General features: G+C 32.5%; 2 protein-coding genes and 1 long non-coding RNA gene across 3 annotated transcripts; all 3 read right to left on the bottom strand.

Moving 5' to 3' along the window:
• Positions 1-889: 889 nt before the first annotated feature.
• Positions 890-4,453, bottom strand: LOC112711490 (NAC domain-containing protein 78). The gene is made up of 6 exons (XM_025764158.3): positions 3,966-4,453; positions 3,564-3,841; positions 3,093-3,287; positions 2,104-2,706; positions 1,890-2,019; positions 890-1,742 (listed from the first exon to the last, which is right to left on the bottom strand). The coding sequence occupies exons 1-6, from the start codon at positions 4,117-4,119 to the stop codon at positions 1,351-1,353; spliced, it is 1,752 nt and encodes a 583-aa protein (XP_025619943.1). The 5' UTR covers positions 4,120-4,453; the 3' UTR covers positions 890-1,350.
• A 32,118-nt stretch (positions 4,454-36,571) lies between these two features.
• On the bottom strand, positions 36,572-42,985 carry LOC112711488 (NAC domain containing protein 50). Its single transcript, XM_025764156.3, has 4 exons — positions 42,391-42,985; positions 41,856-42,145; positions 41,312-41,530; positions 36,572-37,601 (listed from the first exon to the last, which is right to left on the bottom strand). Exons 1-4 carry the CDS (start codon positions 42,761-42,763, stop codon positions 36,942-36,944), a joined length of 1,542 nt encoding a protein of 513 aa, XP_025619941.1. The 5' UTR covers positions 42,764-42,985; the 3' UTR covers positions 36,572-36,941.
• A 25,117-nt stretch (positions 42,986-68,102) lies between these two features.
• On the bottom strand, positions 68,103-70,123 carry LOC140174998 (uncharacterized). The gene is made up of 2 exons (XR_011865168.1): positions 69,560-70,123; positions 68,103-68,324 (listed from the first exon to the last, which is right to left on the bottom strand). It is a non-coding gene; the product is annotated as an uncharacterized lncRNA (long non-coding RNA).
• Positions 70,124-72,089: the final 1,966 nt, after the last annotated feature.

The raw sequence follows: 72,089 nt of genomic DNA, 5'->3' as shown, positions 1-72,089 counted from the left end.
GTCAGAAAATTTTCAACCCTCCGTACTCCAGACCTAACAATCCTAAATTCCGAATTCTAGAATACATTACAAACTATAAGCAAGCCCTCATAAATAAAAAGCAGTCAAAGATAGTAAGAACAACAACAAAATAGATACATATAAATTGGAAACCACCACCGCAGGGGTGGGTCATACTTAATACAGACGGAGCATCTAACAATCGAACACAAAGAGCAGGATGTGGAGGTGTGTTGCGCACTTACTTGGGAGAGTGGATTGGTGGATTTGAAGCTAACACAAGTTATTGCAGTGCAGAGCAAGCGGAGATGTTTGGGATTTTCCATGCGTTGCGGATGGCTTGGGATATGGGTATGCGCCGAGTCATTGTGGAAAATGATGCAGAAGAAATTCTCAGGTCTATCACTAAAGAAAGAGGAATTAATCAGACACATGGGAGTTAAAGTTCTGCCATGTTTACAGAAAAGCCAATCGAAGTGCTAACTGGTTGGCAAGAAAAAGCTTGGATGGGGATTTAGGATTTAAGTTCGTGGACATAGCTCCCAAAAATTTAGAAACACTATTACAAGAAGATATTCAGAAAATTGTACTCCCTCGTACTCTTGATGTAATTCAAGACCGTAGCTAATGTTTTTCTTTCCTTGCGCTTAGGCCCCTTTTTATTACCAAAAAAAAAATTCATTTAAAAAATGACTAATATTTTTCCAGAAATACCTCTAAATAAATTGATGTAAGTTTTTTCTAGATCAAATTGAACCCAATTTTCAAATCATCAAATGTTATGCCTTGATAAAAAGATATTTGCCCGACGAAGATTACTTCACACTTGGGACAAAATTTATCTACAAAATGTAAGTATCATGAAACAGCTGAATAAGCACGCCATCAATTCTATGAAACATATATTCATTCATTCTGGTCTGAAAATCCCACTAATACAAGATATTCTAATGAATGATTAACCAACATCTTGGTAGCGAGATGCCCCAACTCTAAGCGTCCAACTATCTTCCAATTTATTATGGACAGCCACCCCTATAACCTTTCAGATGAAGTCCATCTAAGCGACCAAGACAAAAGACTATCTATGACAAAAAGACTATATATCTTTAGCTTTACTAATGAACACCTCCAATCAAGTCATGTTACGTCCCCACTTGATAGATAAATATATTTGGATGGGGTTTGTGTACAAGGAGCCAATGGGCGGTGGCTGGATATCAGCAGGCCGTTATGGGTATTCGTTGTGCAACTTTCAAATAGAGTAGTATCTTTGAGTCACAATGAGTACCATCACTACCAATTGATAACCAACCGCACCCCATTGTCTCACAGCAGACCCCATAACTCTCATTTTCCAGAATACATGAAGGTTCCAATTTTGCAAGTCACGGTGGCAAACAGAAATGAAAACGTCACCAGAAAAGCCCATCCATATGTCAGCACAAACAGAGTCTTGCCACAAAGTAAGCCAGAAACAGGTATCAAAACAACAGCAGAGATAATGGGATGGTTGAACCCTCCTCCAATCTTTTCCACCATCGGATTCATGTGATTGCCTCTTGCAGTAATGTTTGTAATGCTGACCATTCCTGCAGTTACATGAGTAGTATTTGAAGACTGAGGTGCAGAATGAAGCCGGAGTGCATCCTTCTTGGATGGAAGCTCTGCAGCAAATGCGGGAGCAGCTGGGATGTCTTCCAACCATTTCTTGAAGCGTTTTGCAATTGGATTTGCATCATCTGCCAGGCAGTGAACAAAGAGTTTCCTCATCTCAGTACAAATATAGGATGCAAGTTCACAAGCTACTTAGATCCACTAGAACACAAGCTTTGCATGGTATATGTGAGATTCTGGAGAAATTAGGATGCTAAGTGAAATAGTCTCACCTGAAGCAGCTCCTCCACGGCTAGAATTTGCTTCAAGGTCATGTTTGTTTGTCTTGAAAATATTTGCAGCTTCTCCCTCCACCTTTTGTTGTTTCTCCTCTGAAACATCCTTGGCCTCTTCCTCCACATTCTGTCAATGAACAAAGATGTTTAATAGGCAGATAAAGTCGTAATTAGTGTGGCAGGTAAATAAGCTACTGTAGCTAGATCTAACCTGCTGGATAAGAGGTGGTATCTGCTCTAGAATAGGGTGTTCACCCTCCATTGATGGAGGAGAATCATCAAAAGATATATATCTCAGAATATCATCATCTGGAAGTGCAAGATACTCATCTAACATATCCACAGCATAAGGATCTGTCCCAGGATAATTTCCCTCAGCTGTGTAGGGATCTGGCCCAGGGGGATTTCCCTCAGTTGCGTAGGGATCGGCCCTAGGGTGATTTCCCTCAACTGTATAAGGATCTGCCCCAGAGGAATTTCCCTCGATTGGGTTCAGAAGATCATCTGTTTCCAGGAATAATTCAGCACCAATCAGAGGATCAACAATGGAATCCATGAATTCATCTGAATTAACGTCACCATAAATGAATTCTGAAGAATTCCCATTATGGTTCATTTCATGATTTTCTAAACAGGTATCCTCAGCATATGGCCCAGTTACATCGAAATTCCGGCCTTCAGTGCCTTCCAAAGGTTTCGGAACTTCAACAAATTCTTCTTGATGCTGAGGATAGTGACTACACTCCCCATAAAAGTAGTTGGGAGGGTTTGGTGGTAAATCAGCACTTCCATCGACCACATGCGTACCAAGTTTCTGTTAAGACAATATTTCAAATCATCAACTTAGAACAGAAAGTAAAGCTGAAAAAGAGGATATCTACCATTGACCAAGGTTGACAGTATCAGACAATTCGCGATACAAATCGCATGAATAAATTTGATTCATCATCCCAGTGATACAGAAACAGGACAGAATCAGAAATGGGTACGAATTGCAAAATCAATCTTTGAAATCAGCCTAATCTCTATTGACCATACAAATCAATGATTTGACTGAGACAAAAACAAGACAATTAACATAACAATGTGGAAACATATGGCCACGCAAATCCTCGTGAATGTTAAGGGGCACACATCTGCATTAATGAAATATGACTATTATGAAATCTATCATCAGTGACTCGAAGATTGTATACGAACCTTCTCAAGGTCATCAGTTTCAAGGAAAGCATCACTCTGGTCAACAGACAGCTCAACCACAGGTTCATCAGCAATCGGTTCAAGCAGGTCGCCATCCTCCACCCAGTCCTCCTCTCTAAAGGGAGCACCATACTTCTCTCCATTCTTAGGGCCCATCCCGCTCTTCTCAAAAATTCTACACAGCACAAAAGCGTCCTTCGCCCACCACCACCACCAAAAACACAAATAAACCAATCAAACAAACAAACCTTGACTCTGCAAACACCCCCAGCCCCCCCCCCCCCCCCCCCCAAAAATAATAATAATAATAATAAACCCTCCCTCCATTTCCAACATTGTATCCAGCTATATTGAATTATAAACTTTCCAAACTTTCGAAACGCCAGATATTTAATTAAAAATACGAACGAATTTAGAAAGATTTCAAAATAAAAAATATAGCCGTGTTCAAATTCATATACATATATATACCAGCTGATATCCGACTTCCGCCAATTGCTCATCGACCATCCGGTACTCGTGCATAACCCAATTTGATCTTTTGCCAGTCGGGGCCCTTCCTTCATGGTAAACGAGGGTCTTCTTCATGCCTACTTGGCGATCGCCATACTTGATTTCACGATCCTTGCCGGTGGTCTTCCAGTAACCGTTGACGGTGGCGCGTTTTGTCTTCTCCCCCTTCTCGTACTTCTTGTCCAGAACCGTGAAGAAATACCATTCCAAATCCCTAGTATTCAGCTTCGACAATTCTAAAAAAACACATACAACAACAACAACCACCACCATAAAATTCTAATTTCACTATGAAACCCTAAGATACACGACACCGAAAACAAATTAGGGTCGAAATTCAGCTATTAAGAGAAAGCTAACCGGGGAGTTGCCATGGCTCATAGTCGTAGATATTGATGACGCCGATGTGGTCGTGGTGGTTGAGTTTTCCGATGACCTTCCGGCGGAGATAGTATTGAACTAGTTCGTCGTCCGTAGGGTGGAAGCGGAAACCGGGACCGAGTATTCGACTCATGTATGATTATGACGATGACGATGACGATGACGATGACGATGACGATTGAACAGCAGGTTAATCAGCTAAAAGAGCGAGCTTTGCGAGTATCACAGAGAGAGTGGTTTGAATTGGGGATTTAGGGTTCAAGGTTCAAAACGAGACCCGTTTTGAGTCGTTTTTGGTGATATAGAAAGTTCAAAGTTCCCACCCCATGTTAGAGGCGAAAGAAGGTTCTAGCACTTTACTACTTTAGTTAATACTTACGTAGATACTAAATAATACTTTTGTCAGCTAACACTTCCTAAATAATCAAGCTGCTATATTGAAGACGGATAAATATGGCAAAACAAACAATAAAACATAAAAATCACATAATAAATAATACTTCGTTAACATAAATGTTAAGAATTTAGATTTTCTAAATTTTAAATATATAAATTTTATTATGAAATAAATAAAAAATTTTAATATTAATATTTATTAATATTATTATTTTAATATAACTGAGATGATATATATATATATATATTCTTTTATATCTTGATGACTAGTGGTGTCAATATGTTAGGCCCTATAGGGCTTTGGCCCTACTTTATAGGGTCAGAAGAATAAAAAGTCGTTTAACTAATAGGGTCAAATTTTTAAAAAGTCCTCAGGGCCAAAAGTCCTCATGGGCCAAAAGCCCTAGGGCCAACCCATGGGTTACCTAAACCTTTTTTTTTTTTACATTCTCTATTTCAATAACATATAAAACTTATTAAAAGTCATTAGTTTATTTTATCATTTTATCATTTTTATGCGTAAAAATAAAAAAATTAAAAAATAAATGTTAATAATGTACATTGATCATATTAAATCCAACTTTTAACTATATATAGCAAGAAATCAAACATAGCATTTACTGTCTCATCACCCTTTTTCTTACTCTCTAGTATTTACCATTAATAATGTCTCTAGAAAATTAAAATAAAGTTGACACAAAAATTCATCATCTAAAATTATGAATGTTGAGGGGGATGCATCGTTTCTGTTGACACTTCTTCTTCATGAATTTCACCAATTTCATCATCTAAAATCAACCAATTAAAAAATAGTTAGAAATTTAATTTAAAATATTATTTGAAAAAAATAGCATAAATATTTACCATCATGATTTGGAACAAATCCACGTAACCAACTCCTTGTGCAAATAAGCATTTGAACATGCGCATGAAGAGTGGAACTTCTATATTTTGTTAAAACACGTCCACCAATACTGAATGCAGACTCAGATGCTACCGTAGTGATGGGAATACTTAAAACATCTCTGGCCATAACTGACAGAGTGGGAAACCTATCCTCATTAATCTTCCAAAAATTCAGCACATCATACTTCAAATCATCTTCATTGGTGTGAATCAAACCTTCTTTTAGATAAATCTCTAATTCATCTTTATCCTTGGAAGTTTGGGTTTCACAGTCAAATTCTCTGAACTCCTAAAAGATGTAGTATAAAGATTATTTAAATAACGAATAAACATAATAGGAGAAAAATAATACTATATTAAAATTAAATACCTTCATCACCATTTTGCTCTTCTTTGTAAGCCTTCCTTCTTCAGGTGACATAGGAGATTGATTACTACTTTGAGAAATTGTTGAACCACCAAAAGTATTTATGTACTCTCCATACAACCTTTTAAATTTCTCCAATACTTCATTTGCCTTCAATTCAAAGGTTGAAGGATCTAGTTTTTTGTAACAAAACCTCAAGAACTTTAACTTTAATCGAGGATCAAGAATTGCCCCAAAAGCCAAGACAGTGCTATAATCCTTCCAATATTTATCAAACTTCATCTTCATTCTGAAAGCCATGTTCATAATAACAACATCATCACAAGTTTGATTGTCTTCCAAAAGACATTCAATTTTCCAAACTTGCATAAAATACAAATTTGATGTTGGATATGATGAACCCGAAATGAGATTTGTAGTTTCATAAAATGGCTCTAAAAATTCACACATTTTTTTTGCTAAGCTCCATTCTTCATTTGTCGGACAATCTTTATAAGCTCCATCTACAACACTAAGGATGTCAAACGCTTTTTCAAATTTAATTGCACTTTCCAACATCATATATGTAGAATTCCATCGAGTTGGAACATCTGATTTTAGACCAACACCTTCTTCAATTTCTGCTTGCTGCACACAATCTTTAAATTTCATCATTCTCCCATCAGAAGCTTTCACATATTTCACACTCTCTCTTATTTTAAATAAAGCTCCAGCAGCCACCTTTAACCCTTCTTGCACAATCAAATTTAAAATGTGAGCGGAGCAACGCACATGAAAATATTCTCCATCGCAAAGCAAACTATTCTGCTTACGTAGATGAGTTTTTAAGATGTTTTGCATGTTGTCATTTGCAGAAGCATTATCTAAAGTAATAGAGAATACTTTCTTATCAATACCCCATTGCTTCAAAGAGTTAAATAAGACTGCTTCCATATCGGTTCCAGTATGGGGAGGAATCATTCGACAAAAATTCAAAATCTTACTCACTAGTCGCCAATTCTCATCAACAAAATGAGCTGTCAGACAAATATATCCTTCAGTGGTAGATGCTGTCCACACATCAGATGTCAAACAAATTCTATTAGGTATCCTAGACATCTTCTGCCTCAATTTCTCTTTTTCTGTTGAATAAATCATTTGAAGATCTGAAACTAAAGTGTTTCTAGAAGGCATTATAATCGTTGGACTAATGTAATTAATCCAATCTCTAATACCCTCATACTCAACAAAGCTAAATGCAAGATCATGTTTTGCTATAGCCTGAGCGAGTTTTTTTCTATGAACATTCTGATCAATTTTAGTTGGCAAACCCTCTATATCATCATCAAATCTAATATTGAGGGGTATAGATTTACAAGAAACTATATGACGACTCAGATGAGAAGTCCCGTAACCATTCTTAGTTTTTGGATATTTTCCAATTTTGTATTCACGATGACAAAAATTGCATTCAGCCTTTTCAATACCATCTCTGTCTTTTCCAATCTTCTTAAAAAATCTCCAAACATTAGATCTTTTACCAGAATCAACACTACCAGAAGCTTGAACAGGAGTCTCAGAAACAACTTCATCATCCATGTTTATAAATTTCCTAATCATATCCAAATAATGTGTATTAAAATTCTATAGCAACAACAACATTCATTAATTCATATTAATTATTCATCTTATCTAAATAGGCATATGCAACTGCAAAATTCAACAAATTAAACTAATATGACAACTATATACACATTAGAAATGACTAAAAAAGCTACCTTCTATGACAACTATATTGGTCCACTGCATTTATAATTTTGTTTCATCCACTCCAGCACAAAATATCACAGCCATAGACAACAAAAATATGGTAAAAGGTGAAAAAAGAAAGGTGAAAATGATGGGACTCTTCTGAATGATTCTAGAAATAAGTACATATAATAAAGTGTAGGAATCATTCGTAACTAAAAGTTATTAAGAGTGCTTAATCATTCGTAATTCACAGCACTAATCATGTTAGTGTTAGATACCATATAATCCCATCAAACATAAAATTATCTCAAGAAATTTCTTGATATTATTTTCTTTACCCCATTATTTTGCAAGCAGGATTTCATATGAACCATGCATCCTCCACCATTATCACACTTGTTGATATAGCTATATATACAAATGAAGAACAAGAAAAATGACTCACTAATTGATTAGGCTTAAGCTACAAAATTCTCCCTTAGAATCAAATAATGCAATCTAGATCCACCAATGGCATTATTTATCATACACATGCACACTCTTTGGTCCTTTAAAGCCTCCACAACTCCAACACTAGCAGCCACAATCCAAGGCTTTCTAGCTGAGCTACTCTGTATTAATTCGTCTCTCAAAAATTAAACAAGTGATGAATAACTATGTATTTTGATTCATGAAGTAGCACAAGGTTGATGTTATCTATCTATATAAGGAAGTTTTGTGGTGCCAAAGAAATTTGTGCCAAACAATAGCATCACTGAATTACTATTATTGACACCAAAAGTAATAACAACCTGGAAGCAACGAATTTTGCTATGTTCTCACAACTTGAATGCCATTCCTGGTCTGTGAAGTAATTGACAATGGCTTGCATGCAATCATTCAAAAGCACTAATAAACCTTGAAACTGGTAATCTAGGAATAGACATATAATGCTTTCAATGAGTTCTTTAGCTTGTTTACTCCTGCAGTGAGAATAAAAAGGCGTAAGTTGACATTGTCAAACCACTAAACAAGGATGTCAAATCATAAATCATGTCCTAAAATCATTTGTCTAACTTTTGAATCATGAATCATAACACACTGCCATTCAAAAACACATCAATGAAAAAGACTAAAATAACAAGGATTGACACCTTAAATATGTAATATACTCAAGTTACAAATAAACACTTAATCAAGAATCACTATGGTACAATAGACATTGGTGATGGTCAATAAATAAACTATGATAACCCAAAAGTCATCAGTAAACACTTAATTCGGGAATTCTTTAAGTGTGCCAGAGGTAATAAAGTAACAGAAAACCAATTCACTATGAACTCTTGCCAAAATCACATTAAACAAGTTTAAAAGCAAAACAATTGCTTATGTAGGAATCAAATAGCAGATTATTGAAAAATGGGTGATGCAATTTGCAAACAAACAAAGAAGAAACTCAGAGAGGGATAGAAAATGAAGAAACCTACCTCTGATTTCACGTGAGGGAGGAGAAGCAGCCAAAGATTTCGCAGGTAGAACACAGAAGTAGAACGCAGATCCTTTGATTCTTTTCACAGTTTCACCGTTTCAATGCAAGTAGTTCTTGCCTTCTCGGGTCAGGGACTCAGGGTCTCAGGGAGGAGAAATTAGATTTAGGGCTTTTAGGGCTTATAGGGCCAGCCCTGTTTTTCTTTTTTGTTGGGAGGGCTTAATTAGGGTTGGGCCTACAAAATATCATTTTGAAATTTTTAGGGCTGTGGGCTAGAATTTTTTTGGAGGGTTGAGGGCTAGCTCTAAGGTTTGGGCTAAATTGACACTTCTGTTGATGAGTGTATATATTAAAAAAAAGTATTTTTATATAATGTTGTGTGTATTTTATTTCACATTAAGAATGGCAAAAAAATTTAAATCCACGGATATTCAAAAAAATTACTCACGACAAAAAAAAAAGAGATCCGTTAAATTTTCACAGGGATAAGGACCTATCTCCATGAATAAACAAGGATTGGAGGCGAGAACGGAAATATTTGTTTTATGGGTCCGTTTAATCTCCACTAGAGTAAAATTATTTAAATATCTTTTATATATAATCTAAGTATATATTTAATTTCTTTTTTTATTTTATTTAGAAATAAGTTAACGATGTGCATAATATCTAAATTTGCACCAACTAAGTGTATCATTACAAGAAGAGAGTACTATCACCGAGTTATAATTATTGACCAAAATTTGTATCAAATTTTTTAATTCTATTTCGTTTTCTTTTAGTTTGTATGTTGGAAATTTAGTTGAATAATGTTAAATTGGATTTAGTAATATTAAATGTATTTGAATTGGGTTAGACTTGATACATTTTAATTAAATTGTATGAAATTTTATCATGGTTAAAGCTTTTTTTATTTTTAAAAATTTAATATCCACGGATACCCGTGGATATCCACCTCCTCCGCTAAAAAAAATAAATAGAGACATATGATGGGGATAAAACGGGGACAGACAATTTCTTAAATGAGGACGGGGAGCGGGAGAGGTCCCTGCCCCGAAGATGCCCATTTCTATCCCTACCTTAGACTATGCTTCTCTATTTATATACGTATAAAATTTATATTTTCAAACTTCATTAACTTTAGTCTGTCTTGAGATGTTGAATCATTCACTATGAAAAACTCAGCTGTCCATATAATAAAGAAAATCATAGATCGTTAATGGACATCTATATCACAACGCTCTCCCTTAGATATCCATTTAGAATTATGTCTCATTAAAACTTTATTAAAGAAAAATTCAATGGAAAAAAATTTTAGTGAAGAAGAAAAGTACAATATCCTTTGTGATGAGTTCTGCCTTGTTAAAAACTTTGTCAAAAAAATCTAATAGGGATAAAAATCTGACAAAAAAAAGAGTACATCGTCCCCTTCTTGTCGGCATTATTTAATATCTCAAAATCGGCGCATCCCAATCTGATGTGCCATCTTTCAAAGAAAGATTTTGTAAGTGACTTTGTAAATAAATCTGCCAAATTATTGCTTGAGCTGATCTGTTAGACATCAATCGTGCCTTGACTTGAAGGTCATGAGTGAAAAAGAATTTGAGACAAATATTTTTTGTTCTATCACTTTTGATGTATCCATACTTAAGTTGAGCAATACATGTTATATTATTTTCAAACAGAATAGTTGGAGCTATTTTATGATCAGTCAATCCACATGATGATAGAATATATTGGATTAAACTCTTGAGCCAAAAACACTCATGACTTGCTTCATGTATTATTAGTGTTTCAGCATTATTAGAGGATGTTACTGCTATCGTCTATTTCATGGACCTCCATGATATAGCTGTAGTATCGCCATATGTGAATAGGTATCCTATTTGAGATCTTTCTTTGTGTGGATCAGAGAAATATCCTACATCTGCATAGTCAACTAATTATGACTTGGATTCATGTAGATAAAACAATCCTATATCAACTATTCCATAAAGATATCGAAAATTTTGTTTGATTTCATTCCAATGTCTTCTGCTTGGAGAGGAATTATACATTGCTAGTAAATTCACCTCAAATGATATGTCAGATCAGGTATTATTAGCAAAATACATTAGTGCTCCAATGGCATTGAAATTTGATACTTCAAGAGTAAGAATATTTTCATTTTCTTTTTTAAGATGGAATTGATCTTTTTTCATATCTAAAGACCTTACAATCATTGGGGTACTTAATGGATATAACTTATCCATATAGAATCTCTTCAAAATCTGTTATGTGTATGCGATTTGATGAATAAAGATCCCATTGTTTATATGTTTGATCTGTAGGTCCAGACAAACTTTAGTCTTTTTGAGATCTTTCATCTCAAACTCTTCTTTTACAACTTTTATAATTGTTGGAATCTCTTTAAGAGTTTTAATCATATTTAAATCATTAATGTACACAACAATTATAATAAATCCAGATGTGAATTTTTTTATGAAAATACATGGCAGATGTCATCATTTTTTAGTTCCATTTTGACCGGATACTCAGTAAGATAATTATACTATATTTGTCCAAATTGCTTTAGACCATCTAAAGATTTCTGCAATTTAACTGAGTATAACCCCTGAAAATATTCATTGGATGGCTTAGATATTTGTAGTCCTTCATAGATTTTCATATAGATATCACGATCTAATGATCTATATAAATAATTTGTCACCACATCCGTTAAATGCATATGTAATTTATGTTGTGCGGATAAATGATGCGTGAGCATCTTTCCTATCTTTTCCTAGTGAATTTACATTTAATTTGTTGAGTTTAATCAAGAATTAATTATCTTTTAACCACTATGAATGTTACTTTGAGTCGTATGTAATTCTGTTTATTTTAGGTAACATTTGACTGGATTTGATGGAGTTTCCTTAGAAAAAAGAGAAGAAAGCAAATGATGCTGTCAACCATGAGCTCTCTGTACTCAAACCTGAATAACTCGAGCTACAGAGGTTCAATGGATGTGATTCTAGTGGCGTTAGAAAGCTAACTTTCAGAGCTTTTCTACGATACATAATAGTCTACACTTCTCTCCCACCAATTCGGCCAAGGCTGTGCCTAACTTGAGATTTCTCAAGTTAGGCGCAAGACAACAACAACAACGTGCCAGTAATGTTGTTGCACTCTAAGTAAGGCGCGAGGAGCTTGCCTCACAAGCCAAGTTAGGCGCAAGCATTGGTGCCTCACACCAAGTAAAGCGCAGCTCTTCATCAAGTTAGGCGTGGATCCTATAAAGCAAGTGGTCCACATCCATCAATTGAAGACTTGCTGATTACTACAATTAATTCTGATTTAAATTTTAATTTTTATTTTAAAAATAGGAAAAGATATTATTTAGTTTTAAAAATTATAATTTAAATTAATTAGGGTTAGATATAAAAGAAAAAAGAAACTTCTCTTCAAGGGGGATTCCATCTCATTCTGTAAATTATAGTTTACCTGAATCCTAATTTTTTTCTCTGAACCATGAGCAACTAAACCTCCACTGTTAAGGTTATGAGCTCTGTCTATTGTATGGATTGATTCTATTGTTTTTCTATTTTAATTCATGTACTGATTTATATTTCAAGAATTATTTTCGTTCTTTATTTTATAAAATTGGGTGGAACGGAAGTATGACCCTCTTTCCAATTGAGTTCTTGTATAATTTGGAAAAGCTCTTTACTTGAACAACAGTTTGAAAACATATTCTCCTAAATTTCTAATTATCTAGATTTAACGGGATACGTGACATATAATCCTCTTATATTTGGGTAATTAGGATTTCTGTGGCATATAACTAGAATTGAACTTCACCCTCTAATTGGAATTAATTGACCAAGGAATTGGCGGTTGATGAGAGTTAGAGGAGACTAAAAAGGTCTAAGGAATTAGGGGTTAGTCATATATAGTTGGCCATGAATTAAATCTTGCATGATTGAAATAGTTACTAAGAAAGTCAATCAGGAAAATAGATAACTCTAAAGCCTTAACTGTCTCTCCATATATTATTTCTAACATATTTACTGCCTGTCTTCTGATATTCTGAATTTACTGTTAATGCTTTGAACTCTCAAAACTATTTTTTGCTTGTCTAACTAAGTAAATTAATCAACCATTGTTGCTTGATCCATTAATCCTCGTGGGATCGACCCTCACTCACCTGAGGTATTACTTGGTACGACCCGGTGCACTTGTCGGTTAGTTTGTGGTTAGAAATTCCGCACCAAGTTTTTGGCGTCGTTACCGGGGATTGATAGTGATTAACAACTATTAGTTGTTTGATTGCTTAGATTAGGCGTTTTAGTTTTAATTTTATTTAAATTTTGCTTTAGTATTTTCGAAAAAAATTTAAATAAATAGCACTAATATTTTTCTTAATTTCTGAAATTAAGTTTGATGTTTCCTTGTTAGTCTTATTTTAATTTTTCTTATTTAATTTGCCTAATAATTTCGAAAATTTTTAGTCTTAATTGTACTAGTAATTTTTGAATTTTAGTGTTTGTTTGTTTTATTCAATACTTTTATCTCTTTACACAGGTTACCTCACTGGAAATTCTCTGCACTCTGACGTAGAGAGTTCCATCTTTTCTTGTCTTCTGTCTGTGTATGCACAGGAACAGAGACAAGGAACATCTCTTAGACGTTGATTTTGAATTTGAAAGGACTTTCAGGTGACGTTTACAACAAGCAAGACTTTACAAGGCTGTAAAATCCACTATTGATCCTATCAATGCTGCTAATGCCAATGTGGCAAATCCGAATGGAAATGAGCAACAAAGGAGAGTACTTGGCTCTTACTCTGCTCCTACTGCAGATCTTTATGGAAAAAGTATTGTGGTGCCTCCTATAGCTGCGAACAACTTTGAGTTGAAGCCACAATTGGCCACCCTGGTGCAACAAAACTGTCAGTATCATGGTCTTCTCTACGAAGACCCAAATCAATTTATTTCTAATTTTTTACAGATTTGTGATACTGTGAAGACAAATGGAGTGAACCCTGAGGTGTACAAACTCATGTCTTCCCGTTTTCTCTGAGGGATAGAGCAAAGCTATGGCTAGATTCCCAACCCAAAGAGAGTTTGGATACTTGGGACAAGGTTGTTATTGAGTTTCTTACTAAATTTTTCCCACCAAAGAAGCTGACTAAGCTTAGGGTGGAGGTTCAGACTTTCAGGCAGAAGGATGGTGAAACTCTTTATGAAGCTTGGGAGAGATACAAGCTACTGAGTAGGCAATGCCCTCCGGACATGTTCTCCAAATGGACCCAACTAGATATCTTTTATGAAGGCTTGGGTGAAATGTCTAAGATGTGCTTAGATAATTCTGCAGGTGGTTCATTGCACAAGAAGAAGACACCGGAGGAGACTATTGAGCTTATTGAATTGGTTTCTAGCAACCAATATTTATACTCATCTAACAGGAATCCTGTGAACTCTAAGGTTCCTCAGAAGAAGGGTGCTATGGAAGTAGAAGCCCTTAATGCTATTCTTGCTCAGAACAAGCTTATGTCTCAGCAAATAAATCTACTTCCTCAGCAGATGGGTGGCATGCAAGTCTCGACTATCAACACCCAAAATCCACCTCAAGAAGTCCCTTATGACATGACAGGTAATTTTATACAAAATGATAATTATGATTATGCTCAATCTTCTTCTGAACAGGTAAATTACATAGGAAATGGTCCTAGAAACCCCAATAATGATCCGTACTCTAAGACATACAATCAGGGATGGAGAAATCACCCAAATTTTGGGTGGAGGGACCAACCTCAGAGACCTTAGAATTTCAACAATAATTATCAGGGCAGCTTCCAACAGAACAATCACAATAACCGCCAATTTCTGTCTCATCAACAACAACCACCTCCGCAGGCAAATTCTAAATCCCAAGAAGATTCTAATTGGGAGATGATGATGAATTTAATGCAGAAAACCAGAGCCTCCATTAGAAACTTTGAGGTGCAAATGGGCCAACTGAGCAAGCAAATACCTAAGAGGTCTACAAGTACTTTTCCAAGTGATACAGTGGTAAACCCAAGAGAAGATTGCAAGGTTATTCAATTGAGAAGTGGTAAAATAGCTGGCTCTGAGACCAAGGCCAATGAAGAACTAAGTGAAAAAGAAGCTCCAGAGAAGAAGAAGGAAGAAGTGGAGCACGTCCCCCTAAAGCGTGCAGACAACCCATTTCCTGACTCTCTTGACACTTATCCTATATTGCCAAAGGCTCCTGAATACAAGACAAAAATTCCATATCCTCAGAGACTTCAGAAGGCTTCCAAGGAAAAGCAATTTTCTAAATGTTTAGATGTCTTCAAGAAGCTACAGATTAACATTCCTTTTGCAGAGGCTCTTGAGCAAATGCCTCTCTATGCAAAATTTATGAAAGAATTGTTGACCCACAAGAAGAATTGGAAGGAACAAGAAACAGTGGTGTTAACCAAGGAATGTAGTGCCATAATTCAACACAACCTTCCTGAGAAAATGCCAGATCCAGGGAGCTTTGTAATTACTTGCACCATTGGAGATGTCACAATTCAGAGAGCTTTATGTGATCTTGGAGCTAGCATCAATCTCATGCCACTTTCAGTGATGAAAAAGCTTTAAATTGAGGAGGTAAAACCCACTCGTATTTCTCTTCAACTTGCTGATCTTTCTATTAAATTACATGTCGGTGTTGTTGAAGATTTACTTGTGAAAGTAGGACCATTTATTTTTCCTGTTGATTTTGTTATATTAGACATAGAAGAGGAGGTAAAATCTTCTATTATACTTGGTAGACCCTTTTTAGCTACAGGTGGAGCTCTGATTGATGTGCAAAAGGGTGAATTAACCCTGAGGGTCAATGAAGAACAGGTGGTCCTTAATGTTTTTGAATCTCTCAAGCACCCTAATAATTCTGAAGGGTGTATGAAAATAGATGTTATTGAACCACTTGTTCAAGAGGTATTGAAAGCTGAGGTGCTTGATGACATTCTGGATCTTATTTCTGAGTATGAATTAGTTGAAATTGATGATTCGCCACCCCAGAAGGCTATGGTTCACACGCCTAAAGCAGAGGAGGAAGTCCCTAAGCTTGAGCTCAAACCTTTACCTCATTCTCTGAAATATGTATTCTTGGGTGAAAATAATTCCTATCCAGTGATTATTAGCTCTTCCCTGAAGCCTGAAAAGGAAGAGGCGCTTATTTCAGTGCTTAGGAGCCATAAAACAGCTCTTGAGTGGACCATTGGTGACTTGAAGGGGATTAGTCCAACCAAGTGTATGCACAAGATCCTCCTTGAAGATGATGCTAAACCAGTGTGCAACTACAAAGGATACTCAATCCAACCATGAAAGAGGTGGTCCAAAAAGAGGTAATAAAATTATGGGAAGCATGTATTATTTACCTTATTTCTGACAGTCCTTGGGTAAGTCCTGTGCAAGAAGTTTCCAAGAAATGAGGGATGACAGTGATCAAAAAAGAAAAGAATGAGCTTATTCCTACAAGAACAGTCACAGGTTGGAGAATGTGTATAGACTACAGGAGGCTCAACACTGCTACAATGAAGGATCACTTTCCCCTGCCTTTCATTGATCAGATGCTTGAGAGGTTAGCTGGTCATGCTTTTTATTGTTTTCTAGATGGATATTCTGTATATAATCAAATTACAGTAGACCCTCAAGATCACGAGAAGACAACATTCACATGCCCCTTTGGAGTATTTGCTTACAAGAGGATGCCATTTGGACTTTTGTAATGCTCCAGCAACTTTTCAGAGGTGTATGCTCTCAATTTTTTCTGATATGGTTGAAAAGTTCATTGAGGTATTTATGGATGATTTTTCTGTTTTTGGTAATTCTTTTGAATCCTGCCTTAAGCATCTATCTCTTGTCTTGAAACGGTGTCAAGAATCAAACCTTGTTTTAAATTGGGAAAAATGCCATTTTATGGTTACAGAAGGTATTGTTCTTGGACACTAGATTTCAAGAAAGGGGATTGAGGTTGATAGAGCAAAGGTGGAGGTAATTGAAAAATTACCACCACCAGCTAATGTTAAGGTAGTCAGGAGTTTCTTGGGTCATGCACGATTTTATAGAAGATTTATAAAGGATTTTTCAAAAATTACTAAACTATTAAGCAACCTGTTGGGTGTTGATGTTTCTTTTGTCTTTGATTCTGATTGCCTGCATGCTTTTGAAATTCTGAAAGCAAACCTTACCTCTGTTCCCATTATAGCTCCCCCTGACTAGAATTTACCATTCAAGTTGATGTGTGATGCTAGTGATTTTGCTATAGGAGCTGTTTTAGGACAGAGACATGGTAAGCTTATACATGTCATTTACTATGCCAGTCGTGTGTTAAATGATGCCCAAAAGAATTACACAACTACAGAAAAAGAATTATTAGCTATTGTGTATGTTATTGATAAGTTTAGGTCCTATTTAATTGGTTCTAAGGTTATTGTTTATACTGATCATGCTGCTTTGAAGTACCTTCTAACCAAACAGGATTCTAAACCAAGATTAATCAGATGGGTGTTGCTCCTTTAGGAGTTTGATATTGAGATAAAAGACAGAAAAGGGTCAGAAAATCAAGTAGCTGACCATCTCTCCAGAATTGAGCCTGAAGCAGGAGTACAACCACCTACAGCTGTGATTGAGACATTTCCGGATGAGCAATTGTTCCTCATTCAGCAAGCTCCATGATTTGCAGACATTACGAATTACAAAGCCATGAATTTTATTCCAAAGGAGTACATTAGGCAACAAGTAAAGAAGCTATTGACGGATGCAAAGTACTACATTTGGGAGGAACCATACCTTTTTAAAAGGTGTTCAGATGGTATCATCTGGAGATGTGTCCCAGATGAGAAAAAATAGCAGATTCTTTGGCACTATCATGGTTCTGATTATGGAGGCCACTTTGGTGGTGAAAGGACAGCTAGAAAGGTCCTTTAGAGCGGGTTCTACTGGCCGACTCTCTTCAGGGACTCAAGAGAATTTGTGAAGCACTGTGACAGATGTGAAAAGGCCACAAATCTCTCTGCCAACCATGAAATGCCACAGCAGGGGATTCTTGAGGTTGAGTTGTTTGATGTGTGGGGTATTGATTTCATGGGACCCTTCCCTCCCTCACATTCAAACAACTACATTCTAGTGGCAGTTGATTATGTGTCCAAGTGGGTGGAAGATATGGCTCTACCCACCAATGATGCCAAAGTAGTGATGAGCTTTCTTCAGAGATATATTTTTAGCCGATTTGGTGTCCCAAGGACGCTCATTAGTGATGGTGGAAGTTACTTCTATAATAGACAGCTGGACTCACTTTTGCAGAGATATGGAGTCCGTCATAAAGTGGCAACCCCCTATCACCCTCAGACAAACGGACAGGTTGAAGTTTCCAACAGGAAACTCAAGAGGATTCTAGAGAAGACCGTCAGTGTTTCAAGAAAGGACTGGTCTAGGAAGCTTGATGATGCTCTCTGGGCATACCGGACTGTGTACAAGACTCCCATTGGTATGTCCCCTTATCAGTTGGTCTATGACAAAGCCTGTCACTTGCCAGTTGAGTTGGAGCATAAAGTTTATTGGGCAATCAGGTATCTGAATCTTGATTCAGAAGCTGCAGGAATTAAGCGAATGCTTCAGTTGAATGAGCTTGATGAATTCAGATATTCAGCCTATGAGAATGCCAAGCTCTATAGGAGAGAACCAAGTTATTGAATGACAAGAAGATTTCCATCAGAGTCTTTGAGCCATGACAGAGAGTGCTTCTGTATAATTCAAGGCTCAAACTCTTTCCCGGGAAGTTGAAATCCCGATGGTCAGGACCGTTTGTGGTTACCAGAGCTTCACCATATGGTCATGTGGAAATACAGGAAGAGAATTCTGACAGAAAATTTACAGTGAATGGCCAGAGGTTGAAGCACTATCTTGGAGACGAGATTGATCGCAGAGGTCCGCTCATCTGCTGAATTAGCAGAACTGACCGTCAAGCTAGTGACGTTAAAGAAGTGCTTGTCGGGAGCCAACCCAATAATTTTGTATCCTTAGTTATTTTTTGTAGTATCGGTTTTCTTATTTATTTGATTTTTATTGAGTTTGTACTGTTTTTCTTTCATTTTACGTGTGTTTTGATCATGCAGCTATTTTAGAACAGGAAGCGAACACTTCGAAACCATTTTTGCAAAAAAAAAAAAGAGAAAATAGGCCGAAATTTGCACTGGAGTTGTGCAAGAACTATGCATCGCGCACCAGCTCACCCACTCATACGCGTCCCTCTGGTTCTCAGCAATCCACGCGGGAGCGCACAAGGCGCTCACGCGTGCCTTGAAAAATTGACGTAAATGGGTGCATGGCTGAAAGTTGTGCTGGTCTCGCACTGGTACTGTGCTAGCCGCGCAACTCAACCCACGCGACTGCGTCCCTGACGCGTACGCGTCACCCTCACCATGTGGCCACCCACGCGTACGCGCACCTGCCGCGCACACGTCGCTTCAAAGTTTCCACCAATATAAAAGTTACAGAGAGTTGCGCCAATGCGGTGCTGGCTTCGCGCTAGTGGCATAACCACTGTGGCGCACAAGCGCACTTGACGCTTCCGCGTCCCTTCCCTTTTGCGCAAACCACGCATACGCACGCTGTGCACGTATGCGTCGATCGCGCCGCATCACTTACCCAGCGCGCCACCCTGTTTTCATTCTCTCTCCCTCCCAAATCCTAATTCTCTCTTGTTCTTTTATCCTTTTGTTCTTCTTTTATCATATTATTTTTTTTTCGTGTGTCTTTTTATGTCCCTCTCTGTTTTCAGTTCTTCTTTGCTTGAGGACAAGCAAACCTTTAAGTTTGGTGTTATCACTTCGCTTATGGCTTTTCTGTTCATTTTTATAGGACCAAAGGGAGGCGAATCATCTTCAATGAGGAGCATAGCCTGAAGAATAAAGCGGCCACTAGGATAACTGAGGTGGTTGAATTCCTTTCATTCTATATTCCTTCCTGCTCTTACTATGTTATGTTTTGGTTTTCTACTATTTTGTTTTAGTTATTGTATGATCATTTGTTATTTCAATTCCTAGTTCTAGATAACTTATTGCCAAGTTGTTATTTGATTTTTTTTATGCTGAAAAAAAATGTCTCATGTATTGCCCACTAAGCTTGAAATCAAAAAGAAAGAAGAAAAGATGTAGTGCATGAGAAATTGAGTTTAATTTTAAGAGTAGTCTTATTTACTTAAATGTGGTAGTATTATTTGTAATTCTAAATGCATGATATGAACAGTGCATAGTTGAATTTGAATCAAAGGATGTTGATGTATAAGGAACAGGAATTTAGAGAACTATTATGACTTCTCAGAAATTAATGAAAGTTTAATACTTGAAGCAGAAGAAACAGCAAAAGAAAAAAATAAAAGCAAGGTCCAAGGCTCTGAGCATCAATGACTAGGAAGGTCAGACATGATTAAAAGCTCAAAGAGTTGTTTCCCTAGTCATATGCTTGTGGTGTGATTGTGTCAAGTAATCCTTGAGACAGAACACTAAGAGTCGAGATCAAATGCATTTAACAGAGTATGCCAAAGGTTTTGAGCACCACTGTCTGGGAGTAACTGAAAGAAAAATAAGAACTTAAAGAGAGTTTCCCAGTTAAGTGCTTGTGGTGTTTCTGTGTCAGTAAAGCTTGAGACAAAATATTTAAGGTCACAGCTAGGCTCAAGGTACAAAGCACCAATAAAAAGAGAATCAAATAAAATTTGCTGTGTTCAAGGGTTAAATTGAGTTACAAAAGATTAGAGAATTCATAATATTATCTGGATTCTAATTCCGAATAACAATGACATCCTTCTAATTCAAAGGAGAATGGGATGCCAGAACTATTCAGGATTGCAGTTATAAACTCCACTATAAGAGGAGACATGAGCTCAATCGAACTCTCATCCTCATGCAAATTCACATCCTAAGCCTATATTAGTTTGGTTGCTTGAGGACAAGCAACAATTCAAGTTTGGTGTTGTGATGCGTGAACATCTTTCCTATCTTTTCCTAGTGAATTTGCATTTAATTTGTTGAGTTTAATCAATAATTAATTATCTTTTAACCACTATGAATGCTACTTTGAGTCGTGTGCAATTTTGTATATTTTAGGTAGCATTTGACTGGATTTGATGGAGTTTCTGCAGAAAAAGAGAAGAAAGCGAATGATGCTGTCAACCCTGACCTCTCTGCACTCAAACCTGAATAACTCGAGCTACAGAGATCCAATGGATGTGATTCCAGTGGCGTTGAAAATCTAACTTTTAGAGCTTTCCAACAATATTTAATAGTCTACACTTCTCTCCCACCAATTCGGCCAAGGCTGCACCTAACTTGAGATTTTTCAAGTTAGGCGCAAGACAACAACAACAACGCGCCAGTAATGTTGTTGCACTCTAAGTAAGGCGCGAGGAGCTTGCCTCACAAGCCAAGTTAGGCGCAAGCATTGGTGCCTCACACCAAGTAAAGCGTAGCTCTTCACCAAGTTAGGCATGGATCCTACAAAGCAAGTGGTCCCCATCCATCAATTGAAGTCTTGCTGATTGCTATAATTAATTCTGATTTAAATTTTAATTTTCATTTTAAAAATAGGAAAAGATATTATTTAGTTTTAAAAATTATAATTTAAATTAATTAGGATTAGATATAAAAGAAAAAAGAAACTTCTCTTCAAGGGGGATTCCATCTCATTATGTAAATTACAGTTTACCTGAATCTTAGTTTTTCTCTCTTAACCATGAGCAACTAAACCTCCACTGTTAAGGTTAGGATCTCTGTCTATTGTGTGAATTGATTCTATTATTTTTCTATTTTAATTCATGTACTGATTTATATTTCAAGAATTGTTTTCGTTCTTTATTTTATGAAATTGGGTGGAACGGAAGTATGACCCTCTTTCTAATTGAGTTCTTGTATAACTTGGAAAAGCTCTTTACTTGAACAACAGTTTGAAAACATATTCTCCTAAATTTCTAATTATCTGGATTTAACGGGATACGTGACATATAATACTCTTATATTTGGGTAATTAGGATTTCTGTGGCATATAACTAGAATTGAACTTCACCCTCTAATTGGAATTAATTGACCAAGGAATTGGCGGTTGATGAGAGTTAAAGGAGACTAAAAAGGTCTAAGGAATTAGGGTTTAATCATATATAGTTGGCCATGAATTAAATCTTGCATGATTGAAATAGTTAGTAAGAAAGTCAATCAGGAAAATAGATAACTCTGAATCCTTAACTGTCTCTCCATATATTATTTCCAACTTATTTACTGCCTGTCTTCTGATATTCTGAATTTACTGTTAATGCTTTGAACTCTCAAAACTATTTTCTGCTTGTCTAACTAAGTAAATTAATCAACCATTGTTGCTTGATCCATTAATCCTCGTGGGATCGACCCTCACTCACCTGAGGTATTACTTGGTACGACCCAGTGCACTTACCGGTTAGTTTGTGGTTAGAAATTTTGCACCAATGAACTAATCAAATAACGCAATGTTATTGTATCTATTACAAGAGAATATGTTTCTTCATAATCTATATCTGGCCTTTGTGAAAAACTTTGTGACACAAGTCGAGCTTTTAGCGTACAACTTCATTTTTCTCATTTCATTTTCTCACAAATACCCATCTGTATCCAACAGATTTTACGTCTTCTGGTGTACGGACTACAGGTCCAAAGACTTCATATTTTGTAAGTGAGTGTAACTCGGCCTTCATAGCTTCTTCCCATTTTGATCAATTATTCCTTTATCGATATTCTTCGACTGTTCTTGACTTGAGATCCTTACTTTCGTGCATGATGTGTAATGCCACATTATATGAAAATATTTCATTGAGAATTGTTTTATTTCAGTTCCATTTTTCTATTGTAAAAATATAATTCATTGAGATCTCATTATTTTCACGATTTTTAGAATTTTCAGGTACCTGAACGTCTTCTATAAGATTCTGTAAATTAATAAATAATTAGCTAATATATTAATTATGAGTCAAGGATATTAAAAAATTAAATTTTATAATTTAGAGAAGTAAGAAATATTAAGAATAATAATTTAAACATTAATTTTAAAGATTTTGACCTAAAATTAGACCAAAAACTGGATGACCCAGGTCTAAGTGAACCCAAGCCCACGTAACCAACCCCCGTATATAAGCTTGCATTCAGTTTTTCCTCCTTCTCTATTTCATTTCCACGCATAAGAGGTAAAGGGAAGAACAAAGAACCTTAACCCCAAATCACCCGAATTTCATTTCATTATAACTTTCAATTCGGAGCTATGATTGACGAGCCATTTATGGCCACGCGTTTGTCTCAGAGTTCTCATTAATTCTATTTGATTGATTTGATAAAGAATCTCAAAATTCATACCCAGATCTCCCTTTCCTATAAATTCCCATTTTTAGTTTTTGAAATGTTGAATTATTGTGATTTTGATTATTTAGGGGTACTCTAGCGTAGATTATAAGTGGATTTCACCCCAATTTTTGAGTGAATAGGGTAAACAACCATTAAACCTTTGTTAATTAGTGAATTAGTAAACTCTTATACTGATTATAGTGAAATTGTATAAAATTAGATAGAATTTTATGTTGGTTGAAGTCAAATTGGTGAATTGGAGTGCTTGGAATAAAGATTTGGTAGTTGAAACTTATTAGAGTTATTTGGGAGTCTTCAAAATTTGAAGTTCGCTTTGGAGAAAATCGACTAAGGTATAGTTTTAGTTTCCTTTAGTTAATATATAATGTTGCGTGAAAACCTAGACTAGTTACCTTAGGATAGGTTTGAATAATGTGAATTGGTTGATTTAATTGATTAGACATGATATGTACATGTAATGTGAATTGTTGATATATTATGGAGCGATTGAAAAGTATGTGACAATGGTTAGGAGTAATTGACATTGATGTGGTTGTAATTTGGGTGTAGTTATGAATGAAAATTGTCGAATTTGGTGTTGAATTTGTAAATTGTGAAGTTGGTGGTTTGAATAAAGGTTTGATTTAGTACGTGGATAAAATGTGATTGATGTAACAGCCCAAACTACCCGCTAGCACGATATTGTCCGTTTTAGCACACAAGACCTCACGGTTTTGCCTTTGACGATAAGGATGCTAGCTGAAGTCTTCCACACTCACTCGTCAAAACGCGTCATACTAGGGAGAGGTATCGACACCCTTATAAGGTATGCTTCGTTCCCCTCTCCAACCGATGTGGGACTTTACAATCCACCCTCCTAAGGGAGTCCAGCGCCCTCACTGTCACATCGATCTGGGCTCCGGCTCTGATACCATCTGTAACAGCCCAGACCACTCGCTAGCACGATATTGTCCACTTTGGCACACAAGGCCTCACGGTTTTGCCTTTGACGATAGGGATGCTAGCCGAAGCCCCCCCACTCACTCGTCAAAATGCGTCATACTAGCGAGAGGTATCCACACCCTTATAAGGCATGCTTCGTTCTCCTCTCCAACCGATGTGGGACTTTACAATTGATAATAATTATTGATATGGTAGAATGTATGTTAATTATTGTTGTTGACAATGATTGATGATAACAGTGTGAATTGATAGATTTGTGAGTGAAAATTATTGAACGAATTGAAAGATTTGATTGTTGGAATGATTGTAAAGTGGATAAAGAGTATGTATTAGTGTATATGAGTAATTGGTAATGATTTGGTTGTGAGTAGTTTGGTCTTGGATTGAAAATTTTAAAAACTAGAGAAGTTAGTAAAATTTGATAAAAACAGAATTTTAACCAACTTCGGCGAGTCATAACTTGGCCCTTAGAGTTTGGAATTGAGTAAATTTTGTCTTAAATTGAAGATGGTTATAAGAGTTTTAAAACGCTGTAAAGATGAAGAAAATTGAAGTTTTGTAAAAAAAAAAGTTATGAACGTCGGAAGTTAGGTATAAAAAACTGAACTTTGTGAAGTTGCAGAAAACTATAATTTCTGGTTTGGGTGCTCATGCACCGTATCGTGCGCACACATAGAACAGGATGAGACTCGTGCGTACGCACAAGAGGTGTGCATATGTAAGTGCTGGGAAAGTTGTCTGGTATGCGTATGCACGATGCCTTGTTTTCACACTAAAACTCTGTTTTTAACTGTTTGGCCTTTTCGACAAGCTTGTAAACATGTCGGGTTTAGTTGTATAACCGACAAATGATATTATCAGCCATAGGACAAATATGTATCATATGCATTGTATAATTTGTTTGGGTATGCAATATGTATTTTGGCTTACCTATTTGATTATCCATATTTATGTGTTATATGACTTAAATGTTGTATCTTTTTTCTTAATTGCGTTTTACTTGCATGCTTTGTATGTGTTTGAACTTGAAAAATCCTTCAGGTAGCGGAGGAGAGTTAAGGGTTGTATCACTTGAAAATTGGGAGATTGTAGAGAGCTAAAACTGAGGAGATAGATTAGAATCTCTAGGTAGATTTATCATATTCTGTTTAGTAAGAACTCTAGGCTTTGATCTGGGTTGTAGAAGTGTAGGATTGCCTTCGGCTTCATGGAGCCTTATACCTCATTCCATACGTATTTGTTATTTTTTAGATACAGGACGAAGGGCACTTCGCTGAACGTGCTTGAGACTCTCTAGAAGCGAAGATCTATATTTTGGAGACTTTTATTGTGTATCCAGTTTATATATATGTATATATATTCTTCATTTTGTATACATTTATATTTTGTCCCTCCTAGAGATTGATTGGAATAAACAGGATTTATATTTATCTTTGGTTTATATTTTGGATTATATATGTATTTTCTAGCCAGCCTTTAATTCGCAAGTCGAGTCTAGAGCTTGATTATGTATCTTTGTATGTGTGTGTGTGTGTGTCTCTAGTTTCATGTATAAGCCTTCTATCTTAACGCTTATCGAGTGTGATGCATTATCGGTCTTGCTTTGTTCATCTTTTTTCTTTAAGGTTCTTAATTAAACTATTTTTCACCTATATCTATGTACATATATTTTGTTTTTAGAGGTTGTAGCGCCTCACTACCTTTGATTTACGACTTAGGCGTAAAGATCTGTGTGGTAAGGTATTACATCTTCTGGTGTCAACATTATATCAGAATTTTGGACAATTGCTAGTGTCCTTTCTTTGTCTTTATATTTTTTAACAGGGGTACCATTTGTCTCGGTAATATCAAATGCTTCTTTTTTTCGAAAATTTTTGTTTTTAGAACCAATTGGTCTACCATACTTCTAACGTGTACTTATTTCAGTAGCTATTTGTCTAACTGGATCATCAATTCGAATTAAGACATTTTTAGCTGGTATGTAGGATATAGTTATCCTCATTGTATTAGAAAACGTATCAAGCAATTTGCTATTCTTTGCAAATGTATAATCTTTTAAACTTCTAGTTCACGTTGTCCTAATCGTGGGTCTAGATGCATTAACGATGGTGTATTCTAATAAATTTCTTTTTCAAGTGGCTAATTCTCTCTTCCCAATATTGAAAATATTGATTCATCAAAATGACAATCTGCAAATAGAGTTTTAAACACATCTCTTATTTGTATCTCAACATACCTTATTATAGAGGGAGAATCATATCCCACATAAATTTTTAATTTCTTTGGGGTCCCATTTTGGTGCGAGAAGATGGCACAATTAGGACATATATCGTACACCCAAATATTCTCAAATGAAAAACATTTGGCTACTGGCCAAAAGCTAATTGTAGGGGAGAGAATTGATGGTAACTTGTTGACCTCAAATGAATAAGTATCGCGGCATGTAAAATTGCATGCCCCAAACAAAAATAGGGATATTTGTTCTCATAAGTAAAGGTCTAGTAATTGATTGGAGACGTTTAATAAGTGATTCTGCTAATCCATATTGTATGTGAACATGAGCTATTGGATGTTCAACACTTTTTCCGTTAGTTATACAATAAGCATAAAAGATTTGGGAAGTGAATTTACCAACATTATCAAAACAAATTGCTTTGATTGGATTTTCTGGAAAATATGCTTTTAATAAAATAATTTGAGCAAGTAATCTTGCAAACGTCAGGTTGTAAGAAGACAATAAGCACACATGTGACCATCTAGAGGATGCGTCTATTAGGACCATAAGGTATCTAAAAGATCCACATGGTGGATGAATTGGTCCACATATATCTCTTTAAATTCTTTCTAAAAATTTATGAGACTCAAATCTAATCTTTACTGATGATAGCCTTATAATTAACTTTTCCTGGAAACATGCAACAAAATTCACTAAATTGAAAAATTCTCTAACTCTTTAATGAATGTCTATACGAGTTTTCAATTATTCTTCGCATCATAGTTATTTTACGATAACCCAATCGATCATGCCAATTTATGAATTCATTTGGACTAGTAAACTTCTGGTTTACAATGTCATGTGATTCAATTGCACTATTTTAGTATAGTATAACCCAAAAGAAAGTGAGGATAACTTTTCTAATATAACTTTTTATTTGAATCATGAGTTGTGATATATATACATATAAGTACTCATGATTTTTTTCATTAACAATATGATATTCATATTTACGAATATCTTTAAAACTCAACAAGTTTTTTAGAGACTTAGTAGACAATAGTGCATTATTTATTATGAATTTTGTTCTTCTGAAAAACAAAAGTATAGCTCTTCTGGAGCTTTCTATCACATTGTTTGAGCCAATAATGGTATTAATACATTCTTTTTGGTACAAGATGAGTAAAATATATATTACGTTTGAGAATGGTATGCAAACTTGCATTATTCGCAAGATAAATATCTTCATTATATATCTTTGTCATTTTCTTCAAAGACAAATAATAATAATAATAATAAGATCGTAACATAAAATAACTAAAGGTGTTTGTGCAATAAAATTATATTCTTGAATGAAACTGTTTGTTTAAGTAGCACTATACAAAAGAATAGTATCATATACCAAAAATTTTATTATTTTTATTTTAGAACTTGACACATTTAATTATTTTAAAATTCTTAAACATAAATATTAATATTTTATTAAACATTATTTATATACATAATACTTGAAATTCAACGTAGGAAGTAAAACTTAATAATAAGTTTTTTACATTATTTTATTACTTAAGTACTTAATAAACCCAAATATTAAACTTTTCTATCTTTGATTAAGTGGCCAATATTTCTTTCAAGATTTTCAAAGAAATCAGATACTTCATAATGAGTGATGTAAGTTTTAACAATATTCTTTGAAACAAAGTTTGTCTCATTTCCTTTGTCATCTTTCTCAGTGATGCTTGATAAAAGTTAACTAGTTACCTTAGGGGTACGATAGGTGCATGACCAATGACTCTTTCTACCGCAACAAAAATATTTTATCCTCTGTTGATTTTTTTCCCATTATTTTTTATCATACGCCCGGTAAGATCATTTCTAGTGAACATAATTTTTCTTCCTTTCATAATTTTTCTTCTTACCAGAACCTTACCATTTACCTCTTTTGGGTTATAATTTGCCGCATTTGCTTTAGGAAATAGAGCGGCACCAGTTGGGCACGCTTCATGATTTCTTAAAAGTAATTCATTATTTTATTCAACAATAAGAAGGCAAGAAATTAACTCAAAATATTTTTTAAATTATTTTTCTTGATACTACTGTTGCAGAAGCACATTCGATGCATGGAAGGTTGAGAAAGTTTTCTCTAACATGCCATTATTACTTATTTTTTTCAGATAATTTTATTCGTGAGGTAATTCGAAACATTGATAAATTGTATTCATTTATGGATTTAAAATCCTGTAGATGCAAGTGTGTCCACTCATATCGGGCTTGAGGATGTATCACTGTCTTTTGATGATTATACTTTTCTTCAAGACTCTTCCACAGATCTGCATGATTTTTTAGTATGGTATTCATTTTTCAATCATTTGTCAAGATGATGACAAAGAAAAATCATGACTTTGTCTTTACCCTTTTGGGATGCTTTATTTTGTCTTTACCCTTTTGGGATGTTTTATTTTCAACCTTAATAGTATCTCCAAAATCATTAAATCAAGATAAATTTTGGCATCTAATATCTATGATAAGTAGTTGTTTTTAAATATATCAAGAACATTAAATTCAAGATGAGAAAGTTTTGACATAATAAAAATTTATTACCTGTATCTTCCTGAAATTTGATCAGAGTTTCATACTAATAATATGTTGTAAAATAAATAAATAAATAAAAGAATAAAGAAATATAAATAGAGAACTCTAATATTAATATTTATTAATATTATTATCTCAATATAACTGAGCTGATTCATATATATATATATATATATATATATATATATATATATATATATATATATATATATATATATATATATATATATATATATATATTCACTCTTTCATATCTTGATGAGCGTACATATAAAGAGAAGTATTTTTATGTAGTGTTATGTGTGTTTTGTCTCAGACCATACTTCTTTATTTATATATGTATAAAGTTTATATTTTCAAACTTTATTAACTTCAGTCTGTCTTGAGAAGTTGAATCCTTTACTACTGAAAAAATGAGCTGTCCATATGATAAAGAAAATCATCCATCATTAATGGGCATTCATATTATAATAACTTTTAGATTTTATATAAATAATTTAATTTATTAATTATTAGCTATTTTAAGAGTTTGTTTGTGTGCCATCAAGTTGATAGTAAAGATTTTATTTCAATAAAATTTTTTAGCATATTTAGTAAATTTTTTAGTAGAAAAAATAAAATTATTAGAAAAAAATATTTTTTTCAGAAGTTACAATTTATCTTTTTTAAAAAATTTTTTTTTAAAAAAATATTTTTTACATAATAAATAAATAAATAATATTTTTATATTATTATATCCAAAAATAATTAATAAATAAAAAAATTTTTTATACAAGATCTCCAAACATAAGATGACTTTTATTTTTTAAAAAAAATTTTAATAAAATAACTAAAAAAAATTTCTTAAAAATTCATTCAAACAAATTCTAAATTTATAACTCTTACTTGACAAAAGTATTTTTATGGTTTAGTTATATCTTGATTATATTATTAAGTGACCAACATTTTTTTGAGATCTTATATCTAAAATAACATCATTTGTTATTCTTTAACTGAAAATTATTGTTTTCCTAATATTTTATTGTAATTCAACCAAAATACTTGCAAAAGTAAAGTGCTTTGTAAAAATAATACGAGTGCATTTATTTTTTAAGTTAAAATTCTCGATTTCAAACAGTTAATTTTTATAAAAGGGTTAAGTATTCTTTTCGTCCTTAATGTCTTGGGTCAAAATCAAAATCGTTTCCGACCTTTTTTTGTTATTAAAATCATTCTCAACGTTACAAAACGTTATAAAATCCTCTTTTTTACAAAAAATAGACAATTTTACCCTTAAAATAAAAATAAAAATAATATTAAAAAAAAAGAAAAACCCCACCCCACCCCACTCCCAGCCTTTTCGGTCTCTCTCCCCCCCTTCACCCCCAAAATTTTACCTTCCTCCTACTTTCAGATCTAACCAAACTCTCAGATCCCTGACCCTCCTTTTCAAGTTTCAACTTCCTTCTTCCTCATTCTTTTGGATCGTCAGTGAGGGGGTCTTCCATGAGGGGATCGTCGGTGGTGGGAGATCCGGTGACGCCGCCGCCTCCGATGGTAGGGAAGAAGGCGGCGACGGCGGCGGAGGAGGATGACGCAAGGAGCAAGTATGGGGAGATGATAGAGATGATGATGGTGGTGCGGCATATATAAGGACTTGAAGGAGATCGTGGAAGCCATTAAAGAGAGCTTTGACAAAGCTGCGGTGACCGGAGATCAGGTCTCTGAGATGCTCCAGATCAGTCAGGCACAACTCGATCGCAGTTTCAAGCAATTGAGGAGTTTGTTCTCTTCTTCTTATTTGTTTGTTTTGATAATTAGTTGATAATCAATTTTGACTTTTTTATTTGTTTCATTTGTATGGTTACTGAGTTTTTGGGCAATTAAAGGGTTAAGTTTATTGGTTCTCCTTGACCATCACTTTTTCTCTGGGCCCATTCCTCCCTTGATGAATCATTACTACTGCTATTTATCAACCTGTTTTTGTTGTTCACGTTGTTGTTAAGATGCGCTTGTTGCCTCAGTCCCACTTGGGCGGCAACAAAAACAGCATGATGATGTTGATGAGAAGGGTAGTTTGGAGGTGGTACTTGCTGCAGCATGTTCTGGAAGCTGAGAGTACCTAAAGAAGACGAAGAAGAAGAGACGGGTTGTTGGAAGTTAATGACAGTAGTTGGAGAGAAGAAAGGAAAGAGATAAGGAAGTAGGGGTGCAGGTGGAGGGGGAGGGTTTATTTTTATTTTTTAATATTATTTTTATTAATTGATAAGAGTAATTTGGTAAAATAAAATAAAAAAGGATGATTTTATAACATTTTGTAACGTTGAGAATGATTTTAATAACAAAAAAATGTTATGAACGAATTTGATTTTCATCCCAAATCTTAGAGATGAAAATAGTACTTAAGCCTTTAAAAAATAATAAATATAATTAATCATATAAGTATAATAATACGAGTATATTTATTTTATTAAATTAAATAATTAATTTATATTATTGTTACGTGAGTAACTTGAGAATTGTGGATTGGGCCGGAAGAGTTGGCCCAAATGTTACTTGAAAGTGGTCTCCGACTTGCTTTACGTCTGGAAGCCGCCGTACAAGTTGTGTATGTGAAAGAATAGGGGGTGGTACCTGCAAAGATACTCCAATGCTTAAATCAACAAGGGGTTAAGCAGGTTTAGAAGGTATTGGAACTTAGTGAAATCTGAGAGGTATCAAGGTATTTATAGTGGTGATCTAATAACCACCGTTGGGGTAGTTCCACTTTTAAAGGTGGATAACCGTCTTTTTATCTTAAGGTGATTGGGATATTACTTCTGGAAGTGGGCTGAGAGATTTTAGGAGCTGTTACTTATTTGAATAAGTGTTATCTGCTAGTTCATGCCTAACCCGACCTCTTTGAGGAGGAGCCTATGTCGATCACGACCTCTTTAGACGAGGAAGGGTGGGTGGTGAAGGCCAATCTTTGGATTGAACCTTTTTTGTTTACTTGGACTTGGGCCATCATGTTGAGTTAGGGTATGAACAATTATATCTATTTAAAATTTAAAAGTGAGTCGAGTTAAGTCAAAATTCAAACTTAACTTACAAAAATTAAACTTGACTCACAATATAGTTCATAAACAATCAAACATATTTATAAAACTCAACTTCGACGCCCAAAAATTTATGAAATGGCTCAAATAATATTAACATAATTTATAACTCCTTATAATTAAATTATAATTTATATATAAAAATATCCAATTATATATATTGTCTATCTATTAACTAGTATTTTTGTCATTTTTCAAAATCATTTATAAAAGATGGTTATAAAATTTTATTTCAAAATATTAACATATAGATATATTGGTTTATTCTATTAGAAATTTTTTTGAAATAAATTAAAATGACTTTATTTTCCAAAACAAATAAAAACTTCTTTAATTACGCAAATTTTTTTTTTTTTTGTTGAGACGCAGATTGCCTAATTTCTAGTATGGCCCGCACCTTAAAAATTAAATTTTTATGAATATAAAAAAAATTAAAAATAAAAGTTTTAAAATCATATAAATGTTATAATTTAAATTTTAAATTTTGGATAGATATAAATGTTTTAATTTGATCTAAATAATAACAAAATATATTAATTTTTTTAAATTGATTCAAATCATACTATAAATATTTTTTTATTTTTTATTTTTTTCTAATTATTCGTAAAAATTGTCCTTTTTATGTGGAAACCATGGTAGGACACAAACAGCCTATGCATTATGCGATTTAAGAGCACTTTCAATGGTGAGTTCCTGCTTCACTTTTTTCTGACACATAGAATTTTAAGAACATCTCCAACGACAAGAAAATAAAGGACCCATTCTGACAAAAGCTGAAGGCCAACCATTAAAACAATATAAATTTGAGTTTCAACACATTTTAAAGCAAGCAAGTCCCTCTGAACAGGACTTGCTTTGTTTTCATTATAATCAATAAAATGTTAACATGTGGCACTTAATTTAAAAAAAATTAAATAATATGAAAATAATATAATAACTAATAACGTTATAGAATATGTTATGAATAAAATTATTAATAATATTTAACTTATATTTAATTTATTTAATAATTAAATTATATTTAATTTATTAATAATTATAATAATTAACTATAATTCTATTTAATAATTATATTAATTATTTAAATCATAATTAATATAAATAATTAAATTAATATTGTTTATTAATTATATTATTATATTTAATTAATAATTTTGAATTATATATTGTGTGTTATTGTTATATATAAATTTATTTAATATTAATATTTTTTAATAGTGAATTATTTTTAAATTTATAAATTTAAATTATATTATTCAAAAAAATTAATTACATTAATTTCAAGTATTTTAATTAATTAATTAAGTGGGACCACAATAGGGACTAAAATTAATTCCTCCTAATGGAGAAGAGAGAGATGCTTTGAGTTCCTATTTACTGTTTATGACGCAAAAACTGATGTGGATTTACTTTTTATGACAGGTGGGTCATAAACAGGAACTGTGATGAGTTTCCTACTGGAGATGGTCTAACATTGGAGAGAAGAATAAATGAGTCCCTACACAGGTTTTAAGAAGGAGGAATTCCTCCTCAGAGGGGCTCTATTTTACAAATAATAACTTGTCATGTGGCAAGTTATTTTTAAAACAATAATTAATTAAATAATTATAATAAATAATTAAATTATAATTAATTAAATTTATTTACATAAAAAAATAAATTTAATTTTTTTCACATTATAAAATAATTTTTTAGTGAGTTATTTATTTTTATTTATAAAATTTGGAATGCTAACCACATTATAAAATTATAGAGTTTAAGTATGTTTTTTTATATTAAGTAATTTTATAAATTAATGTAATTTCGAATTATATATTGTGTATTATTTTTATATATGATTTTTTTAATATTAATATTTTTAATAGTGAATTATTTTTGAATTTATAAATTTAAAAAATATTATTGTAAAAAATAGTAATTATATTAATTTTAATTAATTAATTAAGTGGGAACGCAATAAGGACTAAAGCTGGTTCCTCTTAATGGAGAAGAGAGAGATGCTTTGAGTTCCTATTTACTGTTTATGACACAAAAGTTAATGTGGAGTTACTTTTTTATGACAAATAGACCATAAATAAGAATTGAAATGAGTTTCCTGCTAGAGATGGTCTAATATTAAATGGTCTGCGCCCCAGTCCAACAAAAAAATATTATAATTTATTTTTAAAAAGAATTCCTTATTCTATTATAAATAATATAATTTGACTTGCCATGTTTAATTTCATAGTCAGGTCAACTTACAATAAAATAAACAAAATATTACAATGTATTTTGGTGTATTTAACAAGCATGAACATCATCATTATGTGCACTAAATGAATAAGTCTAATTGAGCTTAATTTTGTACTCATTTGCTATATAGACTCAAATTTAAGTTCAACTTAACTTACGAGCTAATGACATTAACTTATCAAGTTGTCTATGAATCAAGAATTAAATCTCAAAGTGGTTTCTAAACTTGTAATCGAGACTCAAAGTCGTTTCTAAATTTGTATTGGTCCCAATATTATCCCTGAATTTAACAAAGGTGACTCACGGTCATCCCTGAAGTATTTTTCAGAGAATATTCCTTAAAGGCATGATGATGTGTACAGAGAGGCGCCACGTTGGATATAGACGTGGCTGCTATCGTTATTTAACTCAATTTAGCCACGTTGGATAGGTAACAGCTATCTGACGTGGCTGCTATCGTTATTTAACTCAATTTAGCCACGTTGGATAGGTAACAACTATCTGACGTGGCTGCTATCGTTATTTAACTCAATTTAGTCCCTGAAGTGGTTTATAACTTTAATTCCCAATTTACTCTTTCTTCTTCTCTACTTTCCTTCTTCTCCGCCGTTGTTGAACGTGGTTTGAATAGGTCATGATAGGTGGAGGTAACCACTATGTTAGTAGCAGCCCCTGTTTCTTTTGTTTTTGGCCTCAATTGGGAAAAAAAAGTGAAAGCATGAGATACCTTTGCAGTTTTACTTCCATTGAGTAACAAAGAGGAAATGTAATTAAGCTGCTCTTGACACTCACGTAAGTTGCAAGGAAAGATGGTCAATAGTTCATTTGAAGATTAATGTTCAAGTGAAGAGCACCACTAGATGACAAGAAAAAAGGACAGTTAAATTACTTCTATATATATATTAGAAAAACTTGAAATAAGTAGATATCGACCATATTGAAACAAAAACTCCACAAGTTACGGATCTTCATCTGTTTGGAAAGACTTGATCCTTCTCGAAGTTGAAATGGTTTGAGAGAAAAAATTTGACCTTTTACAGAGTTTTAATGACACACGATGAAATAGGTTTTGATAGTCATCCAAGTGACATGAATAAAGGTTAGCATATGACAATTTTTTAACCGACTTCATTGTATTAAGGGAATCTGAAGTAGGGTCTTTCTTAGAGTCTTCAGGTTATGTGAATGGCCTATCAAAAGAAGAAGAAGTTGTCAGAAGTAAAACAACAGAATCTGAATCTTCAATCCTTAATTTTGAACCTTCCCAAACATGCACAATTCCCTTTTAACCACTAATCTGTACATTAGGAATAGCCGAAAATTGAATTGCCTTTAAATTGGCACGTGAATTCACTTTTGGTCGTTGCCTTTCACCAGGACAGTTTCCTTTCATTAATACCTGATTTTGGCCACTAACTTGCAAACTGTGAGGTAATTTGCTATCCAAAGACACTATTAACAAAAAAGAAGCTAACTTGCTTGCAGAAATTCGACACTATTACGTGGTCTGGATGAGAAGCAAAATATTCTCTACTATATTCTACATCACCCACAGAGTATTTTACTTTTGTTGTTGTAGTATTCAAATCCATCTTTCTCTAGTAAGACTCATTCGAATATGTAGTATGAGAATCGTCAAACTCTAACCTGATATTACCAAGAAGTTGGTACATCTTCACAAAAAAGAAAAAAGAAAAAAAAACTAACCGTTAGAGATAACTCCCAAGTATGTAAAACAGCTTCTCTTGGATTATTCATTACTGGAGCTACTAACATAGTTACTGCCTCCACCCATCATGATCTATTCAAATCATGCTCAACAATGGCAAAGAAGGAAAAGGAGAGCAGAGAAGAAGAAAGAGTAAATTGGGAATTAGAGTTATAAACTACATCGAGGACTAAATTGAGTTAAATGACGATAGCAGCCACGTCAGATAGCTGTTACCTATCCAACATGGCGCCTCTCTGTACACATCATCACGCCGTTAAGAAATATTCTCCGAAAAATGCTTTAGAGATGACCGTGAGTCACCTTTGTTAAATTCAAGGACAATATTGGAGCCAATGCAAGTTTAGGGACGACTTTGAGTCTCGATTGCAAGTTCAGAGACCACTTTAAGATTTAACTGATGAATCAAACTTAAACTGATTCATGAGTTGACTTGACTCACTTCTAACCCCACTTACAAGGCTGCCACTGAAATAATTAAACACATTTAAATAATACGAACTTTGCAAAATACAAATAAATTAAAATCTAAATTTATTTAAACTCATCTTGTGAAATCTATGCACAGGATCCATTCCCAACTTGCCAAACCCCTCTATGAGAAAAATCTGTTCAGAATGGCCTAACTAATTGAGTTGCTATTCATTCACAAGAAAGGACAAGCCTTAAAGGAAGGAGGGACTAACATAGCCATTGATGAACAAGGGTAACAAGTCATAAGCTACAAGGCTACACAAATGGCAAAGTTTAAATACCACTCAGAAAGTTCAGCCAAATGAAGAAGACTACAGTTCTTAACTCTTAAAAGATAACAAGAGATCAGGTAGACTGAGAGCACCATCACTCTGTTGCAATAAGCAAGATTACATGGCCACTGCGCTAATCCCCTAAGGATTGTTATTAATCATGCTCTTCAGTTCCTCATTTTCTTTGCTCAAAATTTCAATGCGCGACTCGAGCATGTTAATCATTGCTTGTGCGCTCATCATCTCAAACCTCATAGTCTCCCTTTCCTCGGAAAGTTTGTAAATCTCGCCCTGCATGCGTTTGATGAGCTTAACACAATTTGGCGGCACGGATGCCTCCAAGGAAGCATCATCAAACTCTGGTGGTTGAACGGATGCATTTCCCTTTGATTCGAGGGATTCCATCAAAGAAAACTCCACCAGTGCAGACAAGAAATGTTTTTTAGGTGCAACGTTGGTTATTGCAGTGGAGGCTGTGGTGGCGACCGTCGGGAGTGTCGTTGCGGCGGTGGTTATTGTTGATGAACATGGCGGTTCTTGGATGGTTCGGACTGAATCTCCGTTAACATTTGAATGGTTGACATTCAAATAATGCCTCCTCCTCTTGTATATTTGAGAGATAGGCTTGGTGTTTTCTGTTTGTGGCAAAGGATACTCATCGATCTGACGCTTCGAGTTATCCTCCTTTTCAGGTGATGGAAACTCGGCCATACTCTCCCTTTTGCAGACAGCTAGCAGACTTTGAGTTTCAATGGGAAGCTTGTTCACATCAAATGGAACTTTGTTGTTAGATTGAGTATCCTGAAATTAGAATACAACAATGACATGTTAGAATGCGAAGTGCTGTAACAAGTAACAGACATTAAATCCAATTAATGATGTATACAATATAAGTTAACTCCAGATTGATCATTACATCATTTTCAAAATTTAACAGAAGTTAGAGGCAACCAATCTGGTATCAATTACAGTAGGAGAAACGAAACTAAAACAAAAGATGAAATCTAAAACAGAACAAAATAGAACACAAGTAGTGAAAGAGAAGAAAAGTGAGCCACAATTGCAATGAAGAACTATCAAAGGAAGAGAAACCAGAACTACACAGGAACAATGGGTGAAGTTGACAAGGAGTAAAGACGACTAAATTGAGCCTTTGAACTAAGGGAGAGTGCGGCCAAGTTTTGATTGCCCATAAAGCACAAACTTGAAGCATCGAATGGGTGAGTATCCTTTCACCCTTAATAGATCATACAAAGCCTATCTCTTGAAACTTTTCTTATGTATCTCTGGAATCAGCAGGGTGTAATATTCCCCAAGACCATTTCCCCCTAATATAGGTGAACTTTCAAAGAAACAACAAACTTATCAGTGTGTGCTGGAAAACCAATTGTAGATGGGGTTCCTCTTGCTCACAAGTCATCCTCAATTTGTTTTCATGATCTCCACTATACTAATCAAGAGAACATCAATTTGCTCTCGATATACGTCAGTTCAAGAAGCTGTTGGATTCAGGATAATCCCAACAGGTAGGTTGCAATTTTCCTTACAGTAATACAAAGTAACTGACATATCCTTAATACAGGAGAATATCCATTGATCTCCATTTTCTGAATATCTCCCAACAGCTTCAATTCTATGAAGATGAACAACTTCTCTCAGGTAGCGTTTGGTAACGGTACTGGAACTGAGACTGGGAGACTAGGACTCAATATTGTGTTTGATAGCCAGAGATTCGAACTAATATTTTGGTCTTCGTCTCCAAAATTTCAGTTCTTTTAGTATCTCCAGAAAGTAGAGACACCGCAAATTGAAATTTTGTGGACAGATACTGAAACTTTAACATACAATTTCTTCCCAAAATACCCTTATCCCAAAATAATAATTCCAAGTTTACCCTCGTTCAGTTCTTCAACCACCACTGCCCTATCGGCTATCGCGGCCGCCAGGATCACCACCTCTCATCTCCCAACTCCACCCTATCTCTCATCCCTACCACCAAACTTCTGCCATCATCCCTCCTTGCAATCCATCACCACCAACAACAATAATACCAAGAACAATATCAGAATCAGAACAATAATACCAACAACAACGATATCAAACATATCTCAAAATCAGAAGAGGGAGAAGAGAAGAGAAGAGAATAAAGGAGAGGAAGGAAGGAGGAGGAGACAGCGGCGCAGAAAGAGGAGCCGCCGACGGGTGCTGGATCAGAGTGGACCATGGGTGCTGGGCGACGGCGGCAGAGAGGGAGAGAGAGAGTGAAGAGGTCCTAAATGCAGTGGCACGGCCTGTCTCTCAGTCTCTGTCTCCCAGTCTCTCTCTCTTCCAAACGCTACCTCATTTAGGGAAAAAAGAATACCTACCAAGGACTAGGTCAAAATTCTCCGTCAAGGATAGCGTGAAATCTCCGCAATAAAATCAATGATCATTCAGTTACTTCAATATCTTCTAGGGTATAAGTATGATCTGTCAAGTATTTACCCACTTTCCACTACTAGTCATATGATAGAATATGGAACTAATGGTAAGCCGGGTTGATAGATAGTCCGAGGCAAGCCCTCAATTACAGTTATAGAGCTGTCAATCATAATGAGTATGCGCAGCTGCAGTTTTAATACGAGAAAAGAGAGAGGGGGGTGGAGATCAGAGAAGCAGGAGGCTAAATCTGTCCAGTGGCTCAAGCCAACCCACACGGCCCAGACAACCCAATGCTAAATTGCCAATGTCACACTACCCTCTCAAGCTTCCATATTCACATTTCCCCACATTTTCAAGTCCCTCCATTGCTGCCAGGTGTAAATTCGGTTCAACAATTCTCCCATCAGTATAAGCATTTCCTCGATGGGGCCTTTTTCTAGCTCATTCCGATTTCTAACCTTGATCATTCACTCTCTTCCTTCCCTCATAGACCTTCAATGTCCTCCCTTGGGCACGTAGCCTTATAGACCATCTCGTTCTTGCTTCTCTTCTCTGCTCTTCTTTGGTAAGTATGGGTTATAGAGGCCCATATAATAAACTTCAAAATGTTTATTGCGAAACCAGAAATCAACAAATATGAGATAACCACCCAATGCACCATACTCATAGGGGCAACAGAGGCTACTTTCCTGAAGTAAAATAGCATTGGCAATTCCAACTTCATGTCAGTAGCATTAGATACTATCAAGCCCCTTGTCAATTGACCCAAACAATCAAGGAAGTTTACCAAATTATCTGAAGCACCAGTTAGAAGCTCCATCCTCCTTACTGACGATAGAGTCTTCTCTTTATAATAATAACAATAAAAGCAGTGACATGATTCTTGTAAATTGGCAAGAAAGACAAGGCCCAGATTAATTACCTCATTGTCTCTCTGGAAATGCAACTTTCCTTGTTGCAAAAACCTCTCCAAGATAAAATTTATTTAAAGTAAGGAAAAGCAATCAGATTTTAATTACAAGCTAAGTACACAAGTATAGATGGGGGAAAAAGTTGCTGCTCATAATGGATTCTGACCAGATAAACAAAAGTATCACCTACAATTTTACTCAAAACGGAATAGTACTCAGTTCCCAAATTCCTGATCTTCTAGAAAGGTCATAAGAAACTACAATTTCTAAGATGATCAAATGAAATGCAAAAGGGCAATGGTTCTGCTAGAAGGGCGGAAGTAGTCGGGGGAAATACTCTTATTGCGCATTTACATTGCGCATTTACAATAGGTCTTGCTAACAAGTGCGTTAAGGATCGGGCAAGCATTAAGGGTACAAAAGGGGAATCTTTTATATTTAGAAAACAAGATTTAATGCATTTAATGTCAGTGAAGACTTGAAACTTAATTTTTTTGAATAAGAAACCCATTTGTATCCATAATTATTGCTCTAAGGGCACTCCTTAACAAAACCTTTTAAAATATGGGAATATTGCAATTATTATTTTCATTATTCGTTATAATAAGAAGTTCATTAAGACAAGGAAGAAAATAGAAAATGCTGCAAAGGTTCCGAACCACTCGGCATAGTTACCAATTGTACTATTAATTAACGCGCACAAATGTCGCCGACTTTTCATATATCCAATTCTTTTTTAGCACGTGAATTCAATACGTCGTTGCACACATAGAACATAAAGCATCAACACAATTATTTCCAGGTGAATCAACACAATTAACCATATTCACAATGATTAAATGATAACCAAAAAGTATCCCCTCCTTCCATTAATATAGATCGCTTTTGACAAACCACGTGAATTCAATACGTCATTGCACACATAAAACATAAAGCATCAACACAATTATTTCCAGGTGAATCAACACAATTAACTAAATATAATCACAATGATTAAATGATAACCAAAAAGTATCCCCTCCTTCCAATAATATAGGTCGCTTTTGACAAACCAAGTACATTCAAAAGTCAATGTATCTAAGATCAATTTGTGCTCAAATACATCAACTTTTGAAATGTACTCGGTTTGTCAAAAGCTAACAATATTGTTGGATGAAGGGAGCACCAAAGGGAACAAACCTGTGCAACATTGTTTCTCCTGTCGCTGCATAAAGTGCGACCGTTGCTTTCAATGCGTAGAGGATGGGCAACAGTGACGGTAACATCCTCCACAGGTTCTGCCCCAGGAACCAATGCCGATGCATCATCCCACTCCTCTTCAACGAAAGGTGCATAACGTTGCCCATTCGGAGGTCCTATGTTATTTTTGTGAAAAACTCTACACAAAACATATGCATCCTTCTCCATCCGAAAGAGAAATGCACAAAAATGATTAACCAGCTGTTGAGATATAATAACAATGGCCATACTGTAGTAGAGCACATAGCAAACTAAACTTTCCACGTTTACTAAACAACAAAGTTTCAAACTCCTGCATCCAAGTTTTACACAACAATTTGGATTTTGGAACCAAGTAAAACAACAAAGCTCCTTTTTTTAAGCAACAACAAAGCTCCTTATTTTATCAACATCAAAATGAGGATAGCCCTCATACGTGGTTCGCCGTGGTAAAAAACACATTAGGCTCACCTCATACTTCAAGTTGTAAACTCAATAATCTCACCTGAGGCTGAGAGGATCCAGACCTAGCCCTCTCCAGCTCTTCGTCGACGAGTCGGTACTCATGCATGACCCAATTGGTCCTCTTACCATCTGGGGCTCTTCCACTATGGAACACCAGAGTTTTCTTCAACCCCACAGTCCTTTGTTCATGCTTAACCGGACGATCGTTCCCTGTAGCCTTCCAGTATCCTTTGCTTGTGGCCCTGTTCATCCTCCCACCATTGCCATACTTCTTGTCCAGTGCACTAAAGAAGTACCATTCTTGGTCCCTAGTCTTCAACCTCGACTTATCTAAACAAACATTCAACCAAACATCATCTAAATGAGTTAACAAGCACAACAACAACACGCCCCAAGAAACAAAACATCACCAAGTCTAAATTTTTTTCACAACCCATTACAAATTCAACTAAGAAAATCAAAACCCATGACAAAAAAAACACACATTCAGCGAAGAACAACAAATTCAACAAGCTTTGATTTTTACAGCACAAATGAAGAAAAAAAAGAGACAGATTTAGGTAAAAGGGAGTAACCTGCAAGGTCCCAGGGTTCGCTCCTGTAGATGTCAACCTCAGAAATTGCATCAAATCGGAAGCTTTTGCCGCAAACCTTGCGCTTGAGGTAATAGATAACAAGCTCCTCATCAGTAGGATGGAACCTGAAACCAGGAGCAAGAGAGGTAGGAGGAGCAGCAACTGCAGTAGCCACAGCAGTAGTAGCAACAATAGCAGGAGAAGAAGGTGAAGCAGATGGTGAAGGTGCAGATGCTGATACTCCTCCTGATGGTCCTGCTTGTGTCAATGAAGGTAGAGACGGCAGTGGCGGCGGCGGTGGTGGTGGGGTGTGTGTGGCTGTTGGGGCGGTGGTGGATGGTGGTGGTGGATGAAGAAGGGTTTCACGACCCATGGTGGTTTGGGGAAGAGAGAGATTAGGGCTTCGAAGAGTCTGTGTCTGTGTGAAGTTTGCCTAAGCAAAACGGAAAAGATGGGGCGTCTTTGATTGAGGGTCAAGCAACAAAAGAGAGAGAGAGAGAGAAAGGGTACCTTCAATGTCAAGAAATTCTTAACAACACTTCGTGTCTTCCAGGGATTTTTTTTTTTTTTAAAGAAAAGTTAAATATTATTATGTGGCTGTTTTATTATTTCTTTTGGAATTTGAACCCACTCATTTGTTTGTTTTTGAAAAAAACATTAAAATTAAAAACTTATTATTTAATTTTAATAAATTATTTGATATTAATGTTTTTTAAAAAAATATATATTAATTATATATTACTATATAAATAAAAATAATTAATTTTTTATATTAAACATGTAAATAATAATTAGACGATTATATGTTTTAAATTATTAGTATATTAAAATTAAACTATTATTTTAATGCAAGCTAGAAATTTAAAATTTACATATTAAGTACTATGACACCATTAAAATTTAGAATCAAAAAATTTAAAATTTAAATATTGAGTACTATGATAACATTAAAATTTAGAATCAAGGACTTTGATTATGTTGATCGATAACTTTTTGTTCAAGTAAGTTTTTTTTATAAAAAAAACAAAAGAATATAACATATATATATATTGTGTGTGTGGTAGTTTTGACTAAAAAATAGAGTTTGGTAAAAATGTTTTAAGTAAGTTCATTTTTTGTAATATATAATTCAATTAAATTAAGTTAGTTGAGATATAAATGCTTTTGAAACTTATATAATAATAATAATAATAATAATAATAATAATAATAATAATAATAATAATTTTTTCGAAAAAAAATCCTTTTCATTTCTTTGGATTTTTCTAGAAAAGATATTCTTTTAGTTGGTGAGTAGCGCCAGGGTAAATGAATAATTTCTAAATGGTATTGGATAATAAGGGATTCAGATGGGACTTCCAAAGAAACCAGAAAATCTGGGTTTGCTTGCTTTTACTAATTTACAGTGGCAAATTTGGAAATATATCATTGGGTGATTTATTTCTTTTTTCTATTTATGAGGTAGTAATTTGGGACCATTTTTGGAGCACATCTCCCATATATGGCCCATTGTTGTTATCCTTTTGTTCAAGGACTCTATATCTATGTATATATTCTTTGTCAAGCCAAATATATTTTGCAAATCAAATTCATTGCTTGTTTTATTATTTTAATAAGGAAATATCACTAGTTGATGAGAAATTCTTAGGAGTTAGGATACATAATTATATATTTATCTTCAAATATCTTTTACTAAGTAGATAGTATTGTAAAGGTAACTGTTAATCTGTTATTAATTAAATAAATGTTAATTATTTATTTATTTATATTAATAATTTATACTTAAAATTTATAATTTAAGATTTTAAATTTAAAATTTAAAATTTAATTTTTTTGTATTTTTTATTTAATTTTATCTTTAATAGCAATAAGTTAATTATACATACTTTCTTTTTGAGTTTTTTTTTTTTAATAATTGTTATGCATTTTATGCTAACCATACAGTTTTTGCTATTGTTTTCTCATCTTTGTAAATTCTAATATGATTTTATTGTTATCTTTTATTTTGGTAGGAAGAGATTATGAGATTTTTAAAACTCATGAATATATTAATTTACTGTAACTTCTTATAACAAAAATAAATGGTGACTCAAAATCATTTTTATTTTATTTTCAACATTCTTAGCTTGTTCTATCAAATATTTTTTTTTGTTATTATATAACATTTACTGTTACTTGATTATACTAGTTGCTGATTATTATTTAATAAAAAATTAAAAATTATACTCTTTTAGTACTCCCTTGTTTAGTTAAGCAGTCTGTTAAGTTCTGTCATCATTAACTTTTGCTGAACTGTATAAAATTATTTAGAGTAATATAACTATATATTTGCTTTATATATATTCAACTTTTATTTTTACGCAAAAAAAATCAAATTTCATTTTTTCTTATCACCCGGTCTCGTTTCCATGTCTTTCTGAGGGGCCTTTAGGGTTTTTGGTAGGAGGTTCTTCCATCAGATAGAATATTAAACTCTTCCCAAGAAAAAAAAATGTCTATTATATTTTATTAACCTTTAATCCTTATCGACTTCTTAATTTATAATTTCATACACATCTGATACGATTTATTTTTAATTTTGGTTTTGTTGTATCATTTTAACAAGTTAAAATCGTTGGACAACTCAAACTTAGTAATTAACCTAAAATTATTGTTCAACAACTTCTAATTATTAAAATATTATTTTTTTGTGTTAAAAAGAGAATATTTTTCTCATCATTTTATTAACCTTTAATTATCATAACATATTCATATTAGTGATAAAATCTCTTGTATTATTAGTATTTCTATGATTATATTAATCTTAATTATATTTTTCATAACAAAAATTTTAACAATGTCAACCACATGAATGATAAAAGGACAAATATAATTAATTATTATGATACTTTAGGAAATTAATTTGATTAATTTATTTTTTGAATACCAATTTAAATATCGAATTATTTTTAAGAAATTATTTTAAGTATTAACTTAAATAAAAAAGTTGCAATTATCTTCTGATCTTAGACATTATTCTTTATTTATTTTTCACCTCACACTCATTCCTGTTAAAAAGTATATATAAAAAGAAAAAAAAATTATGCTCATTCATTCATATTTCACGCACACACAAAACAAAATTAAAATAACCTTAAAATTAAATATTATCAGTATTGAATACTCTATATATTAATATTAATTATTCAACTATGGGAGTGTAGTGTAAGAAATGGAATGCCTCCTTAGAGTTATTCCAATTCATATCCGTCCTCAATTCTCCTGTGTGTAGAAAGAGTGATAACTCAAATCTTTGAAGCTAATTAAATTAACAATACTTCCTCTCATAAATAATTATAAGCTGAAGTTTATTGTTTTCTTAACTCTTATCAACTTCATAAGTCACAAATTCTTTTCAATATTTATTATTATTATTATTATTATTATTATTATTATTATTATTTGATAAAAGTTAAATGTCGTTTTTCATTATATAGTTTTTTCTATTACTTGTTTTATACATTGATGTTGGTTAATTAAATATAACACTTAACTTTATCGGAAAAAAAAATCCACTTCCATTCGTATTGTGTGATGAATATAACAAAAGATTTGTCCTATAATATATACACACTAAAAATTAATTAATTAACTATCAAATCAACCGCAATATATATTTACAGATGTTATTTTATATATTTTTAATAAAATAATAAACTATTAAAATAATTAAATCTATCAAAATTAAATAATCAAATTTTTTTATAACAATATAATACAAAGATTATGAATAACAAATATGCATTCATATTTTTTTTTCTTCTTGTCTAAATATGCTATGACTGATTATAACATATATATTGATAATGATATTATATTATATCCATTTTAATTTTATAGTTTGACGGCTGCTCTCTTTACTTATTTGCCAAATTAAGGTTGCATCTAAAGTTCAACGCTTCATATCATAGTAATGCGTGGTGAATTTGGGTAAAGGATAATTAGATTTCTAATTTTTTTTTTAGATATTTTTGTTTTTTATCGTTGAAAAATATAAGTTTTTGGCATTTTTAAAAATCATTCCTCTAAATGTTTCTATTAGATTCAACAAAAAAATTTGCCATGATTTTCATAATGTTTGTCACGTGTACGTATTGCGTACGTGTTACCATGAATTCAATAAATTTTTATTTTTTTATAAATTTTTTACTTTGCATGCTTTTTTTTTACATTTCTTTCAATTCATTTACTTTCAAAACTTTAAATCACTCAAACAAACGTATTAAGGCATTAAATGGGAGAAAAGTAAATTAAATTTAGTAATTTAATAGTCTAGAAAGGATATTTTCAATCATTAAGCACATTTAGGAGAAATTCACAAAACCATGCTATTTTAGTGAATAAATGTGAAAAAAATTGATAAAATCCACCAAATTCAATACAATATAAACTATAAAATTGTGGTTCATCAACTTTTCCACATTTAAACATTAGCATGTCCTCATGCTAAACTTTTGTGATTCGTCAACTAATATGCAAAATGCGTTTACCTACTTGGTTAAAAATGAATCAATCTCCAAGAACATATATGAACTAGTAGGGCTAAGATAGTACGATGATTTATGAATTCCACTAATTCAAATCTCAAAATGAAGTATAAATATACTTGAAAGAAGAAAGCTCGTGAAAAGTAAGGAACAAGGGATTGAGTATCGAACCCTCACCGGAAGTGTTTGCACTCTAATTTCTCTAGTGTTTGAGGATCGATTCTCTCAATTCTCTACTAATCTTACTTTCTAAAACTTTCTCTTCTTCTACCAATCAACATATATTCAATGCATGAATACACATATCAAAAGGTCTTTTCAAGGGTTGTAATGGGGTTAGGGCTAAATTTAATTTACTTTTCTCCTATTCGATGCCTTGATATGTTTGTTTGAATGATTTAAAGTTTTGAAGGTAAGAATGACTTGAAAAAAATGAAAAAAAAGCATGCAAAGTGGAGAATTCATGAAGAAATAAGGATTTGCTTAATTCATGTCACGCGTACGCGTGATCCACACGTACGCGTGACAAGCATTACGAGAGCCACGTCAGACTTTTTCGTTGGGTCTGACGAAAGTATTTAGACGGAGGAATTGAGCCGTCCAACTTTTAAGGACGTCAGGGACTTACAAGTATTTTTCAATAGTTAGAGACGAAAATGTCCGCAGAAAAAAAAGTCAGGGACCTATTTATGCTTTACTCTTAATAAAATGAAGTTTAGTGTTACATCTATTTTTTTTGCATTGTAATTGGATTAGAAAAAGTGATGAGAAATAATATAAAAAAATTGACTATATTACGTGAACACTAAAATCAACTACTTAAGTCCATTATTATTAATATAAAATATATGTTAAAATATAAATAAACATTGAAAATAAATTAAATTATATATATATTTATACATAAATATATTAATAATTGATTTTAATGATTAATTTTAGTATACAAATAATATTTTTAATAAAAAATAGAATGGTTAACCAAAAATAATTCCTTAATCTATTTAATGTAAATTAAATTGCTCCCACAAGTTAATGGGGAAAAGATTTTTTTTTCACCCGTATACAAATAAAGTTAGCAAATCCATGCAATCCCATAATAATCAATATTATAAAAAAGAAAAGAAAGAAAGGATTTTTTATTTAAATAAAAATTATATTATTTATCCATTTGAATCCATTTCAAGTGATTTTATTAAAATGTGTATTTAGTTATATTTTCGCAGTCTAGGAGGTGGAAATAATTTTTATGGCAACGTGAGCAAACATGGAATAGCATTTTTTGCTGGCTACACTTAGTGCAAACCATACAAAAAATATTTTTGAATTTTTAGGTTGTATTTGGGTTGTTTTTTCTTTTTAGATTTATAAAAGAAATAAAAATAGTCAAAACAATAAAAGCTTATCACGAAAATCAGAAAATGTAACTGAATGTATCTTTTGGTATATCTTATGAGATTGATTCAAACCGATAAATAATATAATTTTTTTTTAAAATAAAAAAAAAGGCCAAGAAAGAATGGTAGTTGAATGGCTGAAATTAAGCATCTCCAAGGCTCCAACAGCATGCAAGAAAGGAATGAAAAATGGGAGCAGGGCCCAATCCTAACGCTACTAGTAAATAGTGGTATTATATGGCATAGGCTTTTTGCCTCTTTCCTTCTTTTTTATTTTGCCATCCATCCTCAGTCATCAAATATTTCGAGGATGGTCAAATATCTATGTAAGAGTTCATTCTTAGTGTGTGGGAGGGAGTGTGTGAGTGTGTTTATATGAAAAAAATAAAAAGAGAGTTCACATTTAAAAATACAAGTTAGAACTTAGAACATAGCTGTTTTTTAAGGATGGAGCTAGATAAAATATTAAAAGAGGGTAAAAAATAATTATACAATAAATTAAGGTTAAAATAAAATTTTAAAAGGGACTAAACTAAAATTTACATATAAAAAATTAAAATTAAGTAAGTTATTGTCCCCTTTCCTACCACCTAGCTCCGTCCCTACTTTTTTGTAAAGGATAACTATTCATTCGATAGTCCAAATATTTAGTCGTTGACAAAAAACTTTTAAAAAATATTATTAATAAAATAATTTTTAAATAATTTAAAAATACGATAAAAAATAATTAATAAATATAATATTTTTTATAAATAATAAAAAATATATTTAACAATACCTTATAAATTAAAGCTAAATTTTATGATAATATTTGAATAAATATTTATTTTTAACTTTTTAAGTATCAATATTTTTATCTGTAATTTTTAGACAAGTTAAATTAGTTTATTAAAATAAAAAATTTATTTTATGTATATAATAATTTATTAATTAATAATAAATTTTTAAGAGGTGAAATATTATAAGAAATAAAAAAACTTTAGTGATATATATCTTAAAATATATTTATTATAAAAGGGTTTCACTAAAAATTATTAAAAGTATAAATGTTTTAATTTTTAATAATTAAATAAATTAAAAACTTAAAAATTAATATTATTTATTAAAATATATTCTTAAAATACAATATAGCTGAATTCTTAGAAATATAGTTAACTAATTGTAATAATTTGTGTGAAGCAGTGAAATGGCGTGCGCGTGGGCGAGTTAGTGAAAGTAAGCATGTGTTGCACGTGTACGCAGTTCACAGCATCCATCTACCACGTGTACTTATCCATTTCGTCTCTGAATAAAGAAGAACCTGTGTCCAACTCCAACACCTATACATGTATCTGTGGGTCCCACCCCCCTTATTTGACGCATTCAGGTGATCTTAACAACATACACTGTCCTCTTAAATTTTCAAGTTGTGTTTAGGAGCGCAATCTTTTATATAGGGCTTTTGGATTTCGTCTCTGATTCATTTGGTCCGACTTAGTAGAAAAAGAATTAGATCCAACTTTATACGGAAATCTTTTTGGCGCGTTTGTTTTGAGATATTAGAAAAGAAATTAGGAAATTAAAATTTAGTATAATATTTATTGATTTAGGTATTAGTATTAAAATTTTAGTTTTTTTTTAAATTTTAATATTTAAGTATTTTAAAAAGTAGAAATATAGGGATTGAAATTTTTAAAGAAAGAGATTAAAATTTTAATAATAATTTTATTTAAAATATTTTTATTTTAATTAATTAATTTTAAATTTAGTAAATTAAATTAGAGCCTTATTTTTATTTTAATTTTTGTCTTTCACATTACACTAAAACACAATATTAAGATATTTTAATCTTTATCTCTCAGTGTTCGTCTCTTTTCTAAATACTACTTTTAAATTTTTGTCTTATTGAAGTAGGATTGGAAATACTCACTCTTAATAAGTTAGGTCAATAACCAATTTGAGTTAGTGAAGTAGTTGATCCCATTCATATGTATAAATAAATATTTAAAATTTAAATTTTATTTTATATATATAGTAATTCATTAGTTATATCGATAGACTTTTAAATAGAGTTTAAATTCACAATAAATTAATCTTTGATATGTCAAATCAGAAAAGGGTTATGCTACACATACAAGCCTTTTAGCTTATAAGTCTTACAACTTGTCCCAAACTCAACAAAATACATGCGCATTAAAACTTCCTACACTCAAGCGTAGATACACGCGCATTACGCAACCGTTTCATGTTTTCAAAGCGCGCTACTCACCATTATGAACGACTCTTCCTCTTCATCCTTAATCAAAATCCCAACCCTCGAGATTCAAGCCACGTTCGAAATCAACTGCAATTGTGAAGAAACTGTCAAACTCCTCGCAAAAACTAGAAGAAATCAAGAAGAAAATATCCAAATCTCCATAAAAAAACACCAAAAAGAACGAAGAAATATTATTGAAGATACTATTTCAATGTTCTTCTAGGTTTTTCAAATTTCTATTTCTCATTTCGAAGACAAAGCATTATCGTCGTATTTCTTTTTTTGTTTCACTATTCTTGATTTAGATTTGATATTACTATTCTGATGAAACAGTTCAAATTGTTTACGCTATTTTACATACTTCTCGTGAATGGTTTATATATATATATATAAAAGAGTATTAAACTATAATTGGTGCTGTTGTACCTTTACTTGACCTTGTAGTATCGTTGTATGCAAGTTTGGTTGATTCAAATATTATTTTTAACTCATTTCATTTCGTGTAATAAAAAAATAATAAATGTGTATAGGACTGTATTTGGGGGTATGAGACTGGTATTTGGGTGTAGATGGTTGATATTTGGGTGTATGTGTCTATTACTTGCCTGATTTTTTTATTGATAGTATTTCTTCTTCCTTACAGTAAAAATGACAACCAAAAAATAAGGTGAAAAAAATACAATGTAAGCACATATATATATTTTAGAACAAATCAATTATTCCTAATGTAAATATGGCTTATTTAAATAACTCTTATTTTTCTTTGTTTACAGCAAACCAAAGACTTGAAATGTGCTACAAGACTATTGGGTGAAAATTTTGAAAAGATGAGTGAGGCAAAGAAAGCCATTATTGTCGAATTAGGATTTGGTGGCCTCATGCACATCCCACTAATGAATGTGCCACACAAACTATTAAAGGAGTTGGCTAACTCCTTTAATTTGGGCAAAAACAAACTGGACACAAGTTATGGTTCAATTAAAGTTAAACCCAAAACAATAGGGACTGCCCTTGACCTCAATGCATCAGGTAACTGATTCCACAAACCTGTATACTTGCATTCTCTTTAATATCTTATTCTGATCTCATGTAATCAAGTAATAAATTTAGGTGTAGATGAGTGATATTTAGGTGTATTTCAAGTGATTTAGAGTGTAGATTATTTTCTTTTTTATAGGAGATCTATTTTTCGATAAAGTGAGTTTTAAGGATCTTTATTAGGACAACAAAGTTATTTTTAGAAGATTTCAGGGGAAGACATTAAAGAATTTAACTAATGAGATGATGAATATTGGTGTTGACAATGACGAAGATCGTCTGATGTTCAAGAGAATTTTCATACTCTATATCTAGATGGCGTTCTTGTTATCAACAATGATAAACAAAGTATCTCATGTCCACCTAACTCCAATTTTTCAGATGGACAAAATAACTGAGGGCAATTGGGGCGCCCATGTGCTCGATTTTATTGTGAAAGGCATAAGCAATCACCGTTTGAAAAAGAAAAATCGATTGACGGATGCCTCTATGTCTTAATGATAATCTATTTTCATCTAACAAAACACACAAACAAGAAGGCAGAAGCAATCCTTAGGCCTCCCTGGGTTAGCCACTGGAATAGAGAGCTGCTGGTTGCAAGGATCAGAGCAGAAATTGATGGATATATGGTAAGTGGACAGAATACTCCCATCTAATTTGGGTATATTTAGCTAATATATTGGTGTATATGAATATTATTTGGGTGTATCTCATCTGAATTGATGTGCAGCTAATCTTTGGGTGTATATGAATATTATTTGGGTGTATCTCATCTGAATTGATGTGTAATTGGTTTTAAATGTTTCAGGATATTGTCAAAAAGGCGGAAGTGAAAAAGAATTTGTAGAAAATGAAAGAAAAAGAAAAGAAAAAAATAAAAAAAAACAAAAAAGAAGAAGGCAACTTCATCTGAGAGTGATTCCTCCGAAAGTGAACCTGATTTTTCTCTGAGTCTGAGTTTGAACAACACTCAGAGGAAACAACAAAAAAAGAAAACAACCCAACAGGGCATTTAAAAAGTAAGTAATATTTTTAGGTGTATTTTGTCATTTTTAGGATATTTTTTTCTAACAATTGTTTGCCCTTTAGAATTTTATCCAAAAAAAGAAGCAAATTTTGCAGGATTTCACTACAGAAACTAAAAGTGAATTTGATGATGAGTAAGATTCTAAAATTATTATTGCATCGTTTTCTTTTCTGTTCATTATTTGAATAGTTCAATTTTATTAACGGAGTGTTTCTCATTAACTTTCAGAAGTGAAGAACCATCACCAACAAAAAAAAACAAAAAATAAAGAAAAAAATTCAGACTACACCCAAAAAGTATGCAGTGCTTTCGATAATATTTTATCATCAATTTTTGTGTGTTTTTCTGATTCATACTTTTTTCATTCCCAGGATGCAATCCAAAAAGAGAAAGCACATTGTTGAGAATTCGTCTTTTGAAGAAGAAATTCAATCCTATGATGAGTAAGATACTTTGTAAAGCTATCTTAGAGTTTATCATCAAAATTATATTTGTTAACATTTTCTTTTACATGTACTGTTAGATCTGATCTTAGAATTGCATTATTACAAGAATTCTAAGAGAATCAAAAAAGAAAAAAACCAATAAAAAAGCTGCTGCACAGGAATTTGTGATATTTGGAGGTATATTATCAATTTTAAGGTGTTTTTGTTGCTAATAATTGTTTTTGATTTTCCAGAAAAAAGGGAGCTCGACTGTGATCAACGGAAGGTCACCATGACTCATCCAAAATGTAAGAACCTTTATTTGATAGAATCTTGATATCCTAATTTAACTATATAGTATTTTTAATGAATGATGTTTATTCTATGCTTAGAATGCCAGATGTGAACTTAGGAAGCGAGAGTGATCTTTTGCTTCAAGGACAAGCGAATCAAAGCAGCATAAACAAATCCGTGGATAGCATGTAATTTCTATTTCTAATACAGATTGCTTAATTATTTTTTTACCATCTGCTTCTGATTCTGTATATATATATTTTTTAGAAAAAAACCCTTTAATGTTTTATTCAAGAAAAAAAAGGTAGAAAAAAAAATAAAAATTTGCAACTATGTAAGTTCTCAAAAAATAAAGTCTGTGTTTCTTTTCAATCCTTCAAGTGTATTTTGACTTTATTTAGGTGATTTTCAGGTTGAGTCTGGTAGAAGAATCAGCCAGTGACCTAGGTCAACAGAAGATGATAGTTGTACGATGGAGACACATTCGCAATCTGAACCGCTTTCAATGTGAGTTTTACAACTAAATTTTAACATTCTAAACAATTATTTTAAGGGGCTTTCTTAACTTTAAATTTTTGTCTTGTTTAGAGTTCCGATTCAAATATGCATGCCTCTGTCCCAGACAACAGCACCAAGCCCTGTGCCAGCAATTGAACCATCCCTCCAAAGTCTCCGAGCGAGAAAATTAGTGAAGAAAGAACTAAAAGATAAAGAATAATATTCGAGTGTATTTGGTCATTATTTGGGTATATATTTTTCTTATTTGGGTGTATATCTTTAGAATTGGTTTGTAACTGGTTTTTTTATAATTTGATTCATTTTTTCTAACCCTGCAGCACTCCACAATCCCAGAAACTTAATGAAAGCACACCCACGGTGTCACCAGCTCCATCTAAAGTGTAAGTTCATCACAATATAACTCTATTTCAATATCATTCATCTATTTTTATTCTTATAGTATCTTATATATCAACACGCAGTAATCCAGCCCCTGAAGCCATAGCTACTGCACTGATGATGATGGCCAGCACAGCTTTATACGTACCTAAATTGATTTGGGTTTTTTTCCTAGATTGTCAATGCTATTTGTCTGATACTGAATAGACAAAATATTAAAAGATTTGAAGAAGAAATTTACTGTCTCTCCCCTAATATTGTCGTAAGGTGTACTTTAATGAAATTTGAGTGTATTTATGTAATCTTTTGGGTGTATTAAATATTTTTTTGTTGTTTCACAATTGTTGCAGAACATGGCCATTGAAAATAATCTAGGTGAGGAGTTCTTACAGCCTAAATCCAAAAAGCCATTTATGGTCAAAGACTATCCAATGTTTATACCCTTTTTGGACATCAAAAAATTAGCATCACATCCATATGTAAGTTTTCGTTTCTAAAATTTTTTATCACAATTCTTTGATTATTGCCAATTAAACTAAAATACTGTTCAATGTGGACATCCTTCAGATTTTTGCATCTGTTTGCTATTTAGAACATTGGTGGATATGAGTGACTGATGTAAGAAAGAGAAATTTTATATACTTAACCCATATCACAAGACGTGCCCCTCCGAAGCTAGAATGAAGCTAAATAAATTCGTTGTAAGTTATCTCTGTGTTTTGTATTTTAATATTTGGATATATTTCTGTTCAAAATAAGGTGTAATTTGTGATCCTTTGGATGTATTCATTTATTAGATTTATTATTTCTTATATTTTGCTTTGTTTTTTGTTTTTAGGGGTATGTGATTTCCAGAATGAGGGTATATGCCGGGAGGGAGGGGGGAGGGCACCTCTCAGAAAAAAAAGATCGTGAAATTGAACCACCATACATTGACATCTCAGGCAAAAAATTTTTTTTTCAGCTATAATTGTGCTGTTTATGTAATGAAATGACTTGAAATAATCCAGCCCAAAAACATTAAAAAGGGAAAGTATGAATTGGACAATTGAACTCAGGTAATTGTGTCTAAAACAATATAACTCTCTATTACTTACTAATTAACAGAGTTGATTAAAAAGAATATTCTTTTAAACTGTAGGCGGAGGTGGACCACTTTAGAGTAGAATTTGCTTTCCGGATTCTATTTCATGAGATGAATCGAGACAGAGATGTAGCCATTAGGGGAAGTGAAGCAATGAGATTGTCCAAATCATCTTCACTGTTGTTGAGTCCATATTGTCAAATAGATTCATATGATATCGAAAGTGATTAATTTCAGTGTTATGTAGTCTTAGAATAGTTTGAACACTTCTTGTAAATTTTGTGAATATTTAATCTAATTTTATTATAATTTTTTTTGTATAAACTGTCTGTTCTGTATCCAAAAGTTATAAATTACAGGTTCAAAAATAATGAAGGAAAACAACACTAAACCAGCTAATACGCCCAATTACTTTAATAATACACCCAAATATAACTCGTATACACCCAAATATAAACCCTAAACCGTAAACTCCTAAACCCTAACCCTTAAACCCTAAATCCTAAACCCCTAAACCTTAAACCCTAAACCTTAAACCCTAAATCCTAAACCTCTAAACCCTAATTCCTAAACCCTAAACAAAACAGTAATTTCTAACATAAATAGCATCATCTGAAAAATATAAAAAAAAATTAAAATGTCAAACACAAGAGAATGCAAAAATACACCCAAAAAATTGAACGTTACACCAATATCTTATCACTATACACCCAAAAATCTATCTCCTGCTGCTGGATCTCTAAATTGATAATTCATAACATGTCCGTGATATTGGCTGGAATTTGGTTGCACCATTGATATAGCATCAAAAAGGTTTAACTGGAAATAATAAACTCAAATATTAGCAAAAATATTAACAAAATAATTAAACTCAATTACTGCCTATTTAAAGAACATCACTTTTACCTCGCTTAGAGCTTTCATTTTCTTCTTCTTTGAGACATTTGCAATCTATTTGTCCAACTTTGAACCTAGCCTATTTTTTGGATGCCCTCTTGTTCGAACTCTTAGAGGGCTTTGAAGCTCATTAACGGATTCCAAGTTGGCATCTTCGTGAGATAACGAACATGTCCCCTTCCTTTTGGCTTTTAGTTCTTCCATCTCAACCATGACGTTATCGTAGGCACAGTGCAGAATGGGAGTCAGCTCCTCAGATTCTGATGCAAATTTGCATATATTTTGCGAACAAAACACCAATTCATCAAACCTCTTGCTTCTTGGCTGCAACAGTAGCTCGTCGTGGCTGCTCTTAATGTGTGTGTGTCGCTTCTTTACCCTCTTACTCCATCGTTCCAATATATATCTCAGTGACACTTGGGTTACTCGTTCAAAGCTTAACAAACTTAGGGCATGACGGCACAATGTCCCTCTTGACTCGAATAATAAGCACTGACATTTCACTTGGGCTGCTACTGAGTCATAAGTAACCGCAAAATTGTTAAATGTTGAGCTGAAAATTTGTTCTCCAACTTCGTATACCGAATAGTCTAGAGCGGAGTTCATTAATCTTGTGAAGCAATTCACCTTCCCTCTGAATTGTGCTTGGACTTTTCTAAACTTTTGGTGAGTGTACACATGTTGAAACTGAGCTTCTATGGAGGATTTTGTTACACACGGTATGACCATGTAAAAATCTGCAGCATCCGATTCTCTCTCTCTTTGCTCACTGCTTCTGAGGCAATTATCGTATTGTTTGACGAATTGAATAAGTGAGTTATTCCGGGTAATGAACTTGTTAACAAACAAATGCATGCTCTCCCTCCTTTGTGTGCTTCTCATCCCGACCCATAAGTGATGTCCAGATAAATTGGAATCTATATATGATGGTCCTCATCAAGCTCTGCACAATACACCCAAATCAGACTATAATACACCCAAAAACATTAATTTTACACCTCTGCTGCAGATTTTAAACATCATTACCTGAAAGCTATTTGTTGTCCACAAGACCATACTTCAGCAAAAAAATCATTTCAATTCCTATCAAATAATTCTTTGGTATGAGAGTTCCAAACAACATGGCTCATTTCTTGTTCAACTTCTATGTGTCCCTTATATCCGTTTAATTTGCTTGGAATCTTCCTCATGATGTGCTAAATACATCAACGGTGAATTATTGTGGGTATACAAGCTTCGATAGCCCTTTACATCGATGCACATTGATCGGTGAGAATCCATTTTGGTGCCTTTCCTCCCATGCAATGAAGACAATATTGGAATAACCATTTGAATGATTGAATATCTTCATTTTTCCTCAAAGCGCATCCAAGAAGTGTTGACTGACCGTGGTGATTTACCCCGACAAAAGAACCACAAACCAGATTATACCGAAAACAGATTACGACACAATAGAATTAAAATCATTAAATACACCCAAATAATAAGCTTATACACCCAAAAACATCCAATATACACCTCTGCAATAGTTTCATAAAACAACTTTAATTCAGCATCATAAATCATAACAACATATTACCTGTTTGTATTGTAGGTGGTGTCGAATGAAATAATATCTCCGAAATACTCAAAGGCAGCTTTGCTCCTTGCGTCGGCCCAAAAAGCAAGCTTAATCGACTGATCGTCCTCAAGTTCGAGCTCGAAAAGGAAATTCTGATTCTTCTCTTTCATTCTCAATAAGTATTTCCCGAATTCTTTTGCATTGTCTTGTTCAGAAATATTCCGCACTTCTCTCATGATGTAATTCCTCACGTCTTTTTCTATAAAATTTAACTCGCGGTGACCCCCGACCGCTGCAACAAATGATTGGTAAGTTTTGCTTGGTCTGATACCAGCTTCCTCGTTATGCTCTATTGTACAACGCACAGACATGCTTAGTTTCCTGTACTGTTTGAGCATCTCTGCTTGATTTGGACATCAGGAATGTGAATGATTTAATACGACATCCAAAATAATCCAAACACCAACGTCCTTCAATATGTGTATATAAATTCTTACAGGATAATTTAAACTAGCAGTGATATTTGTCTTCTCGGTCGGAGATATTTTTTATTTTCATTTTCCCTCTCTGCTACATGTAATCAATTGATTCTTAATTTCGTTTTCCTTCTTATTCATGCTCCGAACTCTTGTAGAAAAACTAGCAGCCTTCGCATAATCCTTGTAGAATTTTGCAGTATCTTCAAGGGTATTAAAAGTTATTCCAACCTTGGGAACAAATTGCTCATCAACAACATAGAGAGGCTGCAAAATACACCAAAAAATACCACCATATTAAAAACAAGCATATACTATAGAATGAAAATAACAATCATAAAAAAATAACAAAAACCAGACTCATGAATCATCATTAAACAGAAACTAAAATAATTCAAGTAAAAGAATAAGACAATTCATACTCTATCAGATGAAAAGTCATAAACTGTAAATACACCCAAACTTTCCTAAAATACACCCAAATATTCCTGAACTACACCCGAACATCAACAATTTAACTAAAAGAATATGAAAAATCATAAAGTGTAAATACACCCAAACTTTCCTAAAATATACCCAAATATTACTGATTTACACCCAAACGTCTTATATAAAATGCACAAAATTCATCAGAAACTAGTATATTAGATTTAATTCAAACAAGAAACAATTAACAGCAAATTTCACAGTACATTAGATTCAATGTTCACGTATTATTCAGCTACACAATCATAAACTACTAAGTTGATCAAATTCAGATTCAATAATTAACTAAAACTAAATCACACCTCAGGAACTTCATTGGATTCAAATTCAAAATCCACTTCACTCTGATTCAGCTGACAATCTGAAATTGAATCATCCATTATCTTCAAAACGATTTCAGACCTTGATTTTAGAAACAATAAAAATCGACAAAAACGAAGAAAGAAAACAGAGAAAGAGAAACACATGTAAATGATGAGGAGAAGGCAGAGAGACAGGCACGTAAACAGCGAAGGAGAAGGCAAGAGATCGAAGAAAAAAGACAAAAAAAATTGAAAAAGAAAACAAAATCCTTTCAAAAAAAAGAGGTTATATATTCGCGCGTTAATTAATTTGAAAATCTATTAATGAGGCGCATAAAACTTACATGCCATAAGAGATTCGTTTGACTGTAATAACTTATAACTCAATTTGACTTGTATGCACAAATTTTCTGACCAGAAAAATACTATAAAACACAAAAAAAGTTAGGTCTATAATATATATAATTAATTATCCTGAACTTAACATATAATTTAATATATTTTTTAAAATACTAAATATGATTTGTTACCGAATCTAATGTGATCTAAATTTTGTTAAAAAGGTCATATATATTTTTATATCAAAATAAAAAATATTTTTTAAAAAAAATTATTTATATGCAATACATCAACTTTAACCCTTATAACAATATTAAAACTTTAAAATATTTAAAATATATAAAAAGTTTAATTATTCCGTTGATCTTTATAGTTTTATCAAATTTTTAATTAGATTTTTATATTTTTTACAATTAGATCTTTATACTGCCTTTAATTTTATAATTAGATTCTTTCTAATATAAAAAATATTAGAATTAAGTAAATATTTCTCTACATATTAAAGATATCTATAATTAAGAATCTAATTAAATGTTTGACCATATATTTTTTTAAAAAAATATTTTGTTAATTATAATATTTTTTATATAAAAAAATTAATTACAAAATTAAAAATAATGTAGGAATCTAATTAAAAAAAAGTATAAAGATCTAATTATAAATTTGGTAAAACTTAAAGATCAATAAAATAATTAAACATATAAAAAAATATTTAACATAATGTATAACAAGTTTAAAAAAATTAATAATTTTTAATTATAAAAAATTATTTATATATTTATTTATATTTTAACATGCCTATACAACCCTATACATTTATTAGATTAATTTGTGAGCGTGAACCTAATGTATTAATAAATTCAGGCTTTTAAATGAGCTCAAGTTTAGAATTATTTTATGACCGTTTTAAGTTAAATGCATACCAGATTATAAACTCCTGATAGACCGCCTAATCTATTTACATTCATATATGAAAGTTAGATTTATATTTTTTAATAAATATATGAAAAACTTTTATTTGTATTTTATTAGTTCTTAGATAATTTAAATTTCTAGCTCAATTTAACATTTTATTGTTAAAATGTTCAATAATAAGTTTTGGGTTGAGTCAGACATCAGACTTTCGAACAAACTAGACTCGACCATTTAAACAAGTCTTTCACATGTAATAGGCTAAATTTAAGCTGAATAATTATAATATAGACCTAACCTTTTAACAATAAAGTTTAGACTAACCTGATCTATTTTCGTTCCAGTTGTGTTTGACTTAAAAATTATATATATTTTAATATTTGTTATTAGTATAATAATAATTAATTTATATTTGAATATTTTAGTTAAAAAGATTTTATAATAATTTATTGTATTTAGAATGTATAAGAAAACTATTTTAAATAGTACAATTATAAAAAAAGGTATGAAATAAATAATTATTTATATTATTATTTAATATTTAATAATTAATGTTAAACTGATTTGTTTATAAACTGTTTTTTAACTTAAAATTATCAATTTTAATTATGGTATATTTTCATCTTTCCATCCAAAGAAGATGATTTAACTTTCATTCTTCTTTTTCGTTCAAAACATGTTTGTAGATATATAAAAAAAACACTAAGTTTGTCATTTTTTAGTTTTGAGAGATTTAATTTTTGATAAAATAATTCTTAAAAAATAATAATATTACCTTTAAAAATGATTTTAAATTGATAAAATACATAATATTTTTTTATAAGTGATAAATAATTTATTTATTTAATTCAATTTATTTTAAAAATATTTCAATAGCTATTTAAAGTGTGGACATAAAACTTGAGGTAAAATTCAATTTTTAGATTTTTAATTTTTGTATGGAGAAGATTAGCAGAGCACCTAATTGTTAGAAGGATGGATCAGATAAAAAGTGAACAGATGATAAATGATAAAAGAGGCCTAAAAATTTATATATAAATGATCAAAAGAGATTTACATATCAACATACAATTTTATTATAGATACGATACATGATAAGATATAATAGTGTCATTTGATTTATGTAATCAATACTAATTATTAGGATAAAACTTTTTTGTTGTTGTAATTTTTTTAAAATTTTTTATCATTTGTATAAATAAATTACAAAAAACTGGTTTAGAGTGAAATAATCAAATAAAAATATCTTATTTTTTCAAATAAATTTATAAAATTGCATGATCTATGGAGTCTTTTTAAAGTATATTTCTCTATATCTATTGTATGTTATCAAATAAAAAATATTTTTTAAAGACCAAAATGATAGATGATTTATTTTAATTTTGTATATATATATATATATATATATATATTAAATTTTTTAATAAAATAAATAATTATTGAATTCAGTAAATAATAATATTTTTAGTGATGACAAATACGATCGATTTAATTGTATTAAAGTTTAAAAGTGTTTTAATTCTTATATTGGTGTTGCAAGCCCAAATATTAATGTGCAATCCACCGACAAAAAAAAAAAAGAAAAAGATAAATAGGTCCCTGACCTTTTGTTCTGCGAACATTTTCATCCTTGACCATTGAAAAATACTTTTAAGTCCCTGATCTTCACAAAATTTGGACGGATCAGTCCCTCCGTCTAAATGCCTCCGTCAGGGACTGATCTGTCCGAATGCCTCCGTCAGGGACTGATCCGTCCAAGTTTTGTGAAGATCGAGAACTTAAAAGTATTTTTCGATGGTCAAGGACAAAAATGTCCGCAGGACAAAAAGTCAATTGTCCTTTTCTTAAAAAAAAAAACACTTGAACTTTAGCTACTTAGATTAAGTCTCTTGTTTAGTCTATTGTCATTCTTAAAAGGAATAACATCTTTTTGTTGGTAGTACTAGGTTGCTTCGGGTAAAGTACAAACAAAAATAAGTTCACTTTTTTTATTAAGCTAAAAAAAAACAAATTTTAAAAATAATGTCAAATCAAAATCAACATAAATAAATTAAGTTAATTCGAAAGATAAAGATATAAAATTTTTATTAACATACAAGTCAATTACTTATTAATTTTTTATTCTCTTTACACAACTATTTTGGATAACATAACAAAATAGTGGCTACTTTGATTTGCTGTAAATCAATGGTATGTAATAAAAGTCAAAACATTAGATTAAAGATTTTGATATATCAAACCCATTGAAAATATGTTACCATTGAAGTCGTTGTTGTGCTACTTAACTATGATATCAAATTTCTGATTTTCTAGTCTGATTGATGAAAGGAAAGGAAAGATTTGCGTTGGTTCAAGATTCAATGTGTTGACTTAGTTTTGCAAATTCTAAAACTGGCTATAGGACTCTATACAAAAAAAAAAATTAACTTCAGTTTACAGGCAAGGAGAGTAAATCAAAATTTGAATTTTATTGAGAGCTTCTTTACAATTCTTGTTCAATGTTTTGGATAATATTTTTACGTTAAAGAAATATTCTACCAAGATAGAAAATTACATTTGAGAGTGCTGAATCCAATTCATCTTATAGATTCAGAGCTATTCAACATCATCTCCTTCATAATCTATTATTGAATATTCTGTTTGTATATTGTATCTTTCTTTGTTTTTATTCAGTGGTAAAAGGCATATAAGTGAGGTATTAAGAAAAAAGTCATTGAAAAAAAAGATAAAGAGAAGTATTTAGAGAGAAAAGTTAAATTTTATGTCTTATCTCTTTTGATTGTATTTCTATTTTGTATCACATACCTGAAAGGTATTTCTTACTAAATTGGGTAAACACTTAGTGTATTGAGAGTCTAAAAAATAAACTCAACCAAGTCAAACTTAAGAAGAAATTTGATTTGTCCCTAATAAGAATAAGTTGAGTTCTTGAGAGTTGAGAGTTAGTGTATGTAATATTTAAAAAAATAGTAAAATTTTTATCATTATTGTAGTGAAGACTGAATGTAGACTATATTATACAAAATAACCGAATTAGAATATATAATTGTGTCATCTTCTTTTTTTATTTTGATTTTATTTTTATATATTATGAGACAAAATAAAATTATTTCTTGCATAATTAATCTTGCAGTCTGCATAAAAATAAAATTTCATTTTCTAGTTTAAAATTAATTTAATCAAATTAAAAAAAAATCATAAATTTAATCCATCTTTTTCTAAATCATCAAAGACCTTCGTTAACCAATAAAATAATTTAATTTTCTAGTAGAATAAAAGGTATATATATATATTACCAAAATTTCTAAACCTTATTATCTAATATGGGGTATACATACATATTATAAGTTAGATAATAATTAGGTACCAAATATCATTTATGTTTTGGAGTTAGACGAGTAACTAATTAATATTAAAAATATTATTTGTACATTAAAATTAATTATTAATATATTTATATATAGGATAATTCACTTATATAAAGTAAGGAGGGAAAAAATTTACACCAATCAGTCAAAAACAAAACTAGTTCATGAATTAACCGGAGACATATTTCTATGTAGTTTGAATTAGAGTAATTCAAACTTCAAATTTTATGTAATTCGAATCAGTCTGATTCGAATTACACACACCCCCACTAATTTGAATCAACCTGATTCGAATTACACACACAATAATTCGAATCAGGGTGATTCGAATTACACACACACGCAATCCAAAGTAATTTAAATTGGGGTGATTCGAATTACTCAAGCTATAATTCGAATTACACTGTTTCAAATTATATAGGGTCAGACGTGTATAAATATGGTGTGAACGTGAACAGATCTCATTAGAGTGAGAAAATGGTTAGTGAGGAGAGTTTTGTAGTGTTGGTTCATCACAGAGGATCGATTAAGAGGAAAACACGATCTGGTGTGAAGTTCACTAATAAGGATCCTTTTAGTATTTTTATCAGGCCTATGACGAGCTATGATGACTTTGTAAATTCTATACTACAGAAACTTGGTCTGCAAGGTGTGAAACAGGTTTAGAAGTTATTCTATCGCATTCTAATCTCAGTGCTGCAAGAAATCATGAAGTATGATTGTTTCACGATAGAGAGTGATGAGGACTTGCAGGTCCTATTTTATTGTCGTCGGTATTTTTCCGAGGTTAGGACACCTGAGCTGTTGGCGAAGTTGGTTGATGTCGTATCTAGCTCGGGGGTTCGAATCGTAATACCCACACTATAGGTACAGTAGCTAGTTCTAGCTCCAGACCTGTTGGTGCATCTTCATCCGTCCCTGTGAATGAACCTCCGGACGAACATGTCACCTCCTCGTCGTTCGCTGTTGATCTCAACTGTAGTGAAGGCGGAGATGATATAATCCCACAATTTGCAAGTATGGAACGTACCTCTCGTCCAGTCGCATGTCTTGCTGCTGTCGCATGCTCGAGATGCATCGCTGGGGCTGCACATACAATGCATCGCTGTAATCATTCACAAACAATGTTGATTTGCTAAAAAGACCACTAAAAAAACCACCTCCAAAACCACCAACCGGATTGCTAACAAAATCACCGACAAATACCACTAACAAAACCACTTACAAACCCACTAGCAATCCCACCACCAAAACCGTTAAAAAAACCACCAACAAATGCCACTAACAAAACCACTTATAATACAACTAACAAAACCACTAACAAAATCACTAACTAAATCACTAATAAAACCACTAACAAATTAAAATCACTAACAAAACTACTTACAATACAACTAACAAAACCACTAACAAAACCAATAAAAAAATCACTAACTAAACCACTAACAAAACTACCAACAAAACTACCAAGATAACCACCAACAAAGCCACTAACAAGACTACCACCAAATCTAGTCACAACACCACAAGCAAAACCACAAGCAAATCCACAATCACAACCACTAACTAAACCACCCTCAAACCACTAACAAAGTCACTAACATGACCACTAACAATGCCATTTACAAAATCGCTAGTAAAACCGCTTACAAAATCATATACAATATCACTAACGAAACTTATAAAATCATTCACATACAATGTTACCAACGTTATTTATTATCAAAACCACTAACATAACATATATAAACAAACAAATAAGTTACTTAATCCTACTTTAAAAAAAAATATTTCGTACTAACCTCTTCGTCGATGACCCCGACTATATGGGTTACTCTATCCAAACGATAAAGTCTGTCGGGATTATCCCCATAGGCTGAATATCCTGCTCAAGCCTTTGTTGGAGTCGTTTTGGGTCATTTTCTCTGGGATTTGGTGGGGTATGCTATTGGAAAAGTGGTTCGTATGAGGTTGGTTCGAACTCCTTTTACAGCCAAATCTTGAGTAATTCGAAACACCCTAATTCGTATTACTACTAGCACCAAAAATTGAGTAATTCGAATCACCCCAATTCGAATTATTTTGGATTGCGCGTGTGTAATTCGAATCAGATTGATTCGAATTAGTGGGTGTATACGTGTGTGTAATTCGAATAAGTTACATAGAGTTTGAAGTTCGAATTACTCTAATTCGAATTACATAAAAATGTGTCTTAGTTGATTCACGAGCCAATTTTGTTTTTGGCTTATTAGTGTAAATTTTCTCTCCTCATGACTTATATGAGCGAATTACTCGAATATATAAATATATATAATTTAATTTATTTTTAATATATATTTATATTTTAATATATATTTTATATTGATAATCAATTTTAATAGTTCATTTTAATTTTAATATTTACATAACATACTCAATTAATATATAATGCATAATTATGCTTTTTAGTTTTGATATGGAGGAGAGGATTGAGTGATACAATACTTTGGAGAAGAGAGATGCTTTCCATATATGTGGTATTAGTAGTGTTTTAGTAGAAATCGGAGGGTCCGTTTTGAGTTGAGAAAAAAATAAAAAAAATAAAAACTCTAATCGGAGGGTCCGTTTTGATTTAAAACAAAAAAAAAACAAAACAAAACTAATCAGACGGTTAGACTTGTGATTTTGAAAATAAAAAAATTTTTAATATTAAAATCAGATCGTCCGATTTTTATTTTAATAAATAAAAAAAATAAAAAATACAAATCGAACCCTTTGATTTGGGATTTATTTTTTTCTTCAAATAAATCAGACCCTCCGATTTGTAATTTATTTTTTTCATCAAACAAATCAGACCGTCCGAGTTAAATAAAATACCATATAAAAAAATACATAATCTTCTAATAATAATATATTGCACACATATTTAATCAATATATAAAAAATTAGCCGCATAATCATGTAACTAATATTAGGCGATTAGTTTTATCATCGTGCTTTACAAATTATATTAATTTATGATTTATAAAATATATATTATATTATTGATTGTTGACTAATATTGTTGGGAAATCAGATCAGATTAGATTGTATGACATGAGCGTGAAGAAGGCAGTAATTGAATGAGAGGGTGCATGGCGGACATTTGTCAAGCGGTGTCCAATTTGTATTACGTACTTAGAAACAAAATTTTATAATAATAAGCATCAAGGCTCAAGCAACTATAGAATATAGTATTAATTATTTATTAATTAATATTTATTCATAAGAAGACAACCAACTTTGCCCTTCAAGCGCGTCCATAGAGACTATGATATCCACATACTAAGAAAGGTGTTACATTCGGAGATATTATCTCATATCATTTAAAAGATAAGTATTATGAGTTTTGTACATACTTTTATTATCTCATCATCGATATCATGAACTGATTTTTTAATTTAAATTAAATAAAACCTATTCAATTTTAATTTTAAATTAGAATTGGAATTCATCTTACTATTATTGCTGTTGTATGTTGATGACTTATTATATTATTCAATACTAGCTAGCAAACTCCATGATGAAATGTCTATTTTTAGGGGTGCACAAATCTCTTTTTGTGTGGCATGAAACACTTTCCTGAATGTAAAACGAAAGTACTCAAAGTAGGTTATAAGCTGCAAATTTTTCACAAGTCACTAACTAGGCTATCTATTTCTAATTTTCTATATGCATATATATGCATGGTACTAATAAAGTATATTTATCACTACAAGAAAAAAGACTTATGGTCACCGTATAGCTAGTAAAAAAGTGACTATAAATCTATAGTCACGATTTTTGACCTATGATAAACCGTGGCCTATTTTTTCGTGGCTATAAGTCTATAATCACGGTTTTTTGATCTATGGTCACGATTTCAATTTTCAAAATCTAACACTTTAGGCCACGTTTTTTTTACCGTAATTATAGGTTAATCTATGGTCACGGTGAAAATTGTGACCATAGCCTTATCTATGGTCACGGTAAACTATGGTCACCCCTCTTTAAAACCGTGACTATAGATAAGGCTATAGTCACAGTTTTCACCGTGATTATAGCCTCTATGGTCACCCTTCCTTAAAACCGTGGCCATAGACTCTATGGTCACTCCACCTAAAACCGTGACCATAGTCCTATCTATGGTCACCCCTCCTTAAAACCGTGACCATAGCCTATCTATGGTCACCCTCCTTAAAACCGTGACCATAGCCTATCTATGGTTACGATTTTTCACCGTGGCCATAACCTCTATGGTCACCCCTCCTTAAAACCGTGACCATAGCCTTATCTATGGTCACGATTTTTCACTGTGGCTATAGCCTCTATGGTCACGGTTTTTTAAAATGGTAACTATAACCTGTTGTTGTTTTTGAGATTCAATTTTTTTAAATTATAATCACATCTCAAAATGATAATAATCACAAAATAAATCTAAAAATAAAAAATTCAAAAAATCTAAATCATAAAATTTTCATTATAAGATAGATATGTTTAATTTTTAGTCTAAACAACACAAATCAAAATAGAGTAATTTTTTTCAATTACATGTAATACTTCAAAAAGTACATAATATATCAAAATGTTACATTTACATAACTAAGGTCATTGTAAGACCCATCCCATGTGATATTTGTATTGAACATATTTTCTTATCACATCATGTCTTTCTGCACGTAAAAGAAATAAACATGTTAAATATCTTGCAAAAATGCTTTTGATGATGCAATACATGTGCAGCAAAAGAAGAGAAACATTCATCCACATCAACACTCAAGAATTATTCACAACCATTATTCACTAAATACTATTATTTTAATAATTAGTTGGCACATATATAAAAGGTGGAATTCATTTTTAAATAATGTTACAAATCACCAACAAATAAACCTTGGCAAATATTCATATATAAACAATTGTTATAATAACCGACAATTAAATTCTAAAAAAAATACCAAGTGACAAACAATTGAGACATCATGAGTAAAAAGCAAAGATACAATACGATATGTAAAAATTTTTGCAAGAAAGAGAGATAAAGAGAACAGCATTAGAACCGACTGACAGTGTTCTTAAGATGGATCAATAGCACAACAAGAAGTTATAAGAGTTAAAAAATGGATGTTACTGGAAGCATATCAATTTATCTATCTACTTTTTCCTAAAATTTTCTCCTCATAGATTAATCAGAAGAATTCACTTCAACCAGATATAAAACCTTTTAGCATTAAAAAAAAAACAATATTATAGATTATATTGACCCTATTATGACTAACTAAAAAATCTCTTAGAAAAATAACATGGAACAAGTGTCTACTGTCTACATGTAAAACAATCAATCATAAGCTTAGAAACAATTATAAAAAAAAAATCAAATACAATCACAAACTTAGAAACAATTATTAAATTTAAATACAATCAAAATTGACTTTCTAATATCAGATTTTAAATTTAAACTAAAGACTAGAAAAATAACTCATATATGGAGTACTATCTTATGTTACCACTGTGAAAGTGATCAAGACAAATTTCAGGCTCAACAAGATCAAATACCATTATCGATTACTCTTTAATTTGGAGTTTTCTAAATAATTCTCGGTTCTTTGTTGTTATCATGCTATTGAATAAAGAATTTGTTATTGATTAAGGTTAACTTAAAACTTCTATGGTACATAAGTTAATATTATATCTTGATTCATCAGAAAACAACACACAAATAAATTATTATGAGTAATGACATCCACTTCAATACTTAGTGACCTTGGTCTTTATCGGATTAAGCTAATGAACAAGGTTCCTTTGTTTACATTGAAAAACCATATAAACATAGCAATAAGGAAAAATCACTACAGTTGATAAACTAATCACAACAGAAGAGAGAAAAAGAAAAGAAAGATTAACTCACATTCCTTTTCTTGTTGTGGTGGATTCTCTTATGCTGTGGTGGTAACGGCGGCAGCAGCTTCCCCTGGCGGCGGCTCAGACGGCAGCAGCAGCCGCAGCAGAGCTTCAACAGCGGCGGTAAAGGCAGTGGAGCTGGTGACAGACACCAGCTCAGCTTTTGACCCCCCTCTCTCTCTCTCATCTTCATGTGCTTTCTCTCTTTCTCTTCGAAATTCGACGATGGCTGGATAGCGGAAGAGCGCGACGCCTACTCTTCTTTCTCGTGGTGATAGGAAGCTCGCGGTGAGATGCGACAGAGGAGCTCGGCGACGCTAGGGTTTTTGCCTTCATCGATCTTGGGGGCTGTGACGAAGTAGGGGCTGGGAGGAAGGTGAACGACAATGGTATGGGCTGGGAGGAAGGGAAACAACGTACGATGGAGGGGGTTGGGAGGAGCTTGGCGAAAGTGGGGGCTGGCTCGAAGGAAAACACTGAGAATGGGGGCTGTGACGAAGTGATAGGTTTTTTTTTTGTTCTAAGTTATTAATTAGGAGGGAATGGGGATTTCGCTGGGAGGGAAGGAGAATTTTGGGATTTGGGGGGGGGGGGGGGAGGGAACTACGGCGTTTATTGGGAGGGATGGTTAAAAAAATAAAAAAATGAATTTAAAAAAAATTCGTGACCATAGACCATCTTAGGCCACCCCTAATAACCGTGACCATAGAGTATCTATGGTCATCTTTCAAAACCGTGACCATAGATATCTTTAGGTCACTTTCCAAAACCATGACCATAGACCCTTTTAGGTCACCCTTTCGAAAAACCGTGACCATAGACATTTTTTGGTTACTGTAAAAAATCGTGACCATAGATTGTTTTAGGTCACTCGTAAAACCGTGATCATAGACCCTTTTAGGCCACCCACCAAAACCGTGACCATAGACCACTTTACGTCATCCCCTAAAACCGTGACCATAGACCCTTTTAGGTCACTCTTTTTTAAAAAACCGTGACCATAGACTCTTTTTGGTCACCGTAAAAAACCGTGGCCATAGACCCTTTTAAGTCACCCCTAAAACTGTGACCATAAACCCTTTTAGGCCACCCTCCAAAACCATGACCATAGACCACTTTAGGTCACCCCCAAAACTGTGACCATAGGTACCCTATGGTCACCCTTTTTGTAAAAATCATGACCATAGACCTTTTTTAGTCACTGTAAAAAACTGACCATAGACCCCTTTAGGTCACCCTCCAAAACCGTAACCATAGTCTTTTTTAGGCCATCTTTTTTTAGAAAACCGTAACCATAAGTACCCTATGGTCACCCTTTTTATATAAACCGTGACCATAACTTTTTTTGTTATGGTAAAAAACTGTGACCAAAAAAATCGTGGCTATAGACTTAAAATGTTGTATTGTTTGTTATAGGAAGTAGGAACACTAAAAATTGAGAGGATTCAAAGGTTTATGTTCCTTTAGTAATTTAGTAAGCAATGATGTTTTTACTTTAATTTTTTGGCATAAAACTTCTATTTTTGTCATCTTCATTGTTTTTTATAAAAAAATAAAAGAAGTATATAAAATAGTATATATAATATTAATTAATTTCATAATATAATGATTTTTACATTACTCATATTTATTTTATAGGTGTCTCACAATCCAACCTGACTGTGACTGACGCTTAGAAAAATCTTCCCAAACAAGTCTCAAAATTTGATATTGCAGAAAACAGAAACAATAGAATTTCCAATTATACTAAAAGGCAACACATTCTTAGCATCATATTTAAAACATACTCAACATATTTATAGAAAGTTCAACTTTAATATTTACAGCAAAGCATGGTCTATTAATTTCATCTACTAGAATATTTACAAAGCAACATACTCAAGTCACTAAAGTCGAATTTTGCATATGTTACATAGAGCAGTTTAACAAGTCTAAAGAGTTTTAGAGCTATTTATACAAAACATTAATCCCTTGAACAGTAAAAGGTTCACCAGCACAAACAAAACTAGAGCGGAACTGATGAAGTTGGATTAGGATCAAGGCCCGTATCTGAAAAAAAATGAAAGAACAACAGAGTGAGTTTTGCAACTCAGTGAGTAAATAGAGCATCCATAACCCCATGAGAGACAATTGTATAAATAGTTAATTTTAGTCAAAATAAATCCACTTTAATAATAGTGACAAAAATATACTCAAACATAATGATAATTACTTATTATAGACATCATATACTCAAACTTTTTTATTTTATATAAATATAAATAGAAAGTTATCTTATTCATAAAAGTCAAAACAATAGACAGAAATCACTCTTAAGTGGTTTTTCTTTGTGTAAATTCTGAAACAGATATACTCGACTGATTTTGTGGATATGAAACAGACAGGTACCATTTTTCATTCACATGGACCTAAAAGTACAATTTATATACTAACATGGTGCACCAAGTCTAGCCCTTACTATCGCTAGCTGCAGTTTCTGTCATAGAGCCTTCCAAAATATTTTGACATATAAATCATGATCAAACTAAAGTTGTCAA

This window comes from Arachis hypogaea, chromosome 9, assembly GCF_003086295.3.
Source record: "Arachis hypogaea cultivar Tifrunner chromosome 9, arahy.Tifrunner.gnm2.J5K5, whole genome shotgun sequence".
NCBI lineage: Eukaryota > Viridiplantae > Streptophyta > Magnoliopsida > Fabales > Fabaceae > Arachis > Arachis hypogaea.
The sequence above is the reverse complement of the archived record's forward strand: the minus strand, read 5'-3'. Positions and strand labels throughout refer to the sequence as shown.

Bases quoted from the DNA above. Each gene is read 5' to 3' on its own strand.
- LOC112711490 (XM_025764158.3), bottom strand. From the start codon at position 4,119: ATGAGTCGAATACTCGGTCCCGGTTTCCGCTTCCACCCTACGGACGAC. The intron at 2,707-3,092 runs GTTCGTATACAA...TTGTCTTAACAG, and splicing joins AAACTGATGACCTTGAGAAG to AAACTTGGTACGCATGTGGT. The intron at 2,020-2,103 runs GTTAGATCTAGC...GTTCATTGACAG, and splicing joins TACCACCTCTTATCCAGCAG to AATGTGGAGGAAGAGGCCAA.
- LOC112711488 (XM_025764156.3), bottom strand. From the start codon at position 42,763: ATGGGTCGTGAAACCCTTCTTCATCCACCACCACCATCCACCACCGCC. The intron at 42,146-42,390 runs GTTACTCCCTTT...ATGTTTGTTTAG, and splicing joins CGAACCCTGGGACCTTGCAG to ATAAGTCGAGGTTGAAGACT. The intron at 37,602-41,311 runs GTTTGTTCCCTT...TTCTAATTTCAG, and splicing joins GGAGAAACAATGTTGCACAG to GATACTCAATCTAACAACAA.